Source organism: Tetrao urogallus, assembly GCF_951394365.1.
Source record: "Tetrao urogallus genome assembly, chromosome: 10".
Taxonomy (NCBI): domain Eukaryota; kingdom Metazoa; phylum Chordata; class Aves; order Galliformes; family Phasianidae; genus Tetrao; species Tetrao urogallus.
This window is the reverse complement of record NC_136823.1, coordinates 9,228,806-9,288,424: the sequence shown is the minus strand read 5'-3', so window position 1 is coordinate 9,288,424 and position 59,619 is coordinate 9,228,806. Positions and strand designations below refer to the sequence as shown.

The 59,619-nt window shown below is 54.0% G+C and overlaps 2 protein-coding genes across 2 annotated transcripts; both read right to left on the bottom strand.

The window, feature by feature from the left end:
- Positions 1-294: 294 nt before the first annotated feature.
- Positions 295-23,079, bottom strand: CELSR3 (cadherin EGF LAG seven-pass G-type receptor 3; the record flags this gene model as incomplete). The annotated part of the gene is made up of 36 exons (XM_079540280.1): positions 295-322; positions 600-1,677; positions 1,839-2,039; positions 2,181-2,354; positions 2,669-2,775; positions 2,861-2,997; positions 3,142-3,255; positions 3,713-3,839; positions 4,431-4,510; positions 4,814-4,926; positions 5,232-5,406; positions 5,498-5,704; positions 5,858-5,984; positions 6,300-6,467; positions 6,729-6,909; positions 6,978-7,127; positions 7,398-7,581; positions 8,028-8,237; positions 8,451-8,545; positions 10,002-10,349; positions 10,595-10,696; positions 10,786-10,969; positions 11,284-11,404; positions 11,580-11,721; positions 11,963-12,131; positions 12,406-12,516; positions 12,629-12,814; positions 12,940-13,109; positions 13,310-13,435; positions 13,586-13,749; positions 13,880-14,037; positions 14,250-14,338; positions 14,549-14,664; positions 14,789-15,011; positions 15,821-16,453; positions 20,010-23,079. The coding sequence occupies 36 exons, from the start codon at positions 23,077-23,079 to the stop codon at positions 295-297; spliced, it is 9,768 nt and encodes a 3,255-aa protein (XP_079396406.1).
- A 2,307-nt stretch (positions 23,080-25,386) lies between these two features.
- NCKIPSD (NCK interacting protein with SH3 domain) lies at positions 25,387-59,053 on the bottom strand (the record flags this gene model as incomplete). Its single annotated transcript, XM_079540369.1, has 13 exons — positions 25,387-25,590; positions 26,152-26,324; positions 27,479-27,571; positions 29,072-29,200; positions 30,436-30,516; positions 35,439-35,577; positions 36,471-36,557; positions 37,488-37,658; positions 41,049-41,677; positions 43,584-43,671; positions 47,230-47,431; positions 48,137-48,249; positions 58,883-59,053. 13 exons carry the CDS (start codon positions 59,051-59,053, stop codon positions 25,387-25,389), a joined length of 2,280 nt encoding a protein of 759 aa, XP_079396495.1.
- Positions 59,054-59,619: the final 566 nt, after the last annotated feature.

The window sequence follows — 59,619 nt, the reverse complement described above, 5'->3', positions numbered from 1 at the left end:
AAGAGTTCAGCCCCAGGGGTCTCAACACAACTCTCCCCTGAGCAGGCTCCTGCTATACCTCTCACATCAGGCAGGCAAATGGAGCAGAGCGGCAGAGAGCCTGGAGGCTCCGGAGGTGGGTGGTTGGGTGCCAGCCCCTCAGCCCGGAGGTCAGGGAAGGCAGAGTTGGTTTTTGGGCCTCTGACCGCCATCAGTTCTGCCCCTGCCCCTGGGGATGCCAAACCTTGGCTGGTAGTGTCTGGCTAGGCAAATGGCCCTGCCTCTTCTATCTCTCTTCTGGATGTCTTCAGCCCCTCAGGAATGGCCTTCGTTTCTCATTATTCTTCTCGGAGAAAAGAAAAGCAGCATTAAGACACAGCACTCCCCTGGGCTCCAGCTGCACTCCCTGCTGCCTCCTGGTTACACCATATGGGAACAGAAACCCATGCTAATGTGTCCAAATCCCTGAGTTCAGGGAAGAAGAAAGAGGGAACGGAACAGGGATGGATAGCAGCAGTGACAGTGAGATACGTGGCCCTCCCCTCCAAGCTGAACCCCTGAGAGAAGAAGCCAGGCAGACAGACAGTGCCCAAGACATGGCTGAGGAAGGATACACTTACTCTGAGTCTGGCGACAACTCCGAAATGCTGTGAGAGGTGCTGGAGTGAGGCGTTGAGGGGCACATTCCAGAGGGCGTCAAGGTCTGCATGGCAGAAGGGTTGGCAGTGATCTGGGGGCCTGAAGGCGTGCTGGAAGATTGCACCGAGGACAGGACAGAGGTGTTAAAAGAAGCAAGGATGGAAGATAGGATATCTAACTGTTCAGTGGAAGGATGTCTGCTGGGGATGGCCTCCAGGTTCTCTCTAGAAGGCTGCCTCCTAGAGAGCGGTTCCAGGCTTTCCCTAGAGAGCTGTCTCCTAGAGAGACTCCCCAGATTCTCCTGTGAGGGCTGCCTGCTAGGCACTGTACCCAGAGGCTCTCTGGAATTTGATTTTCTGGAGAGAAAGTCCAGCTGCTCTCTTGAAGTTTGTCTAGATGATGCTAGTTGGTCCCTTGAAGGTTGTCTTCTAGAAAGCAAATCCAATTGTTCTCGAGAAGTATCTCGACTTGGCAATCTGTCTATGCGGTCTCTGGACCCTTGCCTACTTGGCAATGTATTTAGCCACTCTTTTGAGACCTCTCTTACCAGCCCACAGTCTAGCTGATCTCTTGACCCAAATCTGCAGGGTAAAGTTTCAAGGTGGTCTCTGGAGCCCTGCCTCCGGGGCAGTGTGTTCCCACGATCTCTTTGACTGGCCCTAGGAGCAAGCAGATCCAAGTTTTCCCTTGACCCATGTCTGCTGGGGAGATTTTCTAGGTGTTCGGTAGACCCGTGCCTGCTGGGGATAGTGTCCAGCTCCTCCCTGGACGCGTGCCGGCTGGGCACCGTTTCCAAACACTCTCCTGAGTTGTTCCTGCTCAGCTGCTCCCGGGACATCTGTCTCCTCATCAGCATGTCAAGCTGTTCCCGAGATGAGTAACGACTGGCTGGCTGCGACAGGCTGCCAGCCCCGGAGTAGATCCTGCCATAGGAGGCAGCGGGGACAGCCCTGTGACCCAGCGTGGAGGTCTTGTACCAGGACAGCTCGTTGGTCATCCTGCCGACAGACGGCAAGCCCTGCAGAGCTGGAGGGTACTGGAGGCGGTTCTTCAAAATCCCTAATCAGACAGAAAGAGAAGTCACGTCTTTGCAGAGCAGTGAAAAAAGCATGAGAGCTATGGGAGATAAACCTCCCCAAGGACATGACAAAACAGATGCAATGCTGAGCCTCTGGGGCCACATCCTCCAGGGACAGGCCAGGCTGCCCTCAGGCTGTTACCTTTTCTCTGCCGTTGTGTCTGGGTGAGGGAGTTCTCATCCCCGCTGGTCAAGGCCAGGTCTGGCTGATTGTTGTTGGCCGCGTCCTTGTTGATGTCAAACCCCAGTTTCCGCTCAGAGCCCCACTTCTGTAGGGAGCAAGGGTGAACCTCACACTCGCCCAAAGCCGGCCAGTACGACATGAGGTCGTTGCCATCCACATCTGGTGAAGGACACACCACCAGAGAAGGAGAGAATTCTTCTGTGAGGGGTAATGAAGCCGTGGCAAGGCACAGCCCTTCCCCCATGCCACCCCAAGGTACAGCAGACCCCTGCCAAAGTCTAGGGGGGGGAAGGAACTTGCCTTTGGGAGCAGTGTTTGTGGGGTTGGTGAGGAGGCGCTCACTGTGTGCTGCACGCTTGAACTGGCGCGGGAAGCGGCCCCGCAGGCGCACATTCTCCTCACTTTCTGATGACGGGATGGAGAGGCTGCGTTCCTCATCCAGAGACAGGTCGCTGTCTGAGTCCGAGTCCTGGTCTGTACGGACATGGTGTGTGTTGGGGTGACATTTGGAAAGAGAGTGGGTGAGACATCATCAGTGCAAAATGGAAGGACAATTCTTGCCTCCTTCGTTTTTAGCTCTCTGGAAACTGGTTATGCCCTTTCCCATCTGTCCAGGAGGAGGCTGTGCTAAGTGACAAAGCTGCTGATTCTTATTAGCAGCCTAGTTGGGAGTCACAGCCAAACACCAGTGGGAGGACATAACCACGCAGTCACAGCCTACACAGGGAATAATTTAAGCCAGAGCTAATTTGGGATACCTCGGGTTAGACCCTAACCCAGGTGCTTACCTCCCCCAGCATCACGGTGGAACATAGCCACATCGATGTCTGTGGGGCCAGCGTGACCCAGCAGGCTGTGATCCAGAGCTGAGCCCTGACGTGCTGTCATGTTGTCTCTGAAAGACACAGGGTCCAAGCAGTGACACCAGCACGAGCCCTCGGCTCTGCCTGGGTGCTCCTGGCATCCTGCGCCGTGCCTACCTGAGGTATCCCCGCTGGCTGGAGTGGGTGCGGGCAGAGCGCACGCTGCTCACCGATGAGATGGTGGAAGCCCCCAGGGTGATACGGATGAGCCCGCTCTCCTCAAACAGCGCCGTGTTGTTGTAGGTATTGGGGCCCTGGTGAAGCAGAGAGAGAGGCATGGACTTTTAATGAGGTGCAGCACAGAAAAGGACCTTCCCGTCCCACCCCTTAGTAAAGAAGGGACATCCCTTCATCTCCCAACAAGCAGCTAGTCCCCAGCTCTCCAGGTGCCCACTTACCTGCGTGCTCCGAGCAGTCTCCTCACTCTGCCCCTTCTTGCCAAGGCAGGCCAGCTTCCAGGCTTCTTGCACCTCCTCGTTCAGCACACAGAAGAGGACCAGCACAGCCAAGCCCTGCAGGGAGAAAAGCCATGAGCACGATGGCTGCAGGGAGAGCCCCTCACAGCAGGTTGGCACTCTGCAGCAGGGACAGGAGGGGTTGGCAGTTGAGGGCTATAAACACAAGCCCCCAGGCCAGTGGTCACGGGAGAGAAAGGAAGGGCCAAGGTGTCTGTGAGGCAGGCAGTGCTTGAGGAGTGGCTGTCAGGGTCCCCTGCAGCACCATCAGCCCCACGTGGGTATCCTCAGCAAGGAGCCTTGGGGAAGCCAGGTGCCAACCTCCTCCCCAGCAGCAGCACACAGGGCCTGGAGCAGCCAGCAGGTCAGTACCTGGGTGCTGCACATCCCTTGCACCCCTGTTGAAGGTGCTCACGGTCTCTGCAAAGCCCCCCCGCAATTCTCAGGCTGATTATGGGGGCACAGAAATTACTTTTGCCCTGTGAGCCTGCCCTGGTGGAGGCTGGGCAATTACCTGGAGGCTGCAGAGGACAGTGTAGAGGTAGTGGAAAGCCAGGACACTGTTGTTGACAGCCAAGAGGCCAAAGAGCCAGGTAGCGCTAATAACTAGAAGCAGAACAAAGGAGCTCCGTAACGTCATGCTGGAGGGAGAGAGAGACAGACAGGCACACACACACACAGAGGTTAGCGCATGTTGTTAATCTACAGTTTAGTGCTTGCAGACAGAGATTCAGAGGGGAAGGTCTCCTCCTGCCCAGCCCTCCATTCTGCCCCACTGCAGGCACCGCTCAGCACAGCAGTGCTGCTCACTCCTGACTGCAGGCCCTTCCCTTCTGAAGCACACATGGCAAACGTAGGGCCCAAATGACACGGATCGTTTGGAGCCACAGAGAGCAGCTGAGCCAAGCTCCCAGAGGAGGGTGAGTGGGGAATGGTTTCAGAAGGAGCATTGAGGAGAAGAAGCAGCAGGTGCTGAGAGCCAATGTGAGTAGATGTGAGGGATGGCTGTCAGGGCAAGCAGGGAAGAGGGACAGGCTGGCAGGGCAGCATGGAGATAGGGAATTTTAGGAACAGTTAACACAGCCACCAGGTGGGAGAAGAGAGTGGCTGCAAGACTGACAGATGCACTGAGCGGCACTCCACAATGGTGGAAGAGGGAGGAATGATCACTGAAAGTGCTGAAAACTAAGAGCTGCAGGAGCTCTGCTGGGAATTTGGCCACTAATACTCACAGAACCGATTTCTTCTTGGTCTCCTTTTGGCCTGGGGAACAGGACATCTTGGCCACAAGCAGGAACATCACCCCATTCATCTGAAAGCGTTGGCACTGATTAGAAGCCGTGCCAAAGGCTGGCTCTGACCTGATACCCCCAGGGCACAGCATGAGCAGATTCCAGGTCCACCAGGCCCATGTGAAGCTCCCCTCCTTGCCCCTTCACACCCGAGCTCTGGCCTCCCCCAGGTTTGGCTGGTGCCAGGAGGGACAGAAAGGGGCTCTAACAGAGGGAGTACAGAGAAGGGAGCAGGCAGTGGGCAGCCAGGGAAGGGGCAAGTGTCTGTGGTGCAGAGAAGGGAGGCAGGAGAGGGCTGTGGGTGAAACAGGACAGGGTTTTACCACAATGACGACAGTAATGGGGCCTGCAAAACTCCAGACCAGCTTATCATGAACGGAAATCCAGCAGAAGTCAGGGTTCCCATAGCCCTCAGGATCCAGGCCAACAGCCAGCCCTAGGGAAAGAAGGGAGAGGACAGCTCCAGACCTAGCAGGTGCTCCATGCCTACTGAGGGAGCCATACAGAAACACACTGAGGGATCAGTTGTCCTCACAAGTCAAGACAACAGCCTGTGATACACGTTTTCAGCTGCACAGCACAGCCCCCCTCCCCTCCCCACCTGCACACCCTCTTTTAGGACCACACAAACAACCCAAATGGCTGGCTGTGGCCTCACACCCCACCAAGGTGACACCAGGGGCTCAGGAGGCTGCTGAGAACTGGTGTTTTTGGCATGGCCACGGGACAAGCAGCTCCTACCGGTGATGATGGCAGGCACTCCCCAGCCGATGGCATAGTAGAAACGCATGGCCCCAAAATTGACATTGCGAGCTTCGGTCTGCATGCGATAGATGTGGAGGCCCTGAACGAAGAGCCAGGCGAAGGTGGAAAGGAAGAAGCAGTGGAGGAGGATGGCAATCACTGTGCAAAGAAACTGGGGAAACAAAAACCATTCGGAGACAGTCCCACCACTAACTGCACCAGCCACACCTCCCCCCCAGCCCCATAGTGTGCAGCCCACAGACCTGATTTTCAGTGTGGTTGATGCCCAAGAGGAAGAGCAGCTCAGAGAAGAAGAGAGTGACTGATATGTTGGAGTGAATGCCACGTGTGTTGGACTTGAGGCCTTTGAGGCAGGTCAGGAAGGAGAAGGTCAGCAGCAGGGCCACAAGGGAGAGAGATACCAAGGAGTAGGTGACAATTGCCAACGTCTCCAGGTCACCTTCTAGTTGCTGCAGCAGCAGAGAAACAAAGGCCAAAGGCAGTGTTACAGGGAGACACAGGAAGCTCTCAAACTCTGTTCGTGCCCCACACAGCCTGTTGCTGCATATCCTGGTGGCTAACAAACCCCCACTACTGCCCACAGCCCTGCAGGCTCAGTTTACCTCTCGATGCGAGCTGTCCATCAGAACCCCAAAGGTGCCAAACTGGGAACACTGGCAGTGGACGTGCGTGGTGTTTCGGTACACAAGATCACAGTCCCTGGCTGTCCAGAAGCCCAATGGGTTTGTCCTGTGGCCACCAAAAAGCAGATAATATTCAGGGGAGAAGACATTGTGGTGTATGTGGAGGGAACTGCAAACAGCCCACTGGTGAGGCTTTTCTACCAGCACTCTCACAGCTGAAATACCAGACTCAGAGCACTGCTGGGACTCCACTGTGCCCTCCCAGCAGGAATTAATCCCCTGCAAGAGGGTGGAAGCCCCTATACCTCAATGCTTTCCATTCAGAGCCCAGGAGACTCTGGGAACTAGGAGCTGCCCATGGAAAGCAGCTCAGAGCAAGCAGCTTGTGGCACAGAACTGGGCCCAGCCATGTTCAACTCACGGGCTGGAGTGGTTCCACTGGACACAGAGAGGTTTGCTCCTGTTGGCCGTCTCCAGCAGGCGAAATTCCAGCACGAGTGGGGTGTCCAGGGGCCCCCGCAGGAAGGTGTGATTGCTGAACACAGACACACTCACAATGGGGGAATTCATCACAGGATTCTTGGGGAGCCTGCAAGGAGCAACAGAGCTCTACCATCACCATACCTGGGGGCTGCAGCCCTCCCTGGGGCGTCCCAAGGCCCTGTGCTGACATCTCGGAAGGAACAGTTCTACCGAACCCACACTAAGGGGTCAGGAAACATGGAGCATAGTAATTCCATGGCAGGGACAGGCTGGGAACCAAACTGTGGCTACTGAACAGACTCTGTGGCTGCCAGTCCAGCCAGCCTCTTTCCACCACTGCTCACGGAGGGTGAAGAGGAGGACGTACCTGACACTGCGACGATCCACCTGGTAGTGTGCAGGTAGCAGCCCCCCCAGCGTGCGGTACATGATGAGGATGATGACAGTGAGAGCAGGCTCAGGCTCTGGCAGTGCCTGCCTTGGGGAGGAGCTCTCCACAGTGTAGTTTCCTTCACCCCCAGGCACCGTGGGCACTGATGTGGGGACAGCTGAGGCACAGAAGGGGATGGTAAGAACAGGCAAGGCCAGCACGCAGCATTCCCCAAACGACGCTCACCTTCAGCTTTTGGGGGGCTCAGCACTGACAGTGGCAGCACAACGTGGGTGTGGGGGTCCCAGGCAGGCTGGCCACGGAAGAGGCTGCTGTGGTAGCGAGGGTAGCGCCGACGGATGTGTGAGTGGTTCTCCATGCGGTCGATGCTCAGCACTGCAGAAGAATGAGGGAGTGAGAGGCATCTTTAAGGCAGCCATCTGGAGAGCACACACTCCAGGTGGGTGATGCAGGCAAAGGGACTGCAGGAGCCACAGGGAAAGTTCTCCTACGTTTGGGCGTGATGTGAGATTCAAGCATCCACAGCGCTCCTTCCCAGTGCAGCCCCCTGCCCTGTTGTAGGGGTTCAGCCCCGCAGTACAGGGTGATGGAGGCGTGCTCTGCACAACCCCATCCAGGCCCCACCACCAGCTGGCTCCTACTCACTGATATTGGGGGTGACGACACCAACAGGGTTGAGGTAGGTGAGTTTCATGTTGCTGGCCAGCGTGCCCGAGTAGTCCCGCAGCTGCTCCATCAGGCTGGCACTGCCGTGCTCGCTGTGAGGCAGCATGGCCCAGTGCTCCCGGTTCTCAGGCGCCAGCACAGAGCTGCCTGCACGCAACAGGTTCTGCATGGGAGAGACAGCAGAGCATGCGGTGAGCCCTTGGGACACAGCCTGACCGCTCACGGGCTGCTGGCACTGTGCCCTCTACCAAGTTTGCTGCACAAACATGGTAGTTTCCCTTACGATGGACACCCACCCATCAGCAAGTGTCATGCAAAGATGTCTTCTCTGCACCCCTCCATTAGGGATTAAGACCCCTCTATTGCTTTCCCTCCCCCACACTGAGCAAACCTGGTGCTCTCTGCCTTTCCTCATCCCTCTCGTGATCCAGCCTTGGCCGTGCAGGTGGCCTCCAGCGGTCTCACCTCTGTGGGTCAATGCCTATGCAGTACTGAGGAGCCCAGAGCTCCTAAAGCAGTCTTGTGATATCCTCAGTCCCTACACAGACCCAGGTGGCTGACAGAGCAGAGCAGCATCAGAAGGCACTCTAATTTAAGGGAAGCTCTCACCTCATTGAAGTGGGCATCCTGTGTGGCTGTCAGGCCAAAGCCATGCTGCCGGCTTTCAAAGGCCATCAGGCGGGACAGCAGGCGGTAGGTGATGTGCACATCATTGCCAAAATAGTGGTCCATGTGGTCTGTCACGGCCCGGAGGCGGTGGGCCAACTTCTTGGCTTCAATCGTGTTGAGCTCAGTCTCATTCCTCTCCAAGCCCTCCAGCTGCCAGTGGGAAGAAAGGAGAGGATTAACTCATCAGCAGGTTCCTCCCTGGAGGGCATCACAGTTCCAAGAGATCGGGATGTGGGGTGCTGCAAGTCCCACTGCAAGGCCCTTTCCTACGCTAAGAGCCATGGAGAGCTGAGCTCCTAGCTGGGAGCTCTAGTTCCTACAGCTCCTGCCTCATCAGGGCTGCAGAAGTAAGGGGGGGATTACCAGCATGGAGAGTTCCTTGAAGGCAGGTGAAGTACAGTTGAAGAGATCTGGCTCCAGCCAGCCCTTCTCCTCATCACAGTGTCTGACAGCTGAACCTGAAACCAGGAGGAAGAGCAAATCAGAGGGTGCAGGACATGTAGCTCCCCAGCTGCAGCCCCCAGCAGAACTCTGCACCAGTTAACCCCAAAGAGCAGCAGTGGTAAGCAACAGGAAGACCCTGATGCACCCCAGAGCCATCTTCCTGCTGTGCAGAACTGCAGCTGTTCCACCCTTGGTCTGCACCTCCTCTGTGAGCTGCTGCCATGAGTTGGGCTCTGAACACACAGCCTGCATAGCACCAGACACCATTACACAGCAATGCAAGGGGGAGTGACCTGGTAAGGCTCTGGCTGGAGAAATCCCTGGTTCCTGGTGAGCTGTGCCTGTGTCCTTAGGACACGTATGATCCCAGTCTACAGAAGCCCAGGCAACTCCAGGCTCTCCCTGACTGGTAGACTGCAACATCTGCTGAGGCCCTTCTATGTGTGGGAAAGCTGCTCCAGGATTGCAACAGCAGGTGAACTTGCCCTGGAGATGGTGGTGCACTCCTAGAGGGTACAGCAGCCAGCACTGGGTACCAATCCCTGGTTGGTGCCCCAGCACTGTTGGACAGGAGCAGAGATACCAGAAGTGACAAGGGACCGGCTGTTAAGTACCACTCACACCAGGGGCATCACCATGCATGCTATTAGACACACGAAGTGGGGTGATCCCAGTACCCGAGACCCTCCTGAGGAAAGCGCTAGGGCAGGGGAGCTCACCCAAGCCCATGGTGTGAAGAAGGCAGCAGCGCACCCAGGGAGGGGTGAGGGAGCCTGCAGAAGATCCCAAGGCCCAGTGCCCATCACTATCCTCAGTTCCCAGCTGTCCATCTCAAATACCCTCTCCCCAGCTGCATCAGCACAGAGACCAATGCCACTGCAGGTAGGAGCAAAGAGAACAAAGCAACACCTGTGCTGCTGGCCTTTCCTCCAGCACAGAACAGGACCGTGCCGGTATCTGTAGCCTGGCTCAGCTGTAGATCTGGGCAGGATCTGACCCTGGGATGCCTGCACTTTGCCTGCCAGCCAGATAGCAGGACCTTGTGCTGAGCTTTGTGCATCAGCTCTGCCCTTGCTCTCTCACACCAAGCACCTCCCTCCTTCCAGCCCACAGCAGCTCCTTCCCCTCCCAGCCTAAGCAAGCAGGTGCCCACCAGGACAGCCAGCACATGTCCCAGCCACGGAGCAGAGCACAGTAGCCTTCCGTGCCACCCAGAGCCCATGCTGCAGGACAGTGGGTAGCAGGGACTGCATGCAGCTACAGCCAGCTCAGTGCTGTTAGTGTGCTGGGAGCAGGGAAGCGGTGTGTAGGAGCGGTGAGGCCAGGCAAAGCATTGAGGAGATACTCGGTGGTTCCAGAAGCAGCGGGAAAAGTGCAGGGGTGTGCAGGGTGCCAGGCAGGGAGCAGGGAAGGAAAACCATGTGGCGCAGCCCTTACAGCAGGGAAGGAAGGAGGTGGGAACAACCTTACCTGCACCCCTCAAACCTGAGCACGGATGGCGAGAGAACCAGGGAGAGAAGCGACAACAGTTAGGAGCCGAACCTGCCTCTTCCCAGGGCGAACGGCTGGAGAAGGACAGGGTTTGTATTGTCCCCTGGGGCTCGCGCTGCCCTGCAGTCCCACACACCCTGCTCACACCTCTGCCATCAACCAGGACGGCCTTCTCCAAGCAGGGCTGTGACTTCCACCCAAGGAACTCACCGAGCGGCACGCCATGCCCTGCTCCCCGCACAGCGCTCAGAAGGGGCCCAGCTGTGCAGCACCAGGTGCTACGTGTGCCCAGCTGTAGTGTCAGGCCTGACCCCAGCCTGGCTGAAACTGAGGGGTGACAGAGAGACCTGGGGATGGAGGCTGGGTGACAGCACCAATCCTACAGGGGCTCCCAGCCCTGCACCAGCCCCCTCTGCTCGCCCTCAGCTTGGTGCTTCCTTCTCCATTTTCTATCTCCCAGCCCTCCAGACCAGCTAAATGGGACTGAGACAGCTTGGGGTGACCTTGCTGGGGCTGCGACAGCTCCTGCACAGCAGTGAGATTCTCCCAACCCCATGGCACCCCTCACTCACCCAAGGAGCCTTTGGGACACAGCACCACAGCTGAGAAGCCAAACTTGGTCTGAGGCCACCACACGCCTGCTTTCAGGCTTTTGGGACATCCATCATAGAGCACTGCAGAGACAAGCACCCCAAGGACCAGTCACAGTGGGCAGCTCACACCAAGCCCCACGGTGCCGGTGCCATGCCACCTCCCCACTCACCCTTGCAGCCACTGGGTGTCACCTCAGCGAAGGGGCTGTCACAGCTGTTGCACTGGCGGCCGATGACTCCAGGCCTGCAGTGGCACCTGCCGGTCTCCTTGTCACAGGAGCGTGAGGAGGAGCCCACTGGGTAGCAGTCACAAGGCAGGCAGGTGTCGCTGCCTTTGGGGCGGTAGTGGAAGTCCTGCAGGGAGATGGGGACGGCCATCAGACAGCCCATGGGGAGAGCAGGAGCCTGGGAGCCATGTGAGTGGGAGCTGAAAAGGGTCTTGCTCTCCTCTCTGGGTGCTCATCAGGGACTCATCACAGAGATCCTTGTTTGCAAGCATCCTACTGTCCCTACTGTCACCTTGCTGGGCCAGAAGGGCTGCAGACAGGAGGTGAGCAAGGAACAGGCACAGAAAGCAGCACCTCAGCAGCTGCCAGCCCTGAGGAGTGGACAAGAATCATCAAGGACAAAGAGGGCTCTAGGGATGCAGGTGAGTCACGGCCCCTCACCTTGCAGTGGCACTGCCCGTTGGTTTTATTGCAGTCAGGGTCAAAGCCCTTGCTCACATCGCAGTTGCATGGTCCACAGGAGGGGTTCCCCCACCAGCCCTTCGGACACTGCTGGTCCATCCTAGGAGAGAAACACCTCCAGTGTTACACCAACCCAATTTCCTGGGCCTTCTGCCACCAGCCCGCCTGCCCAGCAGCTTCAAGGAGCAGGGTAGCAGCAAGGTGTCACACAGCTGGGATGGGAGGACAGCACAGAGCCAGGCACTGGAGGCCCTGCCGTGTGCCACACATCTCACCTGTGCTCGCAGTACTGCCCGAAAAAGTTCCCTCCACACTCACACACGTAGCCCAGAGGTGAGCCCGGCCTGCGGCGACACACCGACTTGTTCTTGCAGGGGTTGAGGTGACATGCATCCACACATTCTCCCCCATAGTACCCTAAGGTGTTGACAGAGAGCAGAACATGAAGAAAGTACCTTTTCTCAGGAGGGGTCAGAGCACCCCGCAGTGGATCTCAGGAGGGATTCTGCCCTCCACCAAAGCTAATACATGTCTGGCAGGGATTTCTAGGCACACAACTAGCCCAAGGGAAGGGCAGGCTGCGGGAGTCACAGGGCAGAGAAGTCTTCTCACTCTAAGTGAGAAGAGCAATGGGGTGGCAGAGTGCTGCATGCCCTACCTGGCTGGCAGACACAGGAGTAGCTCTGCCACTCATCCTTGCAGATGCTGTTGGCTGGGCAGGGGCTGGAGTCGCAAGGGCTGGGCACGCTGCAGCCAGCCTCCACCCGCAGGGCATGGCTGGGCTTGGGCAGCACGGTCCCAGTGATGCTGTCACCCAGTCGCACCCCCTGAAACACAGGAAAAAAGTTGAAGAGCCAGGAAAAACACAGAACACTTCAGTCTGCCCAGCCCCTACAAACCCCAGAGCAGGCACCCTTCCCATCGTCCCTGCCACACTGACTAAAGGCTGCCCCCGCAGCACCTCCGACTCCCAAATGCTCAGAGGGAGCACATCTCAAGCAGGACGGACACTGGCAACAGCTGCTAGCCCGCGTTTCCACGTTTCCCATCAGTCACCACAACAGATCCCTGGACAAGGAAGGCTCAAAGCAGTGAACTCACCTGTATGCAGCCCCGCAGCCCATTCTGCACCTCGCCAGAGCTGAGGACTCCACCCACGTGCAGGTGTTTCACCTTCAGGCCATGCAGTTCATTTCCAACAACCACTGTGTCCTGCAGAATGTACAGAGGGGTAACATGGTGCAACTGCCATCACACCTGAGGGTGTAAGCGAAGCTTCCCCCACAGTTCCTATCCCAGAGCCAGGGTGTCATGCAGCATTCACCTGGTAGAGCCCAAAATCCAGCATGATGGTGATGACGTAGCGTGAGTCCCGCCCGCTGCGGACATCCCGCAGCTCCAGCTGGAGGTCGTGCCATCGCCCGTCGTTCAGCTGCAGCTGGTCCAGCACAAGGCTGGTGCTGCGCCCTGAGCCCCGGCTCACCATGAAGGAGAGCAGGCCTCCAGACAGCTGCAGAGAGAGAACAGCACTGGCAGCAGTGAGCAAGATCCTGATCCACTTTGGCTGCCTCCAACCAACCCTCCCCGAGAGCTCTGAGCACAGGGGGGGAAACCCAGTCCTCTGCGTGGCCCTACCTGGCACAGCAGGGTGGTGTACTGGCCAGCATGGGCCTGCAGAAGCACGCCGTCCATCTGGCGGGTCCGAAACGCCAGCCCCAAGTACCATGGCACTGAGATCTTCATGTCTGCCTTGAAGTCCCAGCTCAGGACACTGTTGCCCTGGAAATAGTGGGCATGGTGCATGGCTGGAAAGGAAAGCGGAGATGAGGAGAAGGGACGGGGACCACCCATCTGCCCTGGGGCCTTTCCTCGTGCAACTCCATTTTCCAGGCACTGGTGATTCTAGAGCAGCAGATGCAGTGATGACAGAGCCCGCTCATCTCACCTGTACCCCACCCTGCTGTGCTGCGTGCATCCCCCTGTGCACGCCCAGCAGCTCACTCACCATGGCGGCAGTCCTTGCCCCCGAAGCCCACAGGACAGAGGCAGGAATAGGTCCCCCAGCTGACCGAGCAGGTGCCGCCGTTCTTACAGGGGCTGGAGTCACAGAAGCTGTGCTTGGCGTGGCAGCCTGAAGGTACCCAAATCACCCACATCAGCTTCAACCCACCTGTCACCTCCATCCAGCCCACAGGGCAGGCACTGCTGCCACCCAGCCCTTCCCTGCTGCTGGTGCAGGAAGATCTGGGGCTGCTCCCAGGGCGGGCAGAGGCACGGGTACCTGCAATGGTTCCGTTGTTGGCAATGTAGGAGGCCAGGTCGATGCGTTTGTTGTCGATGTACAGGTCTCTCATGCATCCTACAAAGTCCCGGTGAGAGACAGGGAAGTTTTCTGGCAGGTTAGGGACTCCTCCGAGGAGCAAGGGACCTGTGAGGTCCAAGGACCTGTGAGGAGAGAAGCCCTGTGAACTCTAGCTGGCCAGGTTGGGAAGTTGACATCCAGAGGTGACACCTGGAGTGAAGACATCCCAGGTGCTCCTCTCCCCACCACAGGTCACCCCAGTGAGGAACTCACTTCTTGGAGCTAGTCTGCACTCCTTCTGCAGCACACGAGTAGTTCCCAATCTCACTGCCAAACTGCAGGGCCACAGAGGCGTCGCATTCATCCACTGTCAGGATGGCAACCTTGTCCTTTGAAGGGCCCTGAACCACTCCCAGGGCGCTGAGCTTGGGCTGAAAGCAAAGACACAGTGTCAGCAGCTCATGTCCCCCCAGATTCAAACACCCCACAGCTCACCTTACAGCAAGAAAAGGACAGGGAGCCTGGCACCATTGCACTGGGCGCAGGAGAGCCCAGGGACACCTCACTGAGCACAGCAAGCCATTTGAGGTGGGTACAGATGGCCTCAGGGGACAAAGAGCTGGTGCACAGTTGGGCACGATACCTTGTTGTAGTAACGGAGCTGCAGCGTGTGCCACTGCCCATCGCTCACACCCCCAGGTAGGTACGGGCTCACCACTGTGCTGGACTCCCCTGCAGGGACAGAGATAAATGCTGCAGGAAGCTGAACATGCAGAGTCGATGTGATCAATAGGACAATCAACACCCATCCAAGAGGGTCCTCAACTCCGAATCAACCCGTGGCCAGGCAGGAGGCGAACTCAAGGTGACCAGCAGCTGCAGGAACCCCCCTCTTTGCAGCTCCCATGGCCCAAATCCCACAGTAGGTAGGGCCAAGCCTACCTGTGGAGTACTTCAGCTGGACCTGCCCCTGGATGATCTCCACCGCCAAGAAGTCGTGCCGCTCGTTCAGGCGCCCATTGTACAGCAGGAGGCCGCCAGGCTCCACCGTGCTGAACCTGGGCAGGGAATCAGTGGGAACACTGGGTGCGTGCAGGGAGCATGCGGCAGCACCCAGCACGGGGATGGGAAGAGAGGACAGGAGGTCCGGAGGGCCACCAGCAGAGGAGAGAGAGAACTCACGAGAGGGAGAGGGTGAGGTGGAAACGCTGGCGTAGGCCCCGGAACATGACAAAGGAGCGGGGTGGGAAGGAGCGTGTGGACAGCTCACAGAAGGGGGTCTCGAAGCCGCCCGCTGGGCACTGGCAGCGGAAGCCCCCGTCGGCGCCATTGGTGCAGGTGCCCCCGTTGCGGCACACGCCGGGCTGGCAGCGCCCTGAGCGGCTGTCCACCTCGCAGTTCTCACCTGTGAGAGACAGAATGGGGAGTGTGGGACGTGTGCCCTCAGCTGCTCCTCACCCATGGCACCAGGAGCTCCCTAGCCCTGCAGGTGGGCGCTGGCACTTGGGCCAAGTGGAGAGGAACCCAGCCGGGTGAGGACACCGACCACCTTGAACCTTGCTCACCTCCAGTGGAGGGCTGGGAATTCCTCCCCGCTTCCTCAGTGCCCACAGCTGACCTCAGGGCCAGCCCACCAGGTTTACCTGGCCTCTCTTCAGCTGGCTCTGCTCACCCAAAGGCCCTGGTGAGGCTCACAGCAGCACAGTAACCAATTGCTCAGCCCTACGCCCCAGGCCTGGTTCCCATTGCTTGCTCACACACAAGGAGGAGGATGCGGAGACAGCATGAAGTGACAGTGAAATGAGCTCATTAACCCTTCTGCTAATGGCTGTTCACGCTTCAAATGCCAGGGGTTAATTACCACTGACTCCGCTTATCTCACCAGGAGCCGAGCAGCACTGAGGCAACCATCTGCTGCCGCACTCCTCTGCCTCCCTTGTAGCCACAGGCCACCTTCTCTCACCCCATGTTGACAGGGGCTGGGCACAGGTCTCCATGGCCTGGTGGAGCCTAGTGTGGCTGTGAGGCACTGGGGGAGAGTCCCAGGGGCCAGGATGGATCCTGCCCAGTGAGACAGCGGGCCCTCCCTGTCCAAGCTCAGGGGGAAGGCTGAAGCTTCCCATTGTGTTAGTGTGGCACCGGCTTAAAACTGCTTTGGATGGTCCCGGAGCCCATGGGAGGGGGACAGCTGGGGAGCCCCTGGCTGGCACTCACCACTGAAGTGCTGGCGGCACACACAGGTGTAGCCGCCCTCCTTGCGCGTGCAGGTCCCTCCGTGCAGGCAGGGGTTGGAATAGCACAGATTGATCTCCGTTTCGCAGTAGTCGCCAGTGAAGCCCTGCGGGCAGCGGCACCTCAGGCCAGTAATGGGGTGGATGGGGCGGAACAGAGTGGACGGGGAGGTGATGAAGGGCGCAGAGCTGTCAAACTTGAGGACAGAGATACACTTCATGTAGTTCTGGCAGGGCTCCCGCAGGCAGACGTTATCATCAAAAGGCAGCACCTCCAGCATGGAGGCTCCCGTCAGCGCCATGCGCTTCATGTACAGCTGCTCCTGCAGCTCCTCCGAGCTGAAGTAGTGCCCACCCCGCGGTGCCAGGGCCGAGAAGCTGACGTTGAGCACTGTGCCACCCACGTCCGTGTCGTTCTGGATGTTGAAGATGAAGACATCCTCCTTGGGCGTCGCAAGCACAGTGGCCACCCCTTCCAGGAAGGTGGCCAGCAGCGGGGAGAGGAAGCGCTCCTGCCACATGTTCTCCAGGCGCACTGTGATGCTGTTGGCCAGCATGTCCTCTGTGATGATGATCACCCGCAGAACACACTGGGCTGTCACGCTGTGGATGCCGTCTGCGGGACAGAACAGAGATGTGCTGCAGGTCTCCTCCCTCCTGGCTCAGTGTATGAATACGGTGTGCTGCATTCTTGGCTAAGAAACCTTGAAGTTGTAGCCCAAGGAGTTATCTGGGTGCTACCTGCGCCAGGCTCTCCTCTAAGATAACTGCCAGGTTCCTTCCTCATTCTGGATCTGGGCAGCCGACTGAGCTCTCACAACAAGGATGCTGCTGAGCAGCAGGCAGAAGGCAGCCCCAGCAGGAGGTTGGACAAACACTGGAGCCAGTGCCAGCACCCGGGGTGCTTTACTCCCCCACTGCCCCCCCTCTGTGCTGCCCTTACCCATACTCTCTTCCTGCCATCTCTTTCCTCTCTCCTCCAGGGCCTCCAAGGCTTTTGTGCTGGTCTCCCTGCTTCCCCTGTCTCAGCATCTGCTCCACATCCCTTCTTCTCCAGGCCCACCTCCGGTTTGTTTAATTCCCTTTCATCTATATTTTCCTTGGAAACCATCTCCCCGCCCCTCAGGGCCTCACACCACGTGAACCACCTCCAAGGCAGCACAATGCGCCCTCCTTTGTGGCCCCAGAAACATCTACTGAGGCCCACCAGGAACCCCACTAACCTGGCAAAAGACAGCAACCCATCTCCCAGGTCATTTACGTCATTCCAACACCATCAGCCCCACACATCAGCAGCGCAGGGTGATCACCCATGACTCCAGCTCCCACTCTACATTCACCAAGCCCCAAACCCAGTGTTTCTCTGGAAACTCTGCTCTCCATCATCATCACCACTCCGAGACACAATTTGAACTAGCATTTCTCAGCAGGAACACCTTCTATAAGGTTCACCTCGCAGCCAAGGCCACCTCCTTGTCAGCTCCATGCAAGAGGAAGCAGATGGTTGGAAGAATGACCCTCTGTAAATGAAAGGGGGATAAAAAGAAGAAAAAAAAAAAACTACCAAAAGAAAACCCAAAGCTGGCTGGAGGCACTGACCCCCATGGGAAGTATTTTAATCACGGATGCTCAGCCTTCCTGATTAAATCCTGTGGCTGGAGAGCTGGTGCCTGGTGAATATTCATGCAGCAGTAAGAGGTACCCCAAAACATGCCTGCAGGACAAGGAGAAAGGCCTGAGGCTCTGATCCCAGTGCTGGGCAGTGCCAGGTCAGCACAGCTGCAATTCCCAGACTGACATCTAACAGCTTCAAAAGCAGCACACCCAGGGCCAGACCCCATCGCCCCTGTCCTCCTCACTGCTCCCAAGCCTCCTGTGCAGCACCCACCCAAGGGACTTTGGTGTCCTGTCACCAACAGGGAGCACTCAGGCTTTCGACCACTCCTCCATCCTACAGGCCAAGAGGCCACTGGAGGCCATTGTGTGAGCCCCACTGCCACGTCTGGTTGCCATCAGCATGGCATGGCCAAGCCTCACTAAAGCCCTACAGGGCTTCTGCAGAACTCTCTCTCAGAAGTAAATCATAATTCCCGAGACAGCGCTATGAATGTCGTTCTCCCAGCATCAATAAAGACAGGGACTGAAGTATAATAACCAAGAAGACACCAGACCCACTCCCTAACCAGGAACAGAAACCCACATTTCTCATCACAAGTCACGGTCAGCTCCTCCGGCTGTAGGGGACCTAACAGGGAGGAGGTTCCTGAGACAGGGCTCCTGAGGAGAGAAGCGATACAAGTTGCAAAAGGGAGAGGCAGCCCTGGGACTCGTGCCTGACTTGAGAAGAACGCCGAGCCGCTCAGCCCCAGGAACGAGGGCGGCTCGGGGCCAGCAGCCATTTCCAGCACGCACGGCGCCCACGTGGCTGCGAGGAGCTGTCCGTGGTGCTGAGCCCGGTGGGTCCCCCAGAAAGGCGCTGGTTTGCGGCGGCCGCTCTGTCCCCGCGAGCCCCCAAGCGCAGCGGCACCCAGCTACGAGCTCGTTGCCTTCCCTCAAGAGGAACGAGCTGGGCTGGGGCAGACAATGCAGCCCTGGAGCTGCACGGCTACGGCGCCGGGGGCGGACGGGGCTGTCGCTGGAAGCCTGAACAATGAAGAAGGGAGCAACAAGCCAGCTCTCCGCAGCTCTGTCAGAGCCAACAAAGGCCTGCTTCCCACTGCCTCGCTGTGTTCCCCCCCTCTCTCCCCCCCACTGCACGGCTCTTCCCCCTCCATTCTCCCCTCTGCTAGTGCACCTCTCCTATTCTCCCATCCTGCTAGAAGATGACGACACACTAATTGCAGGGGCCCTCTCGCTGCCAGGCAGCTCAGCGCAGGACTTTGCAATGTGATTTTCTCCTGCCTTTGTGAGGGGTTAAGTGTGCAAGGAGGCTGGGCTTGCAGAAACACACTGGGAAAGAAGCTGAAAAGGTCAAAACCAGCCCCCACCTCCAGCAACCAGCATGCGTGTGTGTGTGGGGCCAACCAGCCCTGCAGCTACAATTAGTCCCCAAAGAGACTAATTCCACCGATGGCTAGAGCTGGCCATGCCCTGAACAAGTCTGCTAGAGCCATCACTCCATCTTTTGAAATAATTTTTCCTCCTGCTGAATAAGCTGGATAGAAAGGGGGTGGGAAGGGTGTCAGCTGGTAGTCAGGGGAGAATTGCAATTTAAAGCACAGTTCTCAGGCATGCTTTGTGATTCACTGTTTGGGCCCTTCAAAGAGGGCTCCTGCCCTCCCTTCCCCAGAGCTGCTCCTTGAGCATCATCCAAAGCACTGGATGGATGGATGCCTCCATTTCAGATGATGCATCCACAAGCAAAGAAAGGCTTGCAGTGCCAGCAAAGCTCAGGCAGCTCCACACACAGACACTGCCTCACATTCAGACAAGCCCTGGGTTGATCTGTGCCCCATCCCCTCCTAGCGAGAGGTGACCGTTATGCTTCCCCTAACCACTCCAGGGAGCCACCACCAGCATCTGCATTTGGATACTCCAGCAACACAATGGGAGTTTTAAACACCTCTCTCTGAAGTCCATTACAGTCATTATATGCAATGCGAAGTTGACTTCAGAACACAGACCCCAAAATTTAGAAGCCACAGGCAGTGATAGATGTCATGGCCAGAACCCAGACCTGAATTGTTTGCTTAATGGTACCCTCCAGCAGTCCAGCCCATCCCTCTCCAATGCAGCTAGGAAATGCATCCTTTCCTGGCGAGGAGAACTCGCTTGGGGCTCGGAGTAGCGTGGCCAGCTTGGCCACCCCAGGAACACACTGTTAGCTTGGCCAGCACCCCAGGGCATACATCACTGATTCACTGGTGACAGCATCTCCAAAGGTGTCTTGCTGGCAGCTAGATGAGATCCTCACAGCTGAGTAACGATGCTTTGTTCTTTCACACCACCAGTGATCTCAGCCCCTTTGCAAAATGCTCTCCTACAGCATGCAACCCTTTCCAAGATTCCCAGACCCTTCAGCATTTCCCGATTTGACGTAACTCCCCATCCAAACCTTGTTGCCAGTCCCAGCCCACACAGATTCACAATGGGCTGCCATGCAAAGAGGGACTGTGCAAAGCCCCCCAGGGGATAACACCCCAAATCATGCATTTAAAGGTTTGCACACCTACCTGTGACAGTCACCAGCATGGAAGCCACGAGTGGACGGTTGTTGTCCAGCTTACGGCTCAGCCTCAGCTCCCCACTCGACTGATTTACAATCAACAAGTGCAGTTCATTTCCCCGTTCAAAGGTGTAGAAGAGACGGTCAGACACATCTGGATCATATGCTGGAACCTTCCCTATGACTCCGGAGGGAAAGGTATTGGATTTATTGGACACATAGTTATTGAATAGGATCTGGAAGTTCTTGAGAACAGGGCTGTTGTCGTTCTGGTCAATGAGTTTGATGTGCACCGTGGCTCTGCTGACCAAAGGGGCAGAGGTGGCCTGCACTACAATCACATACTCTGGTTTTGTCTCGTAATCCAGGTCTATCAAAGCCGTGAGCTCTCCAGAGAAGATGTCCATCTGGAATATCTCAGGGATGTTGCCTTCCACAATTTGATACATTATCTGGGCGTTGGGTCCCTCATCCGGGTCAATGGCTGTGATTTGAGCCACAACAGAGCCTACAATGCTGTTCTCTTTTACCAAGACCTCAAACTCCTCAGCTGGAAAGACGGGGGCATTGTCGTTCACATCCTGAATGGTCACTTGGATATGGACAGGAGTTCGCTGAGCAGGGATGCCCCTGTCCACAGCATATGCAGTCAACTCATAGACCGGGACATTCTCCCGGTCCAGCCTGCGGACAGTGCGAATGATCCCTGAGGTGGGTTCTATGGTGAAGTCTCCATCCCCATCCTCCCCATTCTGGAAGGTGTACTGTACTCTCCCATTGGTGTGGGCATCCCGGTCGGTGGCAGAGATCTGGAGCACGCTGGTGAAAGGAGGTGCGTCCTCAGAGATCACGCCCTGGTAATGAGTGCTGACAAACTGGGGCGCATTATCATTAACATCATTCACCATGATTTCAACATAGGTAGTGTCTGCTTTCTGGGGGATCCCGTTGTCTTTGGCTGTGATAGCCAACGTGTAGGTGACCTGGTCCTCATAATCCAGCTCTGCCTGGAGAGTGATGGCCCCAGAGTCCGGATCGATGCGAAACTGAGGGACGTTGTCTTCTAGGTAGTACGTGATGCGAGCGTTTTCCCCCACGTCATCATCTGTGGCACTGATCACCACCACAGTGCTGCCCACGGGCCGGTCCTCATTGATGCTCACAGAGTAGTGCGCACTCTGGAATACCGGCCTGTGCGTGTTGGCATCAGTGATGTTGATGTGCACGTGACAGTTGTCCCGCAGCGTGCGGTCGGAGGCCGTCACAGTGAGCACGTAGCGCCGCTCCTGCTTGTAGTCCAGAGGCAGGGACAGAGTGATGATCCCCACTCCGCCCTGCGTGCTGATAGCAAAGCGGTTCCGCGTGTTGCCTCCTGTGATCTGGTAAGTGATGGCACTGTTCACGTCCCGATCGATTGCTGTGACACTAAGGACGCTGGTCCCCACAGCCGCATCCTCATTCAGGCGAATAAAGTACTCCTTCTGGGTGAACTCGGGGCGATTGTCGTTGACATCCATGACTGTGATGGTGACGCTGGCAGAGGCAGATAATGATGGAGAGCCGTGATCACGAGCCTCCACCCCAAAAAAATAGTGCTCTACCAACTCCCGGTCCAAAGGCCCGCTGACCGTGATCCATCCCGTGGCACTGTTCACCACAAAGGGTGTGTCGGCCGAGACCCCGGTCAGCTTGTACTCCAGACGTGCATTCTCGCCATAGTCTGCGTCCACAGCCTGGATGTGGATGACGGAATGGCCGAGAGGCGCGTTCTCCAGGACGGAGATTTGGAAAGGGGTGCTGACAAAGATGGGGGCATGGTCGTTGATGTCCACCACCTGGATGCTGGCCATGCCGGTGTTGTTGGAGAGCGGCGGGCGGCCCGCATCCTGCGCCCGGATCCTCAGGGCATACTCGCGCTCCACCTCAAAATCCAGCGGGGCAACCACCTGGATCTCCCCAGTGACGCTGTCGATAGAGAACTGGCCCCGGCTGTTCCCACTGATGATGTTGTAGTGGACGAGTGCGTTGTTGTCCTTGTCCAAATCGGTGGCGGTGACGCGCAAGATTTCGGTGTGTGGCCGTATGTCCTCCCTCACCTGGACGATGTAGCGCTTCTCACTGAACTGCGGCGTGTTATCGTTCTCATCGAGCACCGTGATGTACACCTTGACGGTGGCAGAGCGAGGTCCTGGTTCCCTGCCCTGATCGTTGGCTTCCACCACTAAGGAGTACCTCTCCATCTTCTCCCTGTCCACCGGCCCGCTGGTGGTGATGAGCCCGGAGCGCGGGTCGATCTCGAAGACGGCGTGGGCCGCCCTCTCGTTGACGAAGCGGTAGCGGATGTTGGCGTTGGGTGGTGAGTCGACATCGGTGGCACGCAGCTGCAAGATGGGGTAACCCTCCTCCACATTCTCTCGGATGGTCTCCCGGTACTCGCCCTGCTCGAACACCGGGTCGTGGTCGTTGCGGTCGGCCACGGCGATGGCCACCATGGTGGTGGCAGACAGCCGGGGCGCCCCGTGGTCAGCGGCCGTCACTCGGAAGTAGTGCAGCTCCATGCTCTCGCGGTCGAGGGCTTGGGTGGTGGTAATGAGCCCGGCGTGAGGGTCGATGCTGAAGAGCTCCAGCGAGCGGCTGTTCATCAGCGCGTCCATGGAGTACACCAGCCGCCCCGCCTCGCCCCCGTCGGGGTCCTGCGCCGCCACCGCTACCACGGCCGTGCCCGCGGGCTGGTTCTCGGCCACCTCCGCCTGGTAGTTGTACTGCGGGAACAGCGGGTGCCGGTTGGGGGCCGCCCGACGCCCCCTCCGCGGTCTCGGCTGGGCGGCGCGGGGCGGGCAGCGCGGCGGGGAGCGGCGGCGCGGAGCCGCGGGCGGCCCCGGGGGAAGGGCGGCCGCCCCCCAGCGCGGCGCGGCGGCGGGACGGCAGCCCCCGAGACACGGCGGCCCCCGGCCCGGCGGAGCGGCGGCCCCCAGCCCGGGGGGAAACAAAGGGAGCAGCAGCAGCGGCAGCAGCGGCAAAAGCGGCGGCCCCCGCCGGGCTCGGCGGCGGCTCGGCGGCCGCTCCTCCGCCGCCATGCTGCTCGGCGGCCGCCGCCCGGCCCGGCCCGGCCGCACGGCGCTGCTCTCGGCACCGCCCCCCGCCCCGCGCCGCGCCGCCGCCGCCGCCGCCGGGAGTGGCGGCTCCTCCCGCATCCCAACATGGCCGCCCCGCCCCGCCGCCATCTTGGGGAGGGAGGAGCGGCGGTGCGGGGCTGCCCGCCGCCGGCCGGGAGCGGGGCGCCGCTGCGGGCCGGCGGAGCGGGGCGGACGCGCGGTCCCATCTTCCCAGGGCGGCTCCGCGTGGGCTTTCTTACGGCCCGGCTAACAAAGATCGCGGCCTCGTACGTGTAACGGCCCGAGGGCGGGCGGGCTCGCGTCCTCGCGGGCGCTCGGCATCCCGGGCTGCCGCACCGCAGCGTCTGCCGTCACGGAGCCCCAGCAGCAGGGCCCATGCTTTCAGAAAGTGCTGACGGCTTGCCAGGTGACTTGTGCTAATTACCCAGCTGACAGCTCGGGGAGGATGAGGAGCAGTGCCGGGATGCTCGGAGCGCTGGAGCACCTCTCACATGGGGACAGGCTGAGGGAGCTTGGCTTGTTCAGCTGGGAGAAGAGAAGGGTCCGGGGAGACCCCAGTGCAGCCTTCCAACACTTGAAGGGAGCACGAGTAGAAGCAGGAGTGAGACCGGCTTGTGACAGGGCTGGATAGCAGAGGGGGAATGGCTTTAAGCTACAAGAGGGGAAACGTAGGTTAGATGTTAGGAAGGAATTCTGTGCTCACGGCAGCGAGGCAGTGGCACGGCTGCCCAGAGCTGCGATGCCCCATCCCTGGAGGTGCTCATAGCCATAGATGGGGCCCTAGGCAGCCTGAGCTGGTGGGGGGCAACCAGCCCATAGCAGGGGGTTGCAACGAGACGATCTTTAAGGCCCCCTCCAACCACACTGCAGGGCTCATCACGGCCGGACAGAGCTGCGCTCACACAACTCCAGTTTAAGACATCTTTATTCCTCTGCATGTTACACTCAGTGTTTAAGAAAATACAGCATCCCTTTTGACATTCGTACATTTTTATACAGGAAAAATAGGTTTCTCTACGAGGGCGGTTATTAAGCTTCAGGCATTCCCAGGCCAAACCTTTCCATTCCTGAGCATGACGGTGCTCAGAGCCCAGGCCTGTGAGCAGAGCTCAGCTGTTGTCTCCTAAACCCGTACATCTGTGCCCAGTGCTTCCAGTTCCAAACGCCCATAGCTTCTACACAGGGTACTGCAGAGGAAGAGCTGGGGACAGGAGCGACCAGACTGCGCACACGGATACCTAAGGGACCCACGTTAGTGTGTGACTATCTGTAACAGGGATACAGGTTAGTCCTGTTGGCTAGAAACCTAAAGGGGATATAAATAAGGGTTCCCCACTCTCGTGCATGGTCACAAACAGCCACTGGACACCAGGCGCACGCTGCCTCACGGACAGGAGGGCAGCGAGCAGAGCTACTGCGAAGCTCAAGGCAAAAAACCCACAGGCGTTATGAACAGAGCACTGCCCACATGCAGCCCCTTTGCCTGGGGCAGTGCTGCTGTGGAGGCAGCAAGCAGCAGCTGTGGCTGCACAGGGCACTGTTTGTGCCACAGCCACGCCAAAGGCTCCTAACAGCAGCACCAAAGGGTCACAGTTCTGGGCTGCTGCAGTGTGCAAGATACTCAGATCTAAATGTCACTACAGAAAGCGGGTTGAACAAAGCAGCTGCTGCACTAAGAGCAGGACCCCGGGCGCAGTGCTGCCCCAAGCGTTAGCTGCAGGCCAGCAGGGAGGGTCAGGCTCGCAGGCGAGGCGCTGGGCGGTGAGCCACTGCCTCCCGGGGCAGCGCTGCAGCACATTGGCACGAGCAGCAGAAACAAAACAGATGTTACAAAAGCTTCTTCCAAGCACCAACAGACTCCACTTGGTCACTGCAGGGAGAGATGCACATGGAAAATAAAGTGATGCTCTAAGGCAAAGGCCTTTCACTTCAGGACGGTGGGACACCAGCGTAGCTAAACACACCCCACCTGGCTGCTGAGTCCCTCTGGGCTCTGCCCTTCCTGCTGGCTAAAAGTGCCTCCTGCTCAAGCGCTGGGAGCAAACCAAGCACCAGCACCCAGCCTGCTGTGCCCAGCGCTGCCCTCCCTGGAGCACCAGGCCCCAGGGCACCCTGCTGACACTCCTACAGGGCCGGTGAACACTGTCCAAACCTTAGGCCTCGCGCAAAGGAGGATAAGGTATGAGCTGTACTGGAAGGGAACAGGGAGAAAGTGTCAACAAGAGACGTCTTTGATCCAAGTGGTTCAAACTCGAGTCCGAGGGGCGGTTAGCTGGTACCAGGGGAGATTTCTGGGAACTCCTTATAGATCTCCAGGATGATCAGTTTGTCCATCTGGCACTGCTGCTCCTCCTCCTCCTCCCCCAGGATGCGCTGCAGGATGCCCTGCAGGTCAGAGAGGCGGTGCTGGTGCTGCAGATACGGCGTGGAGCGGATGATGGCGTGCATCAGAGACAGATACTCCATCCTCAGCTGCCAAGTGGGAGGGGAGAAAAAACAGGGCACAATGAAAAACTCAAAATGAGATAAACAAGAGTGCCAGCCTCCATTATAGCATGAGCACAGGAGCAGCTGCTGCTGCACGACCAGCCAGAGAGAACTCCAAAGGCACTGCTTTTCTGGAGGACTCATCATTAGCTATGGAGAACTGTGCTTTTCCCACACCACCTCAATAATGCTTTGATCGCTCCCAAGCATAAGCACATTCCCTGCCTCTAGCACTAATAAAACACAGGAGATCCCTCCTTCTGCTACTCACAGAGGGGCTCTTTTCCCAAAGGTCGCTGAACAGAAGGGCATAGACCACCAGAGCCTGGCAGAGCTTCCTTCAAACACCTTCCCACTGCCATGTGCCAGGCAGGATAAATCCTCCCTTCCTCCTCAGCCCCTCAGACAGATTTCAGCACTCAGAAATGTTCCGCCTGCCCCAGCACTCCACCCCTGTCTGCACCATCAAGCCCCACAGGTGAGGAGAAACACCACTGCTTTGGGACCACGCTCCCCTTCTCAGTGCCCATGGCTTTGTGTGAGCACCTTGTCTCCAGGGGAGAGATCAGCAATCTGCCGCACCAGGATGTCTATCAGGACCATCATGTCTGTGTGATAGAAGATGCTGGCTGTATCCTTGCTGGCAAAGATGTCCTGCAGGAACTTCAGCACCGAGTGCGGCGGCTGAGGCTGATGCTTGAAGATACAAACTGGATCATCTGGGGGTGGCAGAGAGATCGCATTAAGCCACACACTCCCTGCTGCCCACCTCCTTCAGTGCCAACCCCTCCATTGTTCCACACAGGTTTTGGGGAGGCGCCTGCCCCCACCTCAGCCAGTTGCTCCCTGCCCATGGCTAGCTTTTGTGCCAGCAGTCCCGAGTGCTTTGCACAAAGTCGTGTAATCAGGATGGCAGCTCTGCAGGGCACCAAGCTGAGACCAAAGTCATTAGCATTAGCATTAATCATTGTTTATATTTCACCTAACATCCTAGGTGAAAGCTCATTAGCACATTACCTCTCAGTGCCTCCCTTCCTTGCTCAACAGCCACCACTCATTTTCTCCCTGGTTTATTAAGTGTGGTCCAATGACCCCTCTGAAAAGCCCACCAGAGCCTGCATCAGAAATAAGCTTTCACCATGGAGACCAGGCTAGGACTGGAAGCAATAAAACACCTCCAAGTTTAAATTACCCATTTTGTACCCTGTTTTCTAACAAAACATGTCCCTGCAGACCACAGAAGGGGCTATGGATAGTGCAGGAGGTGGGCACAAGAGAAGCATCTTCCATTGGTTGTGGTCCTGCTACTCCTCAAAGTAAGGAAATCCTTTTGGGGAATCTAAATATGAAAAAAGCTAAACAAAGGCTTTTGGACAGGGCCAGACATAGAAGCACTGAAATGCAGGCTGCCGTCAAGCTGGTATAGCATGGAAACTGATTTGCGATCCCAAAGAGAACTGAAGCCTGAGTAAGACGAGCTGCAAGCATCACAGGGTGAGTTATTTACCAGCATATCAACAAAACAAATCTCAAGCTGCAAAGCCCCTGTGCTCCAGAAGGTATTAGAAAGCACAATGGTGGCATGCAGCGCAGGCAGAAATACCTGGCACTGCTCCGCCTGCAGTGATCTCCAGCTTTCTAACAATCTGCTGTGCACAAGCTCTGTGCATACAATGGATTTCACTCTGCCCGGAGCAGGCAGAAAGCTAACCCTCTGCTGGCCAGTCAGAAATGGGAAGCTTCACCCTAAGCAGCACATCAGCCTGAGCTGACAGCTTCTCAGCTGCCTGCAGCCCCAGCACCCCCAGCTCTTACCAAGCACCGTTCCCAGGAGCTGCACCCCCTGCCAGGCGGGTGACAGTGCTGCACTCACCTCCCCTGTTCAGCAGCAACAGCAGCTTCTCCGTGAAAGTCTTGACATTGGAGTGCTTGCTTATTGTCATCATGATCACGCTGTGCTCTGGAACTAGGGAAGAAACCTGCTCAGCACATCCCTTTGTTTGCTGAAGACAACAGTAACAAAACAAAAAAGGAAAGCAGTACAGGGCTCCCACTTCACAGCATCGCTCTGGGGAACTGCAGGGAACCAACCCATCAGGGCTACCAAAGTTTTCATGGTTTCAACCCTGAGGGCACTCAAGGCCAGGCTGGATGGGGCCCTAAGCAATGGACCTTGTGGTTGGCAACCCTGTCTGTGGCAGGGGTTGGAACTGGGAGATCTTTAAGGTACCCTCCAATCTAAGCCTCGCTATGAGTCGATGAACACGACATGTTTTAGCAGAGTTTTTGAATCGACTGCACAGCTGCAATGCAAGACAAATGAGCAGGCAGAGAAATAACAAGTCAATCCACTGGTAAGCAACCTGAGCATCATTTAACAGGTTCTTAGCATCAGAGAACAAGTCACTGCTCTCAGCTACACCCCAGGTGTGCAATGGTCCCTCAGAAACACGCTGCCTGTCACACATTATTCCCCAACTACTGCATCCAGGAACTCTATGGGTAACTGTGCAAAAGTGCAATGAATGAAAGCAGCACAGCCTATACTTAATCAGCCTCTGTGCAATCAACTTTCACATGAAATTAGAAACTTTCACACAAATTTTAATGAAGTACAACTCATAATAAGTAAATTACTAGACATGTCCTGCTGTTTTATCCTCCCCTTTCTCCACAAAGCCACGGATAAGGTCACGAAGCAGAAAAGCAGTAAATAATTAAATACAATTGGAGCAACAGGAGATTTTGCAAACTCACTCATTGTCCGAACTCACTCAGGGTTAACAAGTGGCAGGACCTTGCACTACTTCCCAGTTTTCCAACAACAAGCTTTGAAGCTCCCAGTCAGCCCTGCAGGGAATGGGCAAACGCCCTTCTCTGGGGATCACAGGCTTTGTCTATTAAGGAGCTCAGCAGAGGAGGGAGGATTGACAACGAGGGAAAGTAGGAGAGAGTGCAGCTCAGGCTAAGGATAATAATCTCAACTCCAACGTGTGAGCATTGAGTAGGGTTCAAGAAGTGCAGCTGGGTAAGCAGAAGGTTTGTGAAGACCTTCTTAAAGCAAAAACTTTTTTTTCTGGACAGATACCAAGAGATGCCCATTGAAGCATGCTCCCTTCCAAATTAGCTGTGCCTACAAGTTAGCCATACACGTGTCCTGTAGCCCAGCAGTTGCTTTGATCCAGCCAGCTTGCATGTATACACAGAAATCCACTGCACTTCATGGCTGCTGTGCTGTAGAGGGTCAGCTGGTTGGACATGGACTCTCAGCCTGATTTTCCCTCTAGAGTTTTGTACAGTATTTGAACACACAAAAGTAGAAACAGTGTGCTGCTGGAGACTGAGAGAGCTGCACAGGTTATCACAACACCATCAAGTCTCAGTGAGATTCTGCATCCCCACTCTTCATCCCCTCACTGGTCCTGACCACTGATATCCTGCCAGGGCAGCCTAGCACCAAACCGACCTGGAATATGGAGATTGAAGGCCAGAAGGACGTTGATGAACAGGTCAGGGAGTTGGTCGGTGGTGTCTGAGGGCAGCCCATCTTCAATCACATCCAGCAAGAACTGCACGAACTGAGAGTTGAGATGTTCTGCAGAAGGATAAAGACGGCACTTACATCACCAGGAAGGTACACCAAGCAATGAGGGACCACGTGAGCCACTTCTCCGTGCCTTTAGGCTTAAAGCCACTACTGGAGTGCCAGTGTTAGCCACCAGGAAGTTAACAAATGGCTTTGTGCAAGAGACAAATGGCTCAGAATTACCCACAGTTCACACAAATGCTGAATGCTCATTTCCCACTGGCTTTTTTTAAATTTATTGTTTGAGTAAACAGAATGCCAAATTCCGCTCCAGCTGCTGTTCCAGCACCACTGTCACCAATGAAGGCTTCAGGTAGGCAGAGATTTGTATTCTTGACCACTGGTCTAATCCATCTATTTAAAAAAAAAAAAAGGGTAATCATCCAGATCATTAGTAATAACCCATTCTTCAATTTAGCTATTAGGAAAGCTCAGGAGCTCATGCAAATAAGTCCACCTGCTGGAAATAATTGCCAGGGTTACATGAGGAGAGAAAAGCAGGAGATGTGAAGACTCGCTCCTCAGTCCCCACTGCACCAGCTTATACCTTGTACGTGGTTATTGGAGTGTTAAGGTGAAGCTGCTGAGGAGATAATTATAAAAATCTTCATTGCATTTCTAGGAAAGCTGAATCCAGAGCTTCCCAAGTATTGGGAACACAACACGGCAGGGGAAGAAGCGTGCAGAGAGCACTTTCTGGCTGAAGGTTGACATAAAAGAAAGGGTACGACAGGCAGAGCTGGAGCAATGCCTGCACTTCCCTCTTGACTGCAATACTCTTAGTCATCTCCACTCACATGAAGAACTTGAAATTCAAAGGCTGTGCCACCTTCTTACCAGGGAGAGCAGGGAGAGGCCACATGCAGCTGATGGATTTAGTGGACATTCATGGAGCGATCTGAGTTAGCATCAGAAAGAATGTGTCTGCGGCAAATAAGGTGAGTGCTGTAGTGCAGGGCACCAGTACAACAAAACATTTGGACGAGTATGCTGCTGAGCCACAGTGCTGGGCAAACTGCTCCTTCTGCAGCGTGGCAGAATGCTTCTGCTCCGAGCCAGATTTGTGCTGCTCTTACTGAAAACCTGGCCTCTCTGCTCTGTGTTTCCATCAGGGAGACTCCAGTGGTGAAAAGGAGGCCCTAATCTCACCCTGCTGCCATTGAGCGTGCCCCAAGCTGTCCCACAAAAGCTCCATCCCCAGGTGCCCCATGACCAGCTCTGATACACGCACAGGCTGCTCTTACCATAATGATGGTATGGAAGGGGCTCCCCCATGGAGAATATCATTGCCAGCACCAGGGCAGAGTAGCACATCTTCTGATGATCTGCAAGAGAAACCCAGAGGTTCTGCCACTGATTGTTCTGAGGGTTTGGTGCAGCACCCTCAGCTGCTAAGCCACATATTTAATACAGACACTGCACGCTGATTGCACTGCTCTTTGTTCTCGTATTTACTGAACTATCAGGGTGTTTTCCTGTTTAAGCACACGCCTTCTGCACCATGCATTGCTAAATTAATTTTAAAATAATCACAACAGAATTCTCTTTTTTTTTCTTTCCCTTCCACTTAAGAGGACGTGGGCAAACTCCACGTGAATAATGAAGAACCTCCCCTGCACAGTCCCAGGACGCAGCCCATAGTTATGCAATTACTGCACCCAGAAAAAGCATCCATCTGGCCACCCTGAAGTGCCGCCTGTTCCAACCACCGCCGCCCCCGGAGCGCTGCACTGCTCATTACCACCTCAGCTCTGCTCCACTTCTGCTACCTCAGCTCTGCCTGGAGGGATGGAAAGTCTCTGGGGAGACCACCAGGTCCCTGCTCACGGCTCGGGCCGTGCCTCTGCCCACTGCCCAGGCCACACACACCTCCACCACCAACACACCCCGCAGCCCGCCGGTCCAATGCCAGTCATGCTGGCAGCAGCTCCAAGTGAATATTCCACAGCCGGTGCCTTCCCTGAATGTTAATCAACGGATACACCTCAGTAGATTTTTACAGGGAAACAAAAGTCGCAGGATATGAGCTGTGTGATAACAAAATGCAGCCTTCGTCCAGAGCGGTGAGGCTGAAGGAAAAGCTCCCTTCCATGTATGATGCTTCCCTGGTTCCGGCTCCCCCTCCAACCCAGAAAGACTTCTCTGTGCACAAATCAATCCATTTCTAAGTGCTAGCCAGCTCAATTTGATTTTGACCACTCAGGCTGGTGCCGTCATCATTCCTAATGCTCCTGGAGTTGGCTAAAGACTTGCAGCAGTTGGCAGCTTGCAGATTTACTCTTAGCACAAGAGAAGAAATGCTAGAGAATCATTTCAGCCCAATAACCCTGAGAATCCACCTCCATCAGCAGAGGCTCTATAAACAAAGAGCATGCAGACTTTGCCAAAGCTCCACAAGATGCCTGAGCTTTGAAATAGCAAACTCTTCAGTGAAAATGTACATCATTTGGGGCCCAGCTAGAGATACTACACACTAACAAGATCACGAGTTTGTATGAGAGCAGCCTAGACAACGCGGCAGCAAAGAGAGCTCCTGTTAAACAGAGAGGGAGGACACTGAGTAACTTAAATCTAATTCATTCTTATCTAAGAAGCTCCCAGCTATAAGGTGTCAGTGATACCAAAGCTCGCTGTAATAGAAAAAGGATCTGACAGCAGCAACAGGCATCTGCACAGCCAGAACTGACAGGCAGAGGTGCTTCCAGGCACCACCACTCAGCCACTGTGGGCACGTCCCACGTCTGGCTGTGCTGTTTTCCCAACTATTCATTACAAGACCTCTTCACTTCTCCATCTGAGGCGTCTGGAGCTGATTATCAGAGGCAAGATGAGGCAGAAGGTATGGGGAGCTACTGCTCCTGTGTTCTTCACAATGCTTTCACAAACAGAACTTTTCTCTCGTTTCAATGCTCCTCGCACAACAATGATTTGAGAACCAGAAGCCAGCACTGAACATGCAGTTGTAGCAAACATAGAGGAAGAGATTAATTAGACATGGGATGGGGCGGAGGGTGGTTACGCATGTCCCTGCCCCATCTGCTGTGAACTGATGTCCATTCGTGGCAGCTGACTGCAGGCTCCACTGCTACGGATGCTGGATGGGAAGTTGCTGAAAAGATCCTGAAAGCTGAACTAGGAGCAGATCTGGATTAACTTGGTGCACTCATTCAGCACACACTCTGCAAGTGTTTGAAGCACTCCCACTGCGATAAGGCTCAGCCAAGGCTGCATTCCTTGACATGTTTGCATCATCCTGAAAAGCAGAGTCATTGTCAGCCAAAGCATGGCATTTTTTTTTCTTCCAGAGCAGCACCAGTGGCAGCAAGTGAATAAATAGCATCCAGAAAGCTCTCCTGAAGCACAGGGACTTCAGTGACATCAGACTGGTAGGTGTCACTGAAGTGGCCATGAAAGACAGAAGAGATGTGGCTGTTTGCTCACCAGCCCGTGTTCCCTCAGCACTGGTAGGAGGGCTGCTATTCTGTCTGACAGGGATTTCTCAGCAGCCACCAAAGACCTTGCTTTTCACCTCCAAACACAGCAGGGCAAAGCCAGGGCACAGGGAGCAGACACAACTGTCTGCAACTCAAGTAAAGAGTGCCTGGCAGCTGACTTGCACGTACACTGAGCTGCAACAGGGGAGAAAGTCACAATTACAGAGTGGATTATCCCCGTCTGTTTTCTTTGGAATTGTTCTGGCTAATTCTGCCTCGCTGTGCCTTATTATAAGCTCTTCTAATGCTGATAGATGCGCAGGCCAGCCGCATCAGAGAGAAGTGGCCATCCAGAAGCAATAAGACCCAAGCATCTGGCAGCAGAACTGGCCAGCAGCCAACACGCCTGCCTCAGCCCCAGGGTAAAGCTCCTTCTCATCAAAGGCACCCAGCATCCAGGCACAGAGCTTCAGCCTCGGCTGTTCCTCAGTAACAAGCCAGGAGGGATCCTGCAGAGCTGTGCAGTGGTCCCCGGTGGCTTTGTGCTGGCACCAATTGCTCTGGCCCCCGCCATCCACTGAAGGGATTAGCTACTGCATGGCATGTCATGGATCAGCTGCTATTCCCCAGTTCCTAGTACCAAAATAAGCTCAAGTCGTTCCAGTGCTGAAGGTCGTGTTTTCATGCAAGGCACTGCTTGCCATTTGGCAGTGGGACACGAAGCAGTAAGCACCAGGATGGCAGGAGGGAACTACTGATGCCCTAAGCCACCTCTGAAGGACAGACATGTCTGGATCAAGGATGGTTACCTCTGTGTAGCCCTGCTGTGAAGGCCAGGAGGACTGCACGCTGCACAGATGGAATGCTTGCAAGTGCCTGCTACAAGCTTACTGTGAGGAAGGCAGCACTGCATCATGACTTTGGAAGGCTCCTGTAAGCAAAAGGAAGAGCAGCTTTTAACCCTTTAACTGTACTGTTTGAGTGTTACCTCACAGAGGGCAAAAAGCATCTCACTTGAGAAAAATGTAAGGAAAGAAGAGACATCACAGCTGCAGGTTGGAAACCCAGGGAACGCAGCAGAGCCACTTTCCACCCATTTCAGGTGGGATGCTTTTGGGAGCCCAAAGCAGAGTCTAACACTTGTTGGGAGATGATCCAATTCAGCAGAAGTGCCACGTGGACATCAGCAAGATGTGCAGAAGTCCCCATGTCAAAGCTTGATGCTCTGCAGGCAGAGTTAGCTGTGCTGTCTGGAATGACGCAGTCCCTGGAAAGCACCCAGGACAGCAATGCAGTGACCAGGTGGGGCATGGCAAGCAGCTCTCAGAACCTGGGTCAGCCCACCCCGCCTGCATGAGGGCAGCTTGCAGAACAGAGCAGACGACTGAAATAAGTTTCAGCGTAGCACAGAAAACCTTTACCTGCAGACAATCTTTATGAATTAGTGACAGATGCATAATAAAGTTTATTTTTGGCTGCACAAAAATCAGGAATAATGTCAGAGATGCACAGTCATAGTTCCATAACCAAGTATTATTTGCTTCTCAGGCAGAAAAGAGGCTTCTCACGCATACCCAGGAAAAAACACCAACAGTGTGACAGGCTCACTGCATATAATTGATATGCTGCGGTAACACAAAGAGAAAGCTAAGCCGACATAGGCATAATGATCTCAGTCCCTTTCCACACTAACCTAACATGCATTGTGCTGCCCTCAGTGCTTTTCAGTCATCCCCCACCTACGAAATGCCCACACTGCAAAGCAAATGTGACCACAAAGCCTTCCGGAGCAGGCTTGGCTCCCAACCCACATTCCTATCCAGGCACCAGATCAGCCCTATTGCTCCTGTCCACAGCACAGATGTTCAACACAGGCTGCAGCAGCATGCTGGGGACAGGGACATCTATTATGCACATCCATGGTGGTCTTCTTGGCCATTTACTTGGCTCGCAAGCAACGGATGTGACAGTCCCCATTCTGAGCAGAAATATCCTACAGTCTCATCAACAAATTACACTTCTCCAAGAGTCCACAACACCCACAGCAAACCAGCATTACACAGGGGACAGGTAGCAAGACCACAAACACTAATATTCTGACTTCATCCAAATGGTCACTCAACAGCTACTGCAACTGTGAGCTGCGTTTAGAACAAAACAATGCACTTCCAATATCTGCTTAGGAAGAAGATATTGAACGCATCAAGCCCAAAGGCAGGAAGGCCGTTCCTGCTAACAACAGGGACAGGTCATCCTAACAAAGGAGCACAAAGTAGGAGGAACATGATGGCAAAGCCTGGGTATGGAAGGCAAGGAGCTAAGGAATGCAGGGCTGCGGCAGCTCCGCGATTTCATTAACAGCACGACCACCCCTCCTCATACACAGACAGAGAGGAGGCAATTTCCTCTGATGCAACACACATCTCATCTGTCACCAAGAAACACCTCCAAGACCTGGGATAGAACACACAGAAAAACTTCCAATAAAGGGCTGCAGAGATCTGTAGGTGCCTCCTGTCAGCATCACGAAACCGACTGGAGCAGCTCAGAACGTGCTTTAAGACCTCTCCAAGCAATGACACAGATCACTAGTGGCACGTTCAAGAACTGGAGGGCCTTGCACCACTGGACTGAAACATCCCCTCCCACGCATTCTCCATTTATAGCTGTAATAACCTGAGTAACTGTAAAAACAGGCATCCACATCCCCAGAGCACACAGAGCAGTCAAGCAGCGACAGGCCACTACGGCCGCTGTAATCCATCTCATGGGAAGATGCCCCCAGTGACCCCAGGACAGCAGCCCCAGCTCACCCTGCGTGTGAGTCTGCATGTCCCGCGCCAGCTCCATCGGCAGCACGGAGTTCACAAGCGTGGAGATGATGGCAGCATCCAGGTTGCACATGGCTCCAAAGCACTTCAGCAGCAGCAGCCTCAGCGGCACCCTGTGCTCCTGCAACAACAGTGTAATAGATCAAATGACGTGCTGCATGAGGGCTCGCTCTAAGGTGAGAGACATACCTGGGAGAAGCTCCTGCTGCTGGGACAGCTGCAGACCCTCCTAGAGTAACAGTAACCCCAGCAGCTCTGCTGCCTTCCCAACAGTGTCATAGGATGCCATTTTCCAGGTGCCATTCACAACTGGGCTGGTGCAGGTTGTGGCCTGCTGCCCACTGCTCTCAGATACAGACAGCGCCCAGCACTGAGCTCTGGGTTCAGACATAGAAATGAAAGCTGAATGCAGCGAGGCTTCTTGTGCTGTAGCTGGGGCCTGAGGGACAGGATGGGGGAAAGCCTCCAACCCCAACAGCATCCTACAACAGCCAGGCCCAGGAAGAAGCAGAACAAAGCAACACTGCATAGGCACCGAACACACAACTTCCACTTCTTCCTCTGAATACTGATTTTCTTCCTCGCTCCCAAGGCTTCTATTCACAACCTACTTTCCCAAGCAAAGCTATTTACTAATGCACAGGAGTGCATCAATTAAAAGAGGAGCAGTCCCAGCCTGTCAGCTTACCCTAGGCATCCTCAGAAATTCTTCCCCTATATATTATAGATGCTGATTCTGTTCCTCAATGGAGCCATCAAAAGCAGCAAGCTTTACCCTTCACACTGCTAGCTACTGCTTCAGAGTCTGTAGCGTTCTCTGCTCTTCCATACAGCTTGTATGAATAACGTGGCATTTCCCAGCACTCACAACAGGTATGCTACAACTCCATTGCGTTCACAGGACTGCCCTACCCAGGGGGAACATGTAACATACGTTATCACATAAACTTCCTCTTTTGCACCTTCAGGGAAATCTCAAAAAGAAGAGAAATGCAACTCATGCTGCCACCTTACCATCTGATAATATGCCACCAGGGACAGGATGGATTCAAATTCATTCTTCTTGCACATTTTCTTGCAAACTTCTGGGTCTGCATCTGTCTGGAAGCATGAATAGACAGGTCAGCCCAGCGTTGCATGATAGCAGTAAGGTGGCTGCTGCAGAGAGCTCCAGGGAGGCCAGCTGCTTGTTGGCTTCAGCAGCCACAGCCTAACCATCTCTCAAGGAAACTGAATGCAGAACAGAAACAGCTCAAGAACTGCCACATTGGAGATTTCTGCACCAAAGCTCTGCCATACAGCACGTCTTAGGCTGAAAGGATCTCAAAACCCATGACCTGAGCAGTATCTCAGTGCGAGCATCTTACATACAACAGCTCCAGTTTTCCCACAGTGAGAAGTATTGTACCTCCCACTCAGAACCCCACTACATCAGGAGGAAACGCACCAATCCACCCCCTTCTTGCCCTGCGGGCCTCACAGCAAGAAGGGAGGTCATGTGTTGAGTTAAAGAGACAATGGCATTTACTCCATAAAAAATAAATCAGTTCTGCTCATGTTAGAACTGATGAAGAGTACCAAACAGGTGCCATAACAAAGATGGTGATGGCACCTGTAGCAAAGAGACGTCACTGCACCAGATGACAGCTCCTGTGCCATTGTGTTCCCTGTACAGACAGACTTGTACATGCTTGAGAGTGCTGGGACAGTATTTCTCACTGCCACAACGTACCTCTCATACATACAAATATGCTGAGATGTTTTATACCTGTTCAGAAGTGAGGTTTTCTATTCTCCTGTAATAGGGAAATAACAGCCACTGTAAAAAACTGTTCTGTAATTCCTTAAGAGCTTTGTAAGGCAGAGCAGAAGGATCACAGACTTTCCACAAACAGTAAGGGATACACAGGAAACCTCCACTCTCTGAAACAGCAAGTCTGATGGCAACACAAGGACACAGGCAGCCAAATAAAAGGAGCTTCACCAGTGCTGGAGTGCCATGCCGTGCCTGCAGCAGAGGAGTTGGCTCACCAGGATGCGAAGCAGCTCCTCCAGGTAGCAGCAGATAACATTCTCATCCTCGTAGAGCGCCCAGCTGCGCTGCTGAGCATCATCCTTGTGCCGGGCCAGGTCTGCAAAGATCACCTCCAACCGCTGCTCGTCGTGACAGATCTGTCCTGAGGGCAGCCCCGAGCTCAGGTCCTGCAGGACAGCAGAACAGTGGTTACTGGGGTCCTGGCAGCTGGCTGTTGCTCCATGTGGTCTTTGACTGAGGAGTGCAGCTGACCTCATTCAGTCAAGAGCTGGCAGCAAAGACACAGCCATTATTTCAGCTTTCATACTTGCTGGGCCTCTACTCCCCCTCCTTTCCTTGCACAGCTAGTGCAGTGAATGAATCAAATTGGACTCCTGCCCTCAAAAATAGGTGCCAGGACTGGTGCACAGTGAAAGTCTTTAAATCCAAGCTGTCACCACCCTGCTGGAGCTCTGGCGGGCTTCTGAGAATGCTAAGGAACCCAGGAAGCCTCACTCAAACAAGCTGTACCTCTTTTTGCTTACAGCCTGCCACTACCTAAAGCCAAGCCAGTCATGCCAGCGCTCCCGAAGCCATGGGAATAAGACTTATACCCAAGTCTTTTCTGGATCACAGAATTGTAGCACTGACACAGGGCAGCACAACCAGGGCACCAGTGGCACAGGCACCCTGTGCCAAGCAAAGGGCTGTGCACCTTCTGCATGCTGGGAACCCCACGGCCAGAAGGGGGGAACGGCTCCGAGTTTATTAACTGCAACGTTTAATCTGCTTTATTAGAGCCAGGATTGCTAGTAATTTGCTTTGTGGTATTTGGGGTGTGAACTAATTAAGACCTTGATTCAGTGGTTCAATTATATAATTAAAGAAGCGTTCTTATCGGGGCTGCTCATTACATAAGGTTTGCCGAGCAGATAAGGAAGGAAGGAAGGAGCAGTTCAGCTTCAACAGCAGACCCTGCCTGTGTGATGCCACGGGAAGCTGTGGATGGCCAAGCAGGGAGCTGCAAGGCTGGGGCTCGGACAGCATGAGGGCTGTTCCTCCAGCAATTAGCACACAGAGGATCCGTCAGAGCACTAATGCATTCCTCCTCCTTCTGCACTCACATTTCTTTCAGTATCTCACTAAGGGGTACAGCCAAACGAGTCGGCTCGGAGAGCGCTCACCCTGCTGACTGCCATTATCCCGGGCAAGCACAGGGACAAAGGCTCCCTTGGAGGAAAGACAAACCCCAGAGAAACACCCGTGGCTTGTTAAAGCCATTCCTCCTTTAAGCACAGCCAAACTCAAGAACAAAGTGGAAGAGAGGGTGTGATGCTGTCCCAGCTGAAGGCCCTTCTCTCCCTCCTAACAGCCCACTTTTAGGCAGGCACCTGGCAGATAAGGAGCAGCGTGAATAAAAAGGAAACGGCGCGGCACTTCCACCTTCACAGCGCACTGGGAATAAGAGCAAGTTAATGGATTCTGGGATTGATTCAGTAAACCAGTGATCTGACTTCAAATTAAGACTGGAACGGGAGCAGGAAGGACATAACTAATTAAAGACTGCAGCACAAGAGGCTGAAACAGGAGTAATAGCTGCTACAACCAGAGCAAAGTTTTAACCAGGGGCGATATCTCACTTATGGAAAAAAAAGAAAAAAGAAAATAACAACCTTGAAAAAATGTGCAGAAGAAGCAACAACCACATATTTGCATGGATTGGAGTGCAGGGGGATTTCAAAAGTTACAAATTAAAGACAAAATGCCCTTGACCTAGAACAGACAACTCAGCAACAATCCTGCATGGGAACCCCTGAGACGATGCAATGATTTGGTACAACGAACAACACAAAGTCTGCAATAATAACCTGTACCATCGTGAAGCCAACCAACCACAATGACACACAGCAGCCCCTGGAACTGGCAGAGCTGGTCTCCAACACCAGTAGGAACACCAGAGCCTGGTGCCAGGTGAGGCGCTATCGGCAGCACGACAAAATGACTCCTGTGGAATTATGCTTACTGTATCCTGAGAACAGGTGTTAAAGATAAAAATAGTATCCCACCCTTGTCCAAGATCCTAATAACAGCAAACAGAACCTCTCTGAAATGAGTCAGAGCCGGAGCGTTTGCTTAAAAGAGCTCAAAATTTGTGCTGAATCGCACACTGACAGTGCATTGTTACTGAAGAGGGAAGCAATTAACCATTGGGTCACGGCCACAAACTGAGAATTCATGATTGCTCACAGGACACTATTCAAGTAGATTATGATTCCATCTAAAATTTGAATGCCGTAGTTTTCATATTCAAATGCCTCGGAATGGTTTGCTATAATTGTGCCACTAGCGATGGAACTCAATCTCAGATGTCGATATGAAATGCACACCTTGGGGCTGTGCTTAACAAGTGGGAGCTGAAATTTATTCTCTCTCCAACCAAGGCACAGGGCCACCCAGACGCACTTTGCTATTTTAACAACTGCTGCACGAAGCATTTCTTTATTTCCCCCCCTTGTGTGCCTGTAACAGAGGAAGGAGGAGCATGTGATCATTTGGTACAAGGTTTAGAATAAGGTCACAATAATCCTCCTCCTCCCGTGGATGAAAACAACGCTCTACTCTTTGGTGGTTGTAAAGAAAAGGCAGCAAATAGAGCTGAGGAGTGTGTTGTAGAATGACAGAACATCCCGTGGAAAAGCAGTTCTCTTCATTTTGAGGAAGGACCAAGCCAAGCAATGGAGGCTTTGGGCGCTCCACAGTCAGGAGAGAAGAAACACCAGCAGGTGTACAGTCTGCATTGGCATTTACACAGAGTATATGTAGCATAGTATGAGAAAAATAAGTTTATACAATGCCTTACTTTACACGGTGCTTTTATTAAATGCCACGTATTGCTAAGGCTCCATTTTCTGTAGCTTCTATTTGCAGCACTCGAAACAGAAAACACCTCTTGAAAAAGTCACTATTGATTTCTGTCTGATTTTACACCACCACAATGGCTCTCCACGAGCTTTCACAACCCGTGGTCAGTGCCATCAGGGAAAAAAGCAGCCAGGAGAGTAAGCCTGCTGATTTGTTGCAGTCCCAATCCATCTTTTCGCCACAGCCATGAGCTGGAGCAGTTCCTCTTCCCTTTCATGCTTCTGCTCAGGTAGTGCTAATTCATTCTACGCACTCAGCATCCTCTCTAGGTTTTTCCCCATTCTTTGATGGCAAGCTCCCTGCCCTTGTATTTATTTATTTTTTAAAATCTCTCTTGAGTTCTTTAATACCTCTCTGCATTCCTCACTAGATGATCTTAGTGCTCTTTCCAGCCTTAATGACTCTGTATGTATGGTGGTGATGGGTTGATGGATGCTCAGTGGTCTTTCCAACAGTAATGATTCTATGATTCAACCTTTTATGGATTAACAACAGCCCTCGATCTCCCCAGCTAGCTGTTTACCCCCAGCCAGCACCTTCCCTTTGGCATCTTCCTGCACTTCCCATTCCAAACATCAGGAGAGAACTTGTGTTGTGCTCCGTGCACTACCCCAGCCCTTGGCACCAGCCAACCTATAGAGCCCTGCTTGCTTTACCTTACTCTCCACTACGGAGATGAGGATCTGCTCCATGATGCCGCTGGTTGCCGGGACCAAGGTCTGGATGTGGCCGATGACCACACCGATGGCCACGCGTGACAGCTCATAGCTGAGGTGCGTGTTCCTGCGCACCAACTCGATCAGTTCGGCACCTATGGTCTTGGGAACAGACGCCACCAGCCCGCTGGGTTCCGGTGGCACTGGCTCCGCCATGGCAGCCTTCTTATCTTCGAGACAGAGAGAGCTGAACGCTTCCAGGTTTGTGGGGGCCGCCGGGGCAGCTTTCTTGCCCTGCAGAGTCTTCTCCCCATCTGCAGCGTGGGACCTTGAGGCCCCCACTTCGGATGGCGGTGCTGGGGCAGCCCGTTTGGCCTGAGGAGATTTGCTGGCCCCATTCTTTGGGGAAGACGTATAGCGGGAGTGGGCCGCGGGGCCGGTGTCCAGGTTCCGTGTGATGGTGGTGTGCACACTGCGGCTGGGGACGGGGGGAGGTGTGGTGGCAGGGCTGGAGGCCGCCGTGGGCAGAGCGGCGTCTGAGGCGGAGGAAGGGGTGTACAGGGTGTCCAGGGACGTGGTGCTCACGGAGGAGGCACTGGAAGCTGACCCAGGGATAATTTCAACGGCATCTGAAAGGGAACAATTAAAAAGCCTTAGCAACAGCATCAAAGGGAAAAAGAACAAACAAATTGCTACAGCGCAGTCCATTAAAAGGCTCATTGTGCATGCACCAGAGCAGCTTAACTCCTCTTCCTGCCTCACTTATCTCAAAGCAAAATTGTACCGAGTTCCCTCCGGAGCATTCCCACACAATCACCTCTTTAGAAGGGGGAAAACTGCTCTATTGAGATGAATATCCTTCAAAGGGCTCAGTGTTTTACACCGGGGATAGGAAGGAGGAAGAAACAGGACTAAGGGACAGAAGAAGCCTTTTCCCCATGGCACAGCAAGGGCCTTTTTCCCGCACTCAGGATATGAGCCATCACTTTGAATACCGGTGCCTGCAGGATGCGTGCTGGCACAGGCAGCTGTCAGCATCTCCCTCCTGCCCAGACCTCTCCCCGTGGCACTGACTAAACCGCAGCCAGCACCGACACCAGGGAAATATTTGGCTGACACACATCTGTAGTTCCTCCTTCTCAGCACTCCTGAGAATTTGCTCACAACCCCACAGCCCCACTGGCACATGCTCCTATCACAAGCCTATCACCGCATTTTCTGCTCTAATACATACTTGTACCAAACTATGCCCAGTATCTTCTAGGGGCAGAAACACAACTGAGCCCTTCCCTGACTGTGAAAATTGACATTTACTTGGGCAGACATTGGGATGTCTTCACCTAGAGGTTGGAGAGAACAGCTGATGGTGGAGCACACATGACAGGGAGCTCAACTCTCAATGAAGGCAGCTTCACTCTGCACAAGTATTTCTGCAGCCTTGCAGGGTCTGGTTGGGATTTGTTGGTAGGCTTTTCGTTTGTTTTTGATACAACTGCTTGTCCCCAGGAAGCTCCCCTTGCCTTTGAGCTACACATCCTTCCCCAGCACCAAGTGAGTGATTGGCAGGACAGCCACGCAGAGCACCTGCCATGTGTGTCCCACTGAGCAATCCATCCTACAGCCAGCCCCAGTTCCCTGCTGCCCCCAGCCCCTGCCCTTTGTTTCTGGAGGCCACTGGGAGGAAGGCTCCTTTTCAAAGCAAGCACAAACTGTGCAGAGAGGCCTCTTCCCTCCCATGGGGGTTCAGCATCCCTCTTTTTCCTTCCTCTTCACCCATGTTTCATTAAATCAAGACAACGAGTTCAAGGGAACTGACCTTTGTGAATTTCCACTTCCACAGTGAAAATGGCTCAGTATCATTCAGGGAGCCAGTGCCAGCCCCAGGTTTCCATCAACTATGCACAGCTCAACAGATCCTCCCTGATTTTCACAGGGGAACATGGGTGAGCTTGACATGGACCATGTGTCATCAACCACGTATCCATCAGAGCACAGGAGAGCAGGTGGGCAGGTTGGCAGTAAGTCAGCAGCATGACTGCTTGTTTCCCCTCCAGTCCCTTTGTGCTGAGGGTGGAAAAGCTCCTGCACTGGCCCTGTGGTCCTGCTCTGCTCAGAGGCCCTGTAGGCAGGGCACACACAGCTGTGCCCTCGGCATTATTTCTTCTTCATACAGAGACCAACTGATTTGGTGGAAATCTCATCTGACCATTGTACAAGAAAGTGCATGATGGACTGGGAGCCAAAAGGAGACCTGGGCCTGTGCCAGGAGCACTGCCAGTGAGCTCACCCTGGTGAAGCAGTGCATTTAGCACAGCCCTGATAAAGTCCCTTTGCCATTCTGGGAGAGCTCTAAGGTGCCGCGGGAGGGACGCAGCCCCATTGCTCCTGTGTTGGCCAAGCGAGCCGGGCCAGCAGGCAGCAAAGCCTTGCGCTGCATTTCCAGGCAGGAGGATGCCAGCCATACCTGGATGGCTGTGCCAGGGCCCTTGCAGTGTCAGGACCACAAAGGTTTCTCACCCCAAAAGTCACCCTTACTTTTCAGGGGTGCAGCCATCTGTGCGTTCTTGCGTTTCTCTGGAGGTGGGGGAGTGATGGGAGCTGCACGTCGGGGCTGCGGCGGGATCTGCAAGGAGACATTTCACAGCAATCAAAGGAGGCAGGCAATAAAGACATTCTGTTATGAAACCTTCTTCCTTGCGTGCGTAAATCTGCCCTTACATCTCTCTCACCGCTCTGGGAAGTTTTCTCAGGAGGACGGATTATTAATAGGCAGCTTCCTAGAAGAACAAAGCAGGACTCACACCCGCTCCATCCCCTCCCTGTGACAGGAGGAGCAGCCCTTGTTTAATTGCTGCGTTCAGCAGCACACAGCACATGTCGTGTAGACCTGTCAAGCATTTACTCCTCCTTTCTTCCCAGCGCAATCCCACACACTCACTATGGCTTTACATTACTCTCAATAGCTCCACAGAGGCTGCAAACAGAGCGTGTATTTAGGCACTCTTCTGGAGAGATCCATTACATCAGCCACAAATACCCTAGCAGAAAGACAAAGCCAATGTGTAAATGCCTTTTCCACACTCTCATCGCTATTCCTGCTCATGCAGGAGGGAAAAAATAGGGTAGACCCTCTGTGCAATTCTACGTGACCTATAGCAAAATCCATAAGGGGACTAAGGAGCACAATGCATCAATATCCCAACGCGCTGGGTCAGGAGGCACGGTTCTGGGGTCCCATGGGACTGCTGCGTTTCAGCAGCTGGCTGCCTGCAATGTGCCTCTGTGTTTCTGGGGTACTACAGTTGCTGCCTGCAACAAAACCATTCGGCTCTGAATGGGAAGAGGAAGGAGGTGATGGCTGAACATCTCCGACAGCTCAGGCTGGGACCACCTGGAATCTGCTACAGAGGCACTTGGACCACCACGCTGTTGATTTTCTAGGTTTCTCCAGCCCTGGAAGAAAAGTTTCCCTGTGAGCTGGGCAGAGAGCAGTGTGGCACAGCCCAGGCACACAGGGCAGTGCTACCCAACCCACAGCAAATAGAGACCGAGCCCTGAGAAGTCTCTACTTCGAATGGCTCCAGTACAACAAGGAGAAAAAGCATAGTTAGTGTCACACAGCAGGTCACTCCTTTCCAAGAGCCTTCAGCCCATTGAGTACAATGAGGTACTGCTGCAAACCCCCAGGCTGAGCCCTGCTGTTATTGTCAATCCATCTCCCATCCTTATCTGCATGAAATGCTACGTGATACGTGCATCCAGAACTGGCTGGAATTCACAAAGTAGGTGCCTGCCCTTTAAAAATGACCCACACTGGTCCAAAAGGAGCGCGCACAGCTGCGAGCACCAAAGCAGATGAGGAGGGACTGAACAATGCAAGGCTGGAGGGCTGCTCCAACACGCGGCACGCTCAGCTGTGCTAAAGGCAAAGCAGCAGATAACAACCCGAGCTGGGGCTGCTTGGCATGGCACAGCCACAATTACAGGAGCAGTGGATTTAGCAGGCAGGCGTGGAGTTCAGAGCAGCAGCGCGACATTATTTGGAGGCTGCTAGGGCTGGGACATTCTGGAGTATTTCCAGGACTTCATTCTCCTTTCCAAATTTACCACACGAGTTTAACACAACCATTGCAGATTCGTGTCTAAATTAATAGATGCAGAACTAATGTTAGTGCAGAGCCCCACATAGCCTCACGCAGGCGGCTCTCCAGCGCTGTGAGTTCAGCCCCTGAGGCTGTGGGTGGAATGTGAAGCATCAAATGCATTTCACCACCAGACACGGGGGTGAGAGATGACCATCCTCTCTCTGGCCCCGTGCTCCAGAGTGGGTTTGAGCAGAGGGGGGGAGGCATCAAAACCCCAAGGGAAAGAGGAGAGAACGGAGGAAGCATCTCCCATCTTGTGCTGCTGTGGGGAAGGAGCAGAGACTCAGCATGGTGCCACCTCCATGCATTTCAGCCAGTTCAGCCTCCAGGGAACAAAGCTACCGAGAGGAAATTTGCACTTCAAATTCTGTTCATGATTTTATATGCAAACATAAAATGCACCCAGCAAAAAACACGCCCTGACTTCTGCTTTTCTGGAGTTGCTGAGAAAATTTAATTTTCAGCAGGACTCTCAGACAGCTGCATAACCAGATATAGTGAAAGAAAGCAGTGATGTTTCCTCCGTTTCCTATTTCTAAAGCATACAGGAAACCCCTCCGCTGAGCAGCTATAACCTCAACAAGCCCTTTCAGCACAGGGCTAAGCTGGAATCTTTTTGGCTGCATCCTTGGCGCCATCAGACAGAAACAGCTCTGTTAGCCAATGGATCCATCCTGCTCCTTTTTGGCAAGCAACCAAAGCACAGACCAGAAAGAGATGGGAAATCAGTATGGTGAATGGACCTTCAGGTGCTCCATTTCCTAAGCTTATAGTGTGAAGCCTTGAGAATGGAGCTGGTTTGGCTGCCCAGAGTGGAAAACTAAGGCTAAGAAAAATGGAGTTTGTAGGGATTGCTGCATTCCACACAAGCTGGAGCTACCTTTGCACTCTGGGAACTTGCAATTCTTTACGTGCAAAAGCAGCTTCATGTGCTGCAGTGACAGTCTATCAGTGCCTTATAAGCACTGCCTACCTCAGATAATCGTGTGGAGATGAAGACAAACTACAGCGTATGTGCTCATCTATAGGAGAAAAAAATCACTGTGCTCAGCCCTGCTTAGCCTTTAGCCCTAAAACACAGCTGTATCCACACGGCATAATCGGCCACATCACTCTCCCTGAACAACTGCTGCATCTGTCCTTGTCCTTGGCCACTTCGCTGAAGCCTCGCCGACACCACGCAGTAACCTTGGAATTGTGTAACACAGTTTGCTTTTTTACATATAAATCATATTCCCTGCATCCTACCTTCAATTTATCATGACAAGAAGCATTCAGACAAAGCAGGGTCTTTGTTTCTTCATGATTTAAGCAGTAAACATTGGCACCCACAGCAGATAAACACTTAAGAACCAAAGATATCACTGTGCAGATTCAAGAAGAGGGAAACAAAGCAGTGCTGAGTATGTGGAGGAAGCTCTGCAGCTCACGCCGGTGCTGTTTTGAACCACAGAATCATAGAATGTCCTCAGTTGAAAAGGACCACAATGATTATTTAGTTTCAACCTCCTGCTATGTGCAGGTCACAAACCACCAGACCAGGAGCCCAGAGCCACATCCAGCCTGGCCTTGAATGCCTCCAGGGATGGGGCATCCACAGCCTCCCTGGGCAACCTGTTCCAGTGTATCACCACCCTCTGTGTGAAAAACTGCCTCCTAATATTCACCTTAAACCTCCCATCGTTTCATTTTAAAACCATCCCCCCTTATTCCCCTTGTTTCACTAAGAGTTCTCTGGGGAGCTCGCAACTCTTTGAGAAAGTCCTCAGGAAACACTCAGTCTAGAGCAGAGCCTGCACTGTAAGGCCTTGGACCCTCAAAGGTCCCAAAAGTCATCAAGAGAGTGAACAACAGAGGGACAGTTCCAGGCTTCATGGACACAGCACAGGATCAGCTTACTGCACCCAGGGATGCAGCGCCATAGCAAGCAACACAACACTTGCTCTGGGACTTCAGCCATAAAGGCATCTTATTAAACAAGCCAAGCAGCATTATCCCACTGAAGGAGGAACGCAGAGGCGCCCAGCTGCCATTACCTGATAGGGGCCCTCATCCTCCTCCTCGAACTCAGTGTTTGGCAGGCTGTGGTGCCGCTCGTACCCGGTCCGGCACACGCCGTTGGGCTGCCGCGCCGCGTCCAGGTGGTGGTCGCTGGAGGACTGAGTCATCACCATCCCCTGAGGGGTGGGAGAGTGGCTTTTGCGGGACACGGTCTCCTTCCGGTGATGGATCAGCTTTCTGAAAAGGAACGATGACATCAGGAAGAGCACAGCTTAAGGAAGGGGCTGACATGATATATTGCTTTGGGGTTACGTGTGCTGGAATGGGTTATATTACTGCGAACGCCGATGCCAGTTTCATTAACAACTAAGGAAGCACTTCTAGGGGAGGAAGGAAGAGGCTTTGCAAGAAGCCCATGATTTATTCATCGCCTCATGGGAGAAAAATGGCTCTTCCTCAAGGGAGAGTCACATATTGCATTGCAAGCTCCAGAAATTGCCTGCACTTTAGAATCACTGTTCAGCTGAGATTAAACCAGCGTGCCTCAGTGCAGAGGGCGAGGTGTCAGAGGAGGAAAAAAATAAAATTCTCCTCACAAGCAATTATTTGAGAACGCCTTCAGGGCCCTGTGCCACACAGCCAACCACAGCTACAACTCCTGGCTGGCAGAGAGGAGAAAAGAGCCAGAGAGGTTCTGGATTTCTCCTCTAAGCCTACAGCTTCTTCTTCCTTATGTACACCAAGGGTGTGAGGAGCGGAGCACCGCTATACTTGATGTGCTGGACCGGAGCCCCAGCAGCTGTCAGCAAAAGCACTGGAAAGCTCTCGGGGCACGGCACTTTGCAGCAGGGGGACTCAGACTGGTGGCAGCCATCTCTATCCCCAGGCACAGCCCACCCTCCTGTCACACCGCCCACCCCCCACCAGCACCGTCCCACTCACTGCAGGACATCCCTCTGCTCCAGGTTGTATTTCCCTCCGTTCTTCATGGCAGCATTGTGCACAGCCTCGATGGCACGGTCGATGGATTGGAGGACCACATCCTGCTCCAGCACCTGAGAAATGCAACATCCCACATGTCAGCCCATTGCTTCAGCTGTGACTTGAACTTATGTACTGCTGGAGCTTACAGCAGGACGGATGGCAGTGCAACCCAGCTCCTGCTGCTCCTGCTGCTCCTGCTGCTCTCACCGCCCTGCAGGCACAGAGCCACAAATGTGACAGCCCTAAAGTCTGGTGCCCTTCAGAGTCACTTTGCTCCGTGTTTGCATTTTTGCTCGTTTTCTTCCTGCTGCTTGTTTTGCAACTTGGTGGCTTTTCCAAATCCCCACACCCAAACTGTCATAGCAACACTTAATCCTCCTGCCAGCCAGCTCGGCTGAGATACACGCCAGCCTTGAAACAAGACATACCCAACACACAGCAGGAAGCTGGGAAGAGCTGTGGTGAAGGGGCACGGGAAGAAGGAGGTTTCCACACCTGGGACCCCTGCGATCTCATCAAGGGTACACCTGAATCAGCCTCTCAGAGACCGCAGAGCAGTGGAATGCAGCCCCTCCCTGTCAGGAGAGCTGCCCCCCCAGCAACAGAGTGCAGCATTCTGATAACCTGCCATGTATTATTTATTCCCTAACTAATTACTAACCCAAATGTGAATTAACAACTGCAGACGGTGAGAAAGATATGCACACAAGGTGAGGATGGGAGCCCTCTGCAATCCTCAGCTTGGAGCATGAAAAATACAGGAAGTATTTTGGTTGCTTTGTTTTCCTAAGAAAGATCAAAAAAAGAGAAAGCAACAGGGGAAAACTTCAGAAAATAAAAGCAAGTCTGTTAAAATACGCCTACCAAATTCACAAAGGTATCAGATCAAGGCCAAACCCAACACTTAGAATGCAGCTGTATGACTTCGTTGGAAAGGAAGGCCACGTTCCTACAACCACAGAGCAGCTTGGGTTGGAAAGGACCTTAAAACCCACCCAGCTCCAAGCCCATGCTGTGGACTGGTTGCTCCCCACCAGCTCAGGCCTCCCGGGCTCCACCCAACCCAGCCTCGAGCACAGCCAGGGATGGGGCACCACAGCTCTCTGGTAAGGATGTTATTCCACCTTTCACGCTGCTGTGCCCATGGTCCATGTGAGCCCTGCTCTCCATCCCTGCATGCTGGCAGTGCTTGCCACGCCATAGCTCCGCCGTCCCACTGCAGCCACAGGCACTGCTGCCTTTCTACACAGCACGGCATTCTTACACTGACAGAACAGAACAGTGACAACCAGCTTTTTGCTGCCGTGCTCTTCCCTGTGTTTTCCCACCCAACCCTCTGTTAACGCAGCCCTGGCAGAAGGGCTCAAATCAAAGCGCAGCATTAACTTGCTGCTCGCTGAGCTGTGCAGATGGCAGATCCTCAGCTCGGTCACAGCTGAGACACGGGGCACCCACAGCCCTGCAGAAGAGCTGCCCTCCAGGCAGCCCTTACATCTCAATTAGTCCCCAGAATATCAGAAAGAAAACCAAATTTCTCCCTTCGTAGCCCAGCAGAGGAGAATTACAGAAGCATCAATAAATCATTATTTCCTCTCTCCTTGCTAATAACATGAGCAAATAGAGGACCTCCTCGGGGCCACCTGCCGATTTCCTTCTGTCCCACGTGGCACCTCCCTCACTGCCTGGATTTCTCCTCAGATACCACCCCGTGTTGTTTAAATGCAGTCGCACAGAAGAGCTTGCCCAGTAGCCCAGAATAATCACACCTTTCCGAAAGGCATTTTCCAGACAAGCAGGTTGACAGCTGCATCAGCGCGGACAGGCTGAGCTGCCCCACGTGTGCAAGACCCCACATCCGTGACAGCAGCCCACGAACGCAGAGCAGGCTGAGCCAGGGACACACGGCAGCACCACCATGTCATGCTCTCACAACACCACGGCAGAGGACAGACAAAGTTTTGTCTCTGGTGACAGCTCTGTTTTCACGCAGCTGCACCGACACTGCTGGGACTGGGGTGCGATCCTGCTGGCGCATGCAGGCACAGACTGGCTCTTTGTTGCTCACACCAGAGACCAGCACCACCTCTGAGGTCACATGCAGCCCGTCCCCAGTCACCGCCCGGCCGTCTGCACGCTGTAATCCTTCCAGATTTAAATGATGGCTGCAGTGATTTACAAAAAGCCAGCTGGCCTTTGTTCTACAGCTCCATGGCACAGCGATGTACAGATAAGACTTCCCCCTTCCGAACCACGCAGTTCGTACAGAAATAACAGAACTCAGCCCTTTTGGTTTGCTTTAGGAAATTCAGATGCTTTCCCTTCCCCTTTTTGCAGCCCCAATCAGAACACTTCAGTCCCCAGGTTGTCAGCCAAGAGACAGGCATTCACTTACTCCTCTCGGTACAAAGAAACTACGCCTGGCAGCACTTAAACACACACCATAAAAATGCATTAGGAACAACGGGCAACCGCTCTGACTGCTGAGCAAACAGGATGAGCAATGCCCCTAACCAACCTGCAGCATCTCTGCCGAGCAGTGAGCAAACAAAGACGTGGCTGAGCCCTGCTGACAAAGAGCCGGCCCGCAGACAGCCCGTGTGCTCCCGCTGACAGCAGCTGCTGGAGCAGACAGCGTGAGCAAATGGGAAACGAAGAGAAGGGAGAGAAGGGGAAAGGGCTTCTGTTGTGCAAATCCCGCTAAAGCAGGAGGCAGAGCTCCCGGCAGGAGATGTGCTAACCAGGCAGCGCAGGCACGAGCGGCTCTCAGAACACACCAAGTCCAATGGGCAGCACAGGGGCACAGCCACCAAACTGCAACGGGGCTGCAGCCTGCGCTGGCTGAGCAGAGCTCTTCCTGTTATCTGCTCTCCAGGGGATGTCTCGCTGTCTGTCCCAGGTAAATAGCTGGCAGACAGAGCGTCCTGGCTTTAAGGTTTGGCTGCTCAGCATCCTTTTGGCACACGGTTTGCGAGATGAGTCAGCATGAAGCACGATCAAGTAATGGTCACTGCATCTGTGCAGGGGAAAGAAAAGAAAGCACATGCACATATTTTAGAGCTAACGCCTATACTGAAAAGGAAATTGCAGATAGTCTCTGTACTGTAGAAGGCTCAGGGTTAAGAACAGGATATATAAAAGTGGAAGGAAAGTCAATGCAGTAAAGTGCAAGAAACTATTCGAGGACATGTGATGTATAAGTAGCCTCAAGCCAACACTCCAGATGCCCCTCACTTCTCAATGAGACTCAGCACAGCTCCCAGGTGACTCACATGCAGTTATCCTAAGCACATGAAGAAAAAAAACCACCTACATTTGTTGCATTTTTGGTCATGCTTAATTTCTAACTTCCCAGAGTGCTGGAGATGCCTGGGCCAGACTGCAAGTCTCAGCCCATATGCGCTCTGACAGATTCAGCAAAAACACGGTTGCAAGCCTAAAACACAGCCACAGAAACACCCTTTGCAGGTGATCATGTTTGCTGGCTATGGCTTCAACAGGGGGTAAAGATGGAGTCAAGAAGAAACAAGCCTGGGAAGCCATGCAAGTCGCTGGCATTCAATTGTGGCGCCAGCAGGGATGGAGTGAAGGGAAAAGGAGATCCTTGAGGACTGCTCCTGCTAATGGCATTCAGAAAGCATGCTTACAAAGTCTCTCCAAAGTAGACAACTGAAAAAAAAAAAAATCATTTCTGTATGATGCTTCTTCTGGTGCCCAGAACCATAAAAAGACTGTGGAGGGTGCAGGTGCAGGACAGCAAGGGAAAAGGCACCAGAAGGGCTGGAATACACAACACAGGCTGCGTTGCTGTCAAGAGGTAAAGCATGCTAATTGGCCATAGAAAAAAACCCCAGGCCTGCCAATGTTCTTATTTATTAAGAGCTGCTGCTGCAAGCATATTTATTCCTGGTAAAGCGGATGCTTCTGCTGAGACACACAGCAAATTCAGGGAGTCAACACAATTGAGCTATCCTGGGACAACGATAAAGAGAATGTTAACTCTTGCTGAGAGAGAATGAAGACACCACAGAGATCTGTAGCTGCATCTCACAACTAGAGCTGCTGCGTGCGTGACCATGAAGGCAGAGCACAAACCAAAAAAGAACACCACAAACCCCACCAGTGCAAACTTAAGACCTGAGGCCTTGTGAGCTGCTTTTTGACTGGCAGATGGTGGGGGTGGACAATGCACGATTTTTCTGGGCTGCAAAACCGAAGACACAGCGACAGTTTCCACGCTGACCTACAAAAGTATCTTGAGAATTGCAAGTCGAGCTGTGTTTATCAGTGGAAGGAGGCTAACTTGCTGTTATCACCAAATTCAGCTCAAGAACAGATACGGGGGTTGCTTTAAGTTGCTTTTTTTTTTCCTCCCCCTCTTAGATTTTAAAGAGTTCAACTGGATTTGCTGACACTTCACCCACAGCAAAGCAAGAGGTGGGTCACGGAAGAAAAGCAATTCATTAGTGTCCACACTATCTGAGGGGAAAAAACAGCCTGCTGCTCGAGCTGCAAGTTATAATCCCAACTCCTTTTGCAGCTTAAAATGACAGAGGCTCAGAAAACATGAAGAAATTGGAACGGGAAGAGAATGTCCTCTTAGGACATTGTGCTAAAGGCAGCAAAACAGCCATAATCCTGTTTTCCTCACTGCCCAAGGCAGTGAAGAGGAGAAACCTAGATTTGCTGGACTGCTTGCTTCTCACGTACAAAACTTTCACCCCAGCTCATTTGCCTTATTACAGCATTGATTTCTCACATCCACCTTTTCGCATGCCCCATTCACTCTCATCAGTCTCCATCTTGCTCAGCAGCACAAGGACAAATTAAAATGAACTTATTCCAAAGAGACTTTCATGTCCATTCAAAGCGAGACAGATCCCACCGGACAGGAGATGGCCAGGGCTCAGCTCAGCCCCAGCAGAACAAGTGGGACCCAGAGAACCCTTCGGTGCACAAGACCACCGTGGGGCAGAGAAGGGCTGGAAGCTGTCTCAGAGCCAGCACGGGGCTACAGCACTCTCAGGGCGCACGGCTGGGAAGCCCATGGTGGCTGTCTCTCCCTTTTTTTACCCTCTGAATGCTCCAGGTGGAGCTGGCTGCCCTTCCACGCTCACACAGGGCTTAGTGATGGGATCCTGTAGATCAGGCTGATGGTTGCACCTGATGATCTTGAACGTCTTTTCCAACCTAGATGACTCTATACACCACATGGCCCAGCTGGTAGATGGTTGTGTTCATCTACAGCTCAGCAAAAGACCAACCATTGTCAACAGTGCTTCTGTTGGGAGAATGTGTCGCTCAGATATCAATACTATAGCACTGTGTTTAAAAGCTTTTGAAGTGATCGGAGCTCAATGTTACCTTGAGATCTTAAACTTCTAAATCAGATCTCAAGAATAAGCAGCTCAAGCATACAGCCATTCCAAACGTGGTTCATGCACACAGAAGTCTCAGGTGCTGTCCCATATCACAAGGGGGAGGCTTCTAGGAGCCAAAGACCACAGACAAAATCATGCTTCCCAAAAAGGGATGCTGGAGGGGCTTGTTCCCATCCCTGATGTAAAGAACTATATTGTACAGCCTTTTTAATAACTTCACAATTATTTCAATGATGCAGTTCCCTCTTGTCATCAAGCATCCAAAGACAAGCTCTAAATCAAGTCCAAAAACCATTACATGGGATGCATTTTTTAGTCTAAATCACAAAGGTGATTTTAAGGCAGACAATACTTTGTTACTTAAAAGAAGAGCAATTCAGGGGCACAGTGTCAGGTGGAAGAGCCTCCAGCTACAAACACTGACTCTGCAAGGCTCAAGAAAATCCCTAAGCTTATACATTAAGTAGGTGAAGAACTTTTCTGCTCATTGTTCCTTCTTCATGTACTGGGTTTTAATGCAATTATTCCTTACACATGAAAAAAAAAAAAAAAAGGATGGGATTCCCTGACACACGAGCCCTGACAGCGTATGGTGAGCCAGAACTCCACCCAAGGACAGTGGTAACCCATTGCTGCAGGATGCTCCTCAGGAACAGGGCCAAAAGGAGGGTACTGCAGTGAGACTCACCAACAGGGCACAACACACCTGATCCTGGATGGTCACATCACGCTACCCCTTCTTTCTTCTTCTAATATACATCTTTTTCTCAGGAAGGGATGGAAAAAGGCCATCTGTGAGCAGCCTCCCTGGGTGCAGAGCTCACTGAGCTCACCCAAAATGGGGCTGTCACCACACGAGACTGCACGGCCACCGAGGTTTGCATTTGTCTGCTTGGTGGGGAGCTTCAGCTTGATCTCTTCAGGCAGCCATCTGTTTGGTCCCGGAACGCACCCGTTGTGGCACACAGACACTGCACTGAGCCCAGCTGACACAGAGCTCCCAACCTTGAAAACCCGTCGACAGCAATTTGGATCTCCTGTTTGTGGCATGGGGCCGAGCCTGCAGGGCAGGACAGGCAGAGCCAGGCAACGCTGAGCAAACACCAGGCAGGAACAGCACTCAGGACCCTTTTGCCCCCGATGAGCCCCACCTCCCTAAAGGAGGGTCACTATTTTGGGGACCTTGGCACACCTTCATCCCTTTGTTTTTAGCTAACACAAGGCAAGCCTGTGAGCTGGGGCCTGCCCTCAGATTTCTGCCTTGCAAAGCTCTACCTCACTCGTAGTGGCAAAAAATAAACAAACCAAGAAATAACAGCTTTTGCTTGGAAGAGATCTATCCTGAATGTGGAACTGGTGATTTAACAAGACGTGACCCACAGCCTGGAATTATCTAGCACACACTCTGACAGCTTTCTCTTTTTCCAAATTAAACCCGGTGCGCAGCTGAGCAGAGCCCAGGACCAGCACACGTTGGCGTTTCCAGGTCACGGGCACAGAAGCCGGCATCTCACAGACGGCCTGCACGCACATGAGCTTCAGCTGAGCAGTCTGTGCAGAAGGAAGGCACGGCACGCAGCACCCCGTCTAGCTACAGCAAAAGGCAACAACCCACAGCCCGGAGAGGGTGCGATGCACTCGTGGCTGATTGCTGCCCTGGAGGCCGCGCTCCCCCACACTCCTCTCCCCAGCGAGGCCATGGGCCCCATATCCTTCACACTTCCCTCAGTGGCAGTCACTCTGTAGCACAGAACTGTCTTCTGTGTGAAACCAGGCGACGCGCTGGCACCTCTCTGCTGCAGGGCAGGGACCAACCTGCTCCTTGCACATTAAATATCACCTCTACCAGGCTTTGTGGCACAGCTGTTTGATCCTCAGCACATGGCAGGGACTTGAAAGCAGCTCCTTCCCTTCTTATGTGAGCACAAGTTAGCTACAGATGCAACAAAGCAATCTGCACACACAGGCTCAGCAGCAGAGCAGCAAGCTGGAGCAGCAGCCTATCTCCTAACCCACCTGCACACGGAGCTCTGTCAGAAGCCATGGCTTATAACATTCTGGCTGTAGCTTTGACCGCAAAGGGCATCAGCATCAGATAAGTCTAATTTTCTTACAGACTATCTAATGCTACAGTTGCACATGAAGGCTGCTGGCTCTTCTCTCCTGATGAAATTCTCTCCCTGCTGGAATTTATCATCCTTCCAAGGCCTGGACTGGCAGCTCATGTGATGCACGCATGATCTCGAAAGGGAACGACAAAGTTTAAATCCTTCACGAGGGAGCGTGACTGGGGTGCCCTGAAAAATGCTGCTTATTTTTACATACATCTGAGCTGTATAAGTAAAGGAAGAAAAGGAGGAGGTTGTTTCTGTTGCACTGAGATCTCTTAATGACCTTAACAGAGAGATTCAGCTGTTTTCAATGTTTCAGCTACTGAGAGACAAATACCCGTTTATATGGGATTTGACTTTCCCCTCAGGAATTAATATGCCCCAGACCTTGCAGGGAATCTTCTTAGGTCAGCCAACGACCATGATACTGTCTGCTCCCATCAAAGCCTTTCCTGGCATGCAGCCTGCACTGAGCATGGATGTTACTCTTCTCCAGCAAGGAGAAGCCTTCACCCTTCTGTATGTTGTTTTTCCACAGTCATTAATACCAGCACATTTTCCCCCACGGAAAAGCAATCCAAACTCTGTTTTCCTGCTGCTCAGCACTCTTTCTTTCCCTGTGAGCAAACAGTGAGTTCAGTCATCTCCAGTCAGCCTCTACTAAATTTCAGAGTTGATGTTTTTCCTGCAAATGGGGCGGCAGGAAGGATATCTACATTTTCTGTCTATGAGGCTCAGCCATTTTGAACAGACCCTACAACAGCCTTAAAGTCAGCAGCCTAAAGGAGAGCCACAGGGGCAGCAGCCCCAGAGCCTGGCAGTGCCACCACGAGCAGTGGGACCAACAGGCACAGAGCTGTTCAGGTGTGGGAGTTCAGGTCCCAAGTTTTTAGATCTGATACAACAGCACTTAATTGTTTTTAATCAAAGTATTTTGAGTGAGAAGAACACATCCCCATGAGCCCCAGAAGATACGTGACCAAGCAAAAACAAAAACCAAAGACCATTAGTGCATTTCTACTTTAATCATTCAGAACTGTGAAAGATTGCACAACTTCTGGCCAAGATGTTCAATCTTTAGCTGCAGTAATTAGAAATGGTTAATTCCCCTGACTGTCATTTAATCTCAAGAATGAAACTTCCTTTTGAAGCATCAGCAGCTCTGCTAGGATAGCATCTCTTATTGCGACAGCCCAGAAAAAAAACGCCTCATTTTTCAACTCCTTACATGTATTGAGAAACACAGCCTCAGCTGCACAGCACTACCAGCTGCTTATTCTCCAAAATAAAACTTTATTTTTAGTCTAAGTGCTTATTCAGGATCTGTGCGAGCACTCTGATTAAGCTCTCACGCCCATTACAAGCTGTGGCAGATCTGGAACTGATGACACATGGCGATTCGGGCTCCACGGCAGTGCAGGAGATGGTCAGTGCCACAGCCCTCTGCTCACCTTCTGACCCAAATCACATCAATACCAGCTCCAGGAGGTGCTGCTGAACTGACCTGTTTGCTGTCCTTGTAGAAAAGCAGCCACGTAAGCCCAGGGCATGCATCAATACTACAAAATGCATCAGGATGAAGGAGTTTCCTGCAAGCAAAGGGAGCTCATGCTTCACTCCTTTCCAAAACCCTCCCCTCTCTTCAGCTGAGGTAATGAAACACCATGCCTATCCAACCAGGATCACCTGTGCTGTGCCTCTGTGCATTTGCTTATGCTGCAGGAGAATTCTAAGTTGTTGCTAGGCTGCGTGAAGCAGTCTTATTTTTATCACATGCCTGTTTGTTCCTGCAGAAAAAGATAGAGCAACCTGAGGCATCCTTAAATTGCTCACTGTGCTCTCAGCTGTGTCCATGTTCTCACCAGAACGGCTCAGAGCTACCACTCCCCTCCTCACCAGGCAATGTTAACACCTCTGCCAACATGGGGAACACAGCCTGAGCCAGCAGGGCCTGGAGACAGGGCAAACCTGCGAATCAGAAGGAAGCTGATGCTCCCAGCAGTGGGTGGCACTAGGAAAGCAGCCCCGTGCTCCCCCCAGCATTGCTGCAAGGGCTCAGAGCTGCTGCTGGCACTCACCTGGAACCTGACGCACTGCTGACAGCCATGCCTCGCTTTACAATGGTGACTCCTGTTGGCCAGTCGCTCTCCTTGCTAATCAGGAGCTGCATTTTCCCTGTTGCGATTGGGGCGGAATTAATTTGCCTTGCAAAGGACTGTTACTAATTGGCATCAGTGCCTTTTTAAAGCTGAGGTTGGTCAGGAGGCTGATGCTCAGCAAATGGCCACAGCCCAGCTCAGCCAGAGGATGCTCTCCCACGCAGGGCCCCACTGCCATGCAGGTTGACTTCAGCTCATCAGAATAACACAGATGGGGCACTACCACAGCTGCAGGACAGCAGTTTGGGTCCTGCTGCCTCCTGCACCACTAGGAGAGTTCTGGCTCCAGAAACTTCGTCACCAAATGAAGATGAGAGGCTGCAGGAAAAGCTTGTCTGTTTCCTGCTATGAGCTCCATGAGCACTGGGGAAGCCGCAGCTGAACTGAGCATCACAGGGTCGTGAGCAGCTCTACTTCAGTGTCAGTGGGCGACCAACAGACTGATGGGGTCACCCACAGCAGATGGTGAGCGACCTCTGAGCGCTTTGGGGCTACAGCAAAACATAACATGAATAACAAACATAAGTTCAAAAGCAAAATGCTTTTTCCTGGAAGATTTTGAAACCAGAACGACCACAGCGGGGCAGCGCTGGAGGGCCGCTCCAGAAGGCCGCAGGGCAGAAGGCGGCTGCCCACCGTGACGAGCACACATCACATCGTGCCCGACGGGCAGCAGAGAAGGGGCTGCAGGAGCAGCAGCCCGGAGCAGTGCCACCGCGGGGCTTTAAATAAGGCCTTCGCCCTGTAAATGAATAGCGCCTGTAAACTACTTAAGGGCTTATACAGACGCCAGCCGTGCGCCCCGGCGGCAGGACGAGCCGCCGCCAGGCTGCTGTCAGCCCCGCGTCCCCGTACCCCGGCGTCCCCGCGCCCGGCCGGCCGCCCGCACGGCGCACAGCCGCACTGCACGGCATCACCGCACGGCCGGCACCTCGGGCGCGAGACCCGGAGCGCTCCGCTACCGCAGCCACCGCGGTGCGACACCCACTCGTGCCGCCCCGGCGCGCGGCTCCCCGCCCTCCGCTGCCCCCCCGGGGCCCGCCGCCCCCGGCCCACCTGCAGCCGCTGGAGGTAGGAGGCCGGCGCGTAGCCCGTCTCCCCGGAGCCGGCCCGCGTGACGAGCCACCAGTGCTGGTTGCTGCGCTCCAGCAGCAGGAACGTCTCCCCGGCGGCGAACGGCAGCGAGTTGGGCTCGGCCGAGCGGAAGCTGTACAGGGCCCGGTACATGGCTGCGGTACCGCTCCGCGCCGCCAGCCCGTGCCGCCCCGCCGAGACGCGCCCCCGTGCGTCACCGCGCCGCCACGCCTCCTCCCCGTGCCCCGCCGGTGAGACCGCGCCCCCGCCTAGACCGCGCCCATCGCCGCGTCCCTTCGCAGCGCCCCCTGGCGGCGTGGCGGGGAAGTGCTGGGTGCGGCGCTGCGGGGCGCGCAAATACGTGAGCGCGGGGAGGGAGGGGTGCGAGGCTGCAAGATGCGGGGCTGCAGGCGCGTGCAGGGGATGTATAACACGGGGGGAGGGGGGAGGGGGAGGCTGCAGGTACCGGGGTACAGTGGTGCCCCGGTGGGGGCTGCAGGGATGTGAGAAAGCTGCGGGGAAAAGAGGATGCAGCATTCTCGGGTGCAGGGATGCGGGGCTGCAGAGAGGGAGGGGTGCAAACGGAGTATGCCGCGTACAGGGGTGTGGGGGTGCAGGAATGCGAGATGCAGAGTTAAGAAGTAGCAGGGATGTGGGGACACAGGGTGTGGGATGCAGGGCTGCGGTTTGCAGAGTTCAGCGTGCAAGATGCGGGGCGC